Genomic DNA, 65,111 nt, shown 5'->3' with positions numbered 1-65,111 from the left:
GTCTTACGCAAATCTATGCTCTTGCCAGGGAGGGAAATCCGGACACGTGCACACGAAAGTGGTTCCCTTTAACTGTGAACCCGTACGTACATGTGTGCGTGTACATAGGCAGCCAACAAAGTTGTTAACGGTTCCTAATTACATCAGTAGATCAAAAGCATTCAACGGCGAGAACATGAAAGGAAGATATATTTTAGAAATATTAGAAAAACTTACGTACACTCAACGAGTCATACTTATCTATAGTATTATATATTTCCCTGTGGCATCGTATAGACAGGCGGTCATTGATTTCTGTCTTCTAAGCCTTCCTTGCGTTACTTAATTGGACTTGATACTTTGAAAGTATGCGGTCACTATTAGCAAAATCATGAATTGTGGGATATTTGGAGTGATTACAATGAAACGATCACTACATGATCTATGCTTGTGTAGGTACGAATATTAACACACGTGTAAATAATTGTGACATATTATTATCGAAGGGTAAATTAATGTGAAGTAATTGTGAGAGGTAGTAGTACAGCAGTTTTTTTCAAGAGCTGCTTGTTTATATGTCTGATACAACCAACTGCATGAACGGACAAGTAGGCAAGCAAAAACATACAAGAAGTTAATTGTTGTTTCCAACAATATCACAACAGTAATTGTGATGCAAATTCTATGAATTCTCATAGACAGAAAACCACAATTTCCCTGATTGGGATCAGAACCCGCAGGCTTGAAATTATGCACCTTTTGTTCTACCAGTGCAGCTTACGACAAAAACCATTTAATATAAGAATAATGCAGTCGATTGACTTGTTCCAAAAAGGCGCCACTCATCTGGCAATGCTATTCCAACTAGCTCCTACACTCTTTGTAGTATGCTCCACCACTGCGCATCAATCAATACAAAAAGTGACAGCCTACATTTATCGGAGAGAATAGCTTCATGAAAGGGTAGCGATGTCACCATGTTGGTAGAGTATGGTCAGAATTCTTAAGCCGTTTCGCTGGCAGTTAGGCTGAGGCCATTTGAATGCGAAAGCGTGGAACAGTTGACTATTCGCAAGAATGTCGCAAACATTTAAAAATTTCTACCATTGTGGTGTATGTGTACTCTGTTTTCCTGCTTTGAGTATGGGTATCAGCCTCTGGGTAGCGGAAAACAGGCAGATGAGAGAAGAGGACGTTCGGTTAGATAGTGAGATAGGCTTCCGGTTCACGACACCTTCAAGTCTACCGGTACGCCACAGCTGAATAAACACATTTATAAACGCAACAGAGTGGTGGAGGTGCCGGGTACAGCACGTCGACGAACCACGGAGCCACAGCTGTCTGAACTTCGCTGGAGCCGTCGTGTTGCCGCTCTGCCACCGACAACAGCCGTCATGGCTGAGAGCGAAGGTCACGGCTTCTCAACCACGCAAAGGTCAGTGCCGGCTGCACCTTGGTATCGCTATTTTTTATTATTATTTATTATTATTATTTATTTTATTTCAACATTCGTGATGCTGAGGGCCGTGGTCAAAAAGCCTCTAATGGGCTTGACTGGCACCACGACCCATATAAAACCTTGCCTGTTCGCGGGAAGAGCAGGAGAAGATGTGGATGCGTGGCTGACACATTATAAAAGAGTGAGCCGGTACAGCTGTTGAGATCCTACCGACCAACTGTGAAATGTCGCGCTGTTTCTCATGTAAACCGCCCTGATGTGGTACGAAAAGCACGAAGATTTCTTAATAACGTGGGATAGTTTCGCTGAAGAACTCAAGAAATGCTTCGGCGACTCTGATTCGAAAAAGAAAAGCACTGAGCGCACGTTGGTTCAGAAAGCTCAGACTCCTGCGGAGAAGCATGTACCACCTACATAGAGGAGGTTCTGACATTCTGCAAGATGATAGACCCGTATATGTCTGAAGAGGACATGATCGGACACCTTCTGAAGGGTACAGCAGAGGACGTCTACAATTTTTTGATAGGCAGAGAAGACCTCACTTCCGTCTCCGCCATCCAACGTCACGGCCGTACTTTCGAGAAGCTGAAGACCCGTCGTATTTCCCTGAAATTTGGTAGGCTGGCAAATGTAACAATGGTCGCCAGCATCGACGTGAGCCCGCCTGCCGACCTTGCCGTTACTATCAGGGCAATAGTGCGCGAAGAGCTACAGCGACAAGACGTATTGGTCGACGACACCATTCATCATCCGCCTACCTGTTCATCCTACTACCCAGCACCTCCACCACTCTGTTACGTTTAGGAATGTGTTTATTCCACTGTGGCGTACCGGTAGACTTGAAGGTGTCGTGCAGCGGAGGCCTATCTCACTAGCCGAACGTCCTCTTCTCTCATCTGCCTGTTTCCCGCTACCCAGAGGTTCATACCCAAATCATATATGCAGTAATACATATATACGCAGTCTATACTTATTTAGATTTAGGTGCACATTAAGCACAACGGATGTTCAATATTTTTGAAGCCCTCCACTTCAGCGTACTTGATAACCATATCGTTGTTCTGGCACGAGAATCCTCACCATATTGTGGGCGTTCATAAGACAGCTCTACGTTAGCGATACGTGTTTATCATCATGAGCGTTTGTTGTCTTCACAGGTTTTGGGAAGCATGCTTGACTGTGATGTGTGTTCCGCGTGTGGTCGCTTCGTCATTCCTTCGGAGTCTAATGAAGGTAGCGCTAACCATTTCGCCATAATATACTATATTAGAAAATGTCGTGTAATATCGTGAGAGAATCGCACAAAATTACCTTTAACCGCTGGCTCAGGAGTCTCTGTTTGTGTTGCACAGTGCACCGTGTTCACGTGGAATCGGTCCTGCGAATGATGCGCCAAGGTTTGCAAACAATTCGCCGATTCCTGCAATGGTGGCAAGGCGTTGGACAGTCGCATCACTCGACAAGAGTGGCGATGTGGGCTTGTTGGTGAAACATTTGAAAGAAATTTATGTAGCGCGAGGCGAAAAAACGAACACAGGAAAGAATAGACTGAGAAGACAAAGCGCTCTGTCTTCTCAGTATATTGACACACCTCGATGGGCGCATGAAGAGGAAGAGGTAGAAGCTGTCTGGCTCACGAGCAGCTCGGTCGCCGGTTTCTGGCTCTGAGCTGTACCGATCTCAACCATTTTCCTGTAAATAAACGCGTTCCTTCGTCACAGTTGTGGTGGAGGTGCTGGGTAAGCCAGCTACTGTCAAGCGAGACCGGAGAGCAGCCGTCTACTAACGACGGAACCGCAAGAGCACGAGCTTCGCCGCAGCCGTCGACTAGCGGGCTTGCCACCACTACCTCAAGATATGAACTTGGACGGAGACATCCAGCAGCCGGTCGCGAGGGCGCCGTCTTTCCACTACCGAGAGCCACGCACATTTACAGGAAAACCTGGCGATGACGTTGAAGAATGGCTCAGCCACTATCAACGGGTGAGCCGAGCCAATGGCTGGAATGCGGCCAGCCAGTTGTCCCACGTGGGTCTATTTCTCGATGGCAGTGCTTTAGTGTGGTTCGAGAATCACGAAGACACCTTGACAACATGGGACCAGTTTATGGAGGAGATCAAGAAGTGCTTTGGCGACCCTGCGACGAAGAAGAAACGTGCAGAGCAAATGTTGTCGCAGAGAGCTCAAGCTTGTGGTGAGACATGCAGAACCTACATTGAGGAGGTACTGAAACTGTGCAAATGTGTGGACACCAACATGACGGAAGAGGACAAGGTGGGCCACATTCTCAAAGGAATTGCGGAAGACGTCTACCACTTCCTTATCGGCAAGGAGAGTCTTGAGTCTGTGGCCGATGTGATTGGGCACTGCCGAACGTTTGAGGCCCTGAAGACTCGCCGCATCACTACGAAGTTCGGACGCCTTGCCAATGTTACGACCGTCGCCACTGTCGATGTGTGCCAAGACTCCGTGCCTACCGACCTTTCGTCAACGATTCGCCTCATTGTACGTGAGGAACTTCGTCGTCACCTTTACGCGCCCTTGAACGCCCGAGAACCACCGTGCGATACACCGTCCACAAGTATCAATGCTACGAGTTTCGAGGAGCGCAGCTATTCCAACCGCGGCCCTCAGCTAAGGGCTCCACCACCGGCGTCTTCTTATGTAGAGCCGCCTCATGCTCCCCACAGTCGTTACGGCTACAACAGCCATCCACCTCCTTTTGCGTCTCAGTGGGAACAGAGCGCCGCGTACCCTCAACATCCAGCGACGTTCCCTATGCCCCGTGAACGGCCCGTCTGCTACCAGTGCGGTGTTCGTGGACATATCGCCCGATTTTGCCCAATGCGACGTAATCCACGTTCGACATTCCCTCAGAGATCCGCGACGTTTGCACAACGAAGCCAACGGCCTGACTACACCTACTGGCCCCCCAACCCAACTGACGAGCGGCACGCCTACCAGCCGATCAACCGGAGTGATTCGCCCGGATCTGTGCGCAGCTTAACGCCGCCCACCACCCGTCCACCTCGGTCACCATCTCCACGGCGCCGGTCACGAATGTCGTCTCCGCCACCGGGAAACTAGCCAGCGCGGCCGACGGAGGTGAGGTCGCTGGACGTACCGATTTTCATCAAAGAATGCCTCCACCAGTTTCTATGCTTCAGAATAAGGTTCAGGTACTTGTTGACGACGTTCCCACGATGGCATTGATAGACACTGGCGCAAGTGTTTCCGTGATGAGTTTAGTTTTTAAGCAACGACTGGGCCGTAAGGTTATGTTTCACTGGGACAAACCTGCCACATTTCGGGCAGTGAGCGGCGCATTCTTGCGTCCTGTCGGCGTCTGCACTGCGTCTGTTAGTGTTGCCGGTAAAACGTTCAAGGCGGAATTCACAGTACTGGCTCAATCAACGCATGACGTTATACTTGGCATAGACTTTTTGCGAGAGTGTCGTGCGACCGTGGATTGTGGAGCAGGTGAGGTTCTGTTGTCTACTCTCGCCCAGCAGCCTGATTGTGAGAAAGGTAACCTCACTGTAGCTAAAGATGTACTTCTGCCAGCGTGGTCCACGGCCAGCGTACAAGTGACCACTTCGGAAACCAACTCGAGTTTGAATTCACGTGACATAGTGATTGAGCCATTGCCTGTAGCTTGTCTCAAGAAAAACATCTTTGTACCACGGTGCATTGTATCTCTCGCAGACGAGACGGCTCAATTATGGGTGATAAACAGCTCACCCGAGTCGGTTGTACTACCGGCTGGTATGCGCCTTGCCCTGTTCGAAAAGCAGAGCAGCACCTGCATTGGAGCTTTAAGCGATCTTGAAAGGGCGGGTCCGGAAACTTCTGGTATGGAAGCTGAATTTTCAAAAATGGTTAGCAAGTCCATTTCCTCACAGAAGCGCAAAGACCTGGTTGCACTGCTGGCGAGACATGCTAAAGTATTTGATTTTGCACGGACGGTGCCTAGGGCTCAGATACCGACCACGCGCGCTCGTCACAAGATCGATACTGGCTCTGCTCATCCTCTCCGACAAAAGCCCTATCGCGTGTCCGTGTCCGAACGCAAAGTTATTGCTGAACAAGTTGGCGAGATGCTAGCCACTGGTGTAATTCAAGAATCGTCAAGTCCGTGGGCTGCACCTGTTATTTTGGTAAAGAAAAAAGACGGGTCCTGGAGGTTCTGTGTTGATTATCGGCGTCTCAATTCTATAACCAAGAAGGACGTGTACCCCCTCCCCCGCATTGATGACGTAATTGACTGCCTTCATTCAGCTTCCTACTTTTCTTCGGTAGACTTGCGATCCGGGTATTGGCAGATTCCCATGGATCCAGTTGATAAAGAGAAGACGGCTTTTGTAACGCCAGACGGTCTATTTGAATTTAATGTTATGCCGTTCGGCTTGTGTAATGCTCCGGCAACATTTGAACGCTATATGGATACCGTCTTGAGAGGCCTTAAATGGGAAATTTGTTTATGTTACCTGGACGATGTGGTTATTTTTGGACGAACTTTTGAAGAACATAATCATCGCCTTGACGTTGTTCTAACATGTTTGGAGAAAGCCGCCTTGACACTGAACTCAAAAAAATGTCGTTTCGGTGAACGGCAAACACTGGTTTTAGGACACCTTGTGGACAAAGCTGGTGTTAGGCCGGACCCGCAGAAAGTGGACGCCGTCAGCAAGTTTAAGCAGCCACAGTCTATCCGCGAGCTACGAAGCTTTCTGGGCCTATGCTCTTATTTTCGCCGCTTTGTACCTAATTTTGCTGAAAAGGCCCAGCCACTGACTGACTTGCTGCGCAAGGACGTCCCTTTCCACTGGACACCAAATTGTGAGTCAGCGTTTAAGCAACTAAAGTTCGCTCTCACTTCCGGGCCAATACTATGCCACTTCGATCCCTCTGCTTCCACGGAAATCCACACCGATGCCAGTGGAGTTGGTCTCGGCGCGGTGCTTATTCAACGACACAACAATGCTGAACACGTCGTCGCCTATGCAAGCCGGTCCCTGAGCAAGGCAGAGCGTAATTATACGGTTACCGAATTGGAGTGCCTCGCCGTCGTTTTCGCCGTACACAAGTTTCGCCCCTACATCTACGGTCGTCGTTTCTCAGTCATCACCGATCATCACTCTCTTTGCTGGTTGGTGAGCCTACGTGATCCATCTGGTCGACTTGCGCGATGGGCCATACGGTTACAAGAATTTGACTTCACGGTCCGCTACAAGAGCGGTAATCGCCACGCAGACGCTGACTGCCTGTCACGGCTTCCTCTACCAACGACCGAGTGTGAAGCTGATAATTTTGACGATTTTATCACAGCTATTGACTCTCATTTTCCTGACATCGCGGCTTTCCGGACAGCACAGCACGAGGATCATTGCTTAGATCACCTGTTTGCCTCCGCGAATGACCCGGCCAGTTCAAGCTCTTTTGTAGTCCATGACGCCGTCCTTTACAAGAAGAATTATTCTGGCCAAGGCGCCCGTCTGCTTCTGGTAGTTCCACGCGCTCTACGTCCCCAAATTTTTCGGTTCTGCCATGACAACGCAACCAGTGGGCACATGGGCTTCGCCAGAACGTTTCATCGCATCCAGCAAAGGTTTTACTGGCCCAAGATGCGACGCGACACAGAAAAATACGTAGCGGGTTGCGAACAATGTCAACGTCACAAGCGTCCCACGACTACATCACCCGGACCTCTCCATCCCGTACCACCTCCTAGCTCTCCCTTCGAGATTGTTGGTGTCGACCTTCTAGGTCCGTTTCCGCGGTCAGCCAGTGCCAATCGATGGGTCATCGTGTGCGTCGACCACCTGACGCGCTACGCAGAAACTGCGGCTATACCTACTGCAACAGCCTTTCACGTGTCGCAGTTTATGCTTCGGCATATCATTCTCCGTCATGGCCCTCCACGAGTCGTCATTAGCGACCGGGGACGTCAGTTCGTCGCTGACGTCGTTGAAGAGATCCTACGCCTGTCTGCCAGCCAATTCCGCCACGCAACCCCGTATCACCCCCAGACGAATGGCCTCGTAGAGCGGACCAACAGGACGCTAACGAACATGTTGTCAATTTATGTTGATGCCAAGCACAAAAACTGGGACGAAGTACTGCCCTATATCACATACGCCTACAACACCGCGAAACACGAGACAACAGGGTACGCGCCCTTTTTCCTGCTCTACGCCCGCTCCCCTCGCAGTTGCCTCGACACCATTCTGCCTTTTACGTTAGATGTGGAAACATCGGTTGCCGAGTCACTATGCCGCGCTGAAGAAGCCCGTCGCGTCGCACGCCTTCGAACCATTGCATCTCAACAGCGCTCCAAGACCCGGTACGACGCCCACCATCACTCCGTTGCCTACACAAAGGGTGACCTGGTGTGGTTGTGGACACCTGTCCGCAAACGTGGTTTATGCCAAAAGTTTCTGGCCCACTACTCCGGACCATTTGTAGTCATTGACCGTCTCAGTGACGTCACATACGTCATCTCCGGCGTCACAAGCAATGGTCGGCGCTCTAGCAAGACACAGCTGACACACGTCGCGCGCCTCAAGCCATATCACCACCAACCTTCCTATTGACTCGCCCAGTGGGCATCGTCTGCGAACGGGGGAAATGACACACCTCGATGGGCGCATGAAGAGGAAGAGGTAGAAGCTGTCTGGCTCACGAGCAGCTCGGTCGCCGGTTTCTGGCTCTGAGCTGTACCGATCTCAACCATTTTCCTGTAAATAAACGCGTTCCTTCGTCACAATATTATTTCCTGTGTTCGTTTTTTCGCCTCGCGCTACTTAAATTTCTTTCAAATGCATCACTCGAGTTGCCACCACGAACCATGTTCTTATAACGAAACACCTTTAAAACATTTCGTTACGGTACTCTTATCTCGAAAAGATACAGAAAAAAGGCGTTCGCGGTAGCAGCTGCTTAGTGAATGCCGAGCTCAAGCTGTAATATAATTTAGTAGAGATTTCAAGCAGCCTGCCTTAGAGCATTTTGCATGTAGTAAGTTCACTTATATAATACTGAATTGAAATTCATGTCGCAGTTATCTCTTCATTCCTGAACAGGTTTAAGTGACTCAATTTAGTGTCCACTGAAATATCGTGTCGGTAAGTACCAAACGATGCCTCGAAGGGCCAGTAAACCGGCTCAGAATTCTTTTTACTCGACTCGACTTCTGATCAGAAGCCCATAGTATGAAAACCCGGCTGGCCTGCCAAATTTTGATCGAGATTAGGGACAGTGGCCAGTGCGCTCATATTTGGGCACACGTTGAAGAAACTTGGTGAACACCATTTTACGAGCCCTCCATAACAGCATACTTAATAATCATATTCTGACCTTGGAACGTTAAACCCGAACAATTATTGTCATTATTAGGGGCTTTCTCTTCCCACAGAAACAACAGTTAATATCACATGTCTTTCGTTGTTCCAGCGTCCATCACAGGGTGCTGTGATCGACGTTAGAACCACTCTACCGACGTAAGCAACAGTAGAACAGTATCGTACGGTACAGTGGTGCAATTAGGAGCTCAGTATTGTTTCTTCCTCACTAATAGTACAGAAATAACAGTGCAAGAAATGTCTCCTAACCATATCTAGGCGTTGTTACCTCATCTCTTCTACCCGGAGATGTTCGCTTTCTGTATATTTTTTATAACTGTACGTGACGTTGGTAGGAAAAGCTCCTACGACGCTGAAGTTTGTGATGTATATGGTATAGCCTTCGTCAAGTGTGTTGAATGAAGTTATGCTAACATGCCAATCATTGGTCACTACTGTGTAAACCCTAATTAACTTACCTGTTGGATTTGTCCTCTGTTAAAACTGCCCATTGTGTTGTCTTTCTTGATTTCATTTTGTAGTGCTTGTGTCAACAAGTGGATTTGTTTACCCCACCCTGTAAGGGCCTTTGGCTAACAGTATCAATACACAAGTAAATAAATATATAGTCTCCAAATAAGATAGCTGTGTCGCAAAGGAGATACAGCGTCTACACTCACATCGGTCTGTGTTCCAATGGCTTGCCGGGACGCAACTGCGGTGGCCGCCAGAAGGGGTTGCGTCTCATCCTCAACCAGCATCGGCTTTTGACGAGGTTCTGTCGTAGCCGCTGCAAAAGAAGATTGGAGCCCAGTTGTCCTTCAAGTCGAGATGCCGTTCTTAATATCCGATACACGAATTTTATACACATAAGAATAACGTTCGTTTATTAAAATTAAAAAGAAAAGTATGTCGAGCCGAATTCGAACCAGTGCTTATATTTCCTCATGGAGGGAAACTTCCGCAGTTCATCACTCTGCCAATGGAACAGGGTTGGAATCGATGTCAACATGATAGGCTGGTAGAGCCCTACAAAGTGTAGGTATGGGCTACAAAGTCGTACTTTTTCACTGCATTTATACGAAAAGGCGGGCAACTTGGTTTCGCTGCAGAGTTAAACTTTCGCACACACACCAAGAACACACAAATGAAAGGTTCGCGGGCACCAGAGCAGAACCTTTCGTTTGTGCCATGTTGTGTGTGCAAAAGTTTCATAGTTTTTAACCTTTCGGACGTTTGTCTAAGCTGGTTGAATATGATTCTACAACATCGAAGCAAGGAAACTCCTATACTGTCCCTCCTGCATTCACCTAGAACTACCAGAAGGTGACATCCACCTTCTGGCTTGGTGCGTCTAATCTCATCCTGTCTCCCACAAAAAATTTTTCGGTATTTTTTGCGCTGCCTCCGCGATCAAAGAGACCTTGGACCAAGTGATGATGTAAAGTGATGAAGTACTAGTGACGTTATGATGACGTCGCAAATTTCAATGAGTAATACCGCTCCCCCCATCCACTTAGGCCGGAGTGCCAAATCCACCCGTTATTTTATTCACTGGAACCTACGCCTTCTATATTTTATCTATGCCAGCCAGATGTACCAGATCAGCTGTTCGTCATATTTTTACATGTGTATTAATAGACATGTAAAGCTAAAAAATATCGGTCAGTGGAGGAGGAGCCTCTTAAATATACATTGTTGCCTAAGGACTAGTGTACTACGCTAAAGGGCATTAGTAATACCGCAATTGCATTAAAATTTCGATTATAACACAATATCTTCACAAACTTTCACAGGGATAAGTCCACGCGAACAACATTAGGGCCACTGAAATCGTTCCAAAACAAAGACAAAGTGGCAAAATTATACGTGTCTAAGTGCGGCTCTTCGAAAAAAAAAAGCAATCCGTCGAGCCGGATTCGAACCAGCGACCTATGGATGTCCGCATCGGTCATTCCTCTACAGTCCACCGCTCTACCAACTGAGCTATCGACGGAGTCGGCCAAGCTGCGCCTACCCGATCTTGTTGAATGGGTCCTACGAACGCGCCGTGACCCAGTTTGATGGATCATAGCGGGGCGAGGCGTGTTCCCGGTGCAAAAAAAAAAAAAAATAACGTGTATTGCGTGCATTACGTGGAATGGCCGTTTACTCTTTATGACACTGTTTTTTCTGCGTTCTTCCCGAAGAGTGATCACACTTTGTCTGTTGCAATGCTTCCGCCCCTCCCCCCAATTTTTTTTTTACCAGTCTTATAATGTCACACTTTATACTGTCACACCATTTCATGAAAACAGAATGCTCGCTGCGCATCTGAACACGTTGCTGCCCTCATATTATTTATTACTCGTATTCTTATTATTCATATTATTAATAATTAACAATACTGCAGGCAATAGTTCGCGTAGAAGACGATGCGCGAAAAGAAAAAAAAATGAACTTGGAAAAGAAAAAAAAAAGATCGCAAATGAGGGTGTAGCGAGGGTTTGGTTGGTAGTAATGACTGGTGGGATAAAAGGAAGACATAAGCCCTCAAATGCGCCCAGAAACGTACGCATATCTGTAGAGATATTTTTTTAACGTTAAGAAAGGTTATTTCAGGAGTAGGGCGGTGGCAGAGAGGGTCGGCATTCTCTCCTTTTTTATACACTAGGGTATATGCTTTGGGTATTTAAAATGCCGATAGTTATTTGCCAGTACGTAATGCGTGATTGGGCGAATCACATACTATGTCTCTTCATGTCAATATTGTAATTTATTTAGCGGCGATTCCCCCAATATCAGGAGCCATATAGCAACAACCAGATTACTTTCGTACAACCCTATACTGTTTTTGATGGAGCTGCGGCTAGTGGTAAAATTTTTGTACGATGACATATTGCAGCAAGACAAGGACCAACATTTGCAAGGTATGTGCAGAGGCCATTGACAGTATCTTCAAAACATTATCGGCTATGTATTTTTTATTGCTAGTGTGTCCAGTTGACTCATGGGCGGTTTGCTATATTTTCACTAAGTGACGTGCAACTTGTTCAGTGAGGCTGGAGTAATATTCGCTCTAACATTTACCGGACATATATGGTCGCTATACAGATATGTTATGGACAGAATTGTACTGTGATAGAACACGGGAAATATGCAAAACGTACAAGCGTGCAACGTTAAGTTTGAGTTGAAGCGCATACATCAGCACTTATCGATGAAGTCTCGTACCCCCGACATCAATGAACTTACGTTCGTTTGAGGTTCTGCAACGGGATGAAGGATCACTTTTGCCCACATCAGGCTGTGATAAAGAAAAGAAGTGTGGGCTTGTAGGTTTATTGATCATTACGTCTATGTGATGATGTGGCATAAAAGTAAAAACATTGGTAGGAATGAACGGGTTATGACGTAGCAAACTTAATTAACGTGTCGCCAAAAAAAAATTCCGCCATATCCACGAAGTGAATGATGATGAGTGGGCGAAGCTCCGGAGGTAAACCTGGTAAACCATGAATCCTTTGTACATTTTGCCCACTCGATTTTATTACATCGCTCCCCCCAGCGTACGGCGCCGCACTAAATCGAACGATTGCCTTCAACCAATGACACGCGCCATATGTGACATCATTCATATTTTATAAGATCTCGCGTCTTTCATCAACTACAAGTACCGCTTTCTAGTTTATAACATCTTGCATCTTTTCATCATCAGCTACAAGTACCACCATCTAGTAAACACTACAAGAACTAAACGAGAGGTGGCTACATACAGGAGACGGTACCGCCATCTAGTGAACACTGCAAGAACTAAACTAGAGGTGGCTACATACAGTAGGGTGCCTGAATGGTTTCCCTCGCCCGTCGCCCGGGCGAGGGAAACCATTCAGGCACCCTAACATACAGGGGACGGTACCGCCATCTAGTGAACACTGCAAGAACTAAACTAGAGGTGGCTACATACAGGCTACAGGGGACGCACAGCCTACGCCCTAAGGAGCTTCGCCCCTAAAAAACACAAACGGGATCATGACAACAGGCCTCTGTTTTAGTCATAGTGGGATGATGGGAAGACGCCAAAGAGGCTTGATGCCTCAACTCGTGATGCCTGTAAACAAATCTCGAACGTGGTGCTGATAGTAAATTCAACACAAAATCTCCGCTAACCAGAAAACAGTCGCATAACACTATCATTCACAGAGTAATGTGATCAAGAGGTACACTGGTACGTCCAACGAGATAATTAGTAAGTTGATCTGTACTACCGCGGCCAATTTTTGTACTGCACAGCATCCCGAACGTGCTGGATTCCAAATAAATGGTGTATCTTATTGTGAAAATGATATACTTATTTAAGCTATACAGTTCATCATCAATGAGGTAATTGCTATCAGAAGTCTATATCGGTAGCTTATTTTATAGGTATGAAATATTCTGTGTAACTATGATAGTTGAACTACTTATAGGAAGTAAGAAGTGCAAATTTAGGGCTCGTTTTTTTGTTGGAAACAATATTGCGGGCGTTAATGTCCGGCTACATACGTAAGCAATATAGCTAAGCTATACCTATGAGAATATTAATGATACCCAAGTTAGTATTTTGCTGTAGGCAGAGCATATATAATATTGCAGACATTTCAAAATATTGATTCATATGGCGCAACTAAAAGGTACATTCTCAAGATGGTTTCCGGAGCTTTAAGTTTGCTTTCAGCTACGATTCACTCATTTGGAATGTTCAACTGTCGCCTAAGAACATTTGGTTGTGTGTTGCAATCTTGATGCTTACCTGAAAGTAGCGGCAAAGCTTATCTTCCACGATGACGGTCTTGGCTCTCCACTCGGAAGACAAAGTCTGTGTCACTCTTGTTTGGAGAACAACAAAAAATTCCATTGAGAAACAAGGTCAAGTGCAAACAATCTCTGCGATTGACACTGTTTTGTTGTCTCTTTGGTTAATCCACCTTGATTATCTCAGTTGTGACGTATAGTTACCGAATGCACATGCTATGCGACACATGGCTACACCGTACATGATTTCATCTGCGTAGTGTTATACATCCTTACATTACGCTTTACCGCCTCCCGTTCTGACATTCACCCGACTTTCCCGCTTAGTCGCTATGCTATATTTCGTATCGCTATGCAATACGCATGGTTCTGCCTTCGTGACGCCAAGCGACATCAAGAGACATGACAGCACTCGAGAGCCTTGACTCCTATAGTTCTCCATACTTTAGAGTATAATACCTTTTTAAGCTTTAGAGTATAATACCTTTTTAAGGTGGTTTTGCGCACTTATGTTTTGCATCTCCGCTTCGGTGTGCACGAATTGAAGCCGCATGGGTATCATGAGGTCCTCAGGAGTTCGCTTCTGTTTTCTTGGTAGGGGAAGATCTGATTTTTTTTCTGATCTACGCAACTTCTTAGATCGAAGTTCGTGAAGCTGGTTCACCACTTTTTTTCGCAAGGCAAATAAGCTGAGACTCCTACCGTAATAGAGTTTCCCGCATTAAGAAAATGACGTTTACCGTAAAAACAGGACGAGTGACGTCACGGTCATTATTCCGAACAGGAAACTGTAGATGACCCAGGACACTGCAATGTAGGACCAGGGCACTTGAAGAGGAGAGCGAGAAAACGGTATTACTAAATCTAAGTAACCCAACCCTACCCCACCCAAAACTATCTTACGTTGTTCAGTAAAACTTAATGCGCGGCGAGATGCTTCGTGATATTTTAAGAACGAAAAGAAGAAAACGAGCAACAATACTGCAGATGAAGACGAGAGACGGCACCGTCTGCGCATGTCCATGTAGTCCCATCATTCTTGTCTATAAGATAGGTGCTTATGTTCCTGCTTGAAATGGCCTGTAGACCTGGATCTTGACCTGAATCACACCTGAATCCCAACCTTAATCCCAACCTGAATCACGTAATTCTATGGTAACATGTCTAGCACTCGAAACAAAACTCTACAATTTGACAAATCATGCATTGAACGTATACAGGGCTGACCATATCTAAGGAGAACACCTCATAGTATTCCACCCGCTAAACCAGGAGCACCCATCGTACTTTACGATGAATATGTCTGTTTTGCGACGTCTATTTATGTTGTCGATAAATGCAATAATATTTTTGCAAATTATGTCATTTCCATTGGCTTCGATCAGGTATTTATTAGTGAGTTGCTCGCCTTAGAAGTACACACGACCCTGTACATTGTTTATGACGCAGCTCTATGTTTGGTAACGTTTAAAAAAACAGCCATCATTGACAATGAAGGTGACATCTTTAACTCTTGCTCCTCACTGTAGGGGCGAAATTTCGGTGCAGTGTTTTCTATCACCGTTTCGCCAGAACCAGCAATTCATGTGGCACGGTACGCAAGAAAACTGTTTCGAAGCCATCATAACCGCTGCTCCGCTGGTGCCGCTAAGAACGACAGAGAGACCGCCTATCTATCGCATGTCTATCGGTACCAGATGAAGCAAGCATCACCTTGCCATTGCTACGCACCACACTACCATTACCTAACCTAGTGACATATACCTGTCCCTCTACTGGCTTTAGCTCACGCGTTGGGATAGCTAGTAACGAGAAGGCCGACGCCGCCTGTAAGGCAGCAAACCGCGGCAACATTCCAGTTACCAAGGCGGTAGCTTAGTCGGACTGCTCCCGGCAACGACTGCGGCTGATCCTACAAACAAAACACCCAGACACGCGATTCGCAAGCGGTAATCCACCGCCACGCCTTCTGGAGACTGGCCTGAACTGATGCGAGTGGCGGTTGCTGGTTCGCCGGCGTGCCAGCAGCGCCTGGCGTGCAGCACGCATGTGTTCCACGGGTCGCTGCTCGTCACTTGAGTGCAGCAGGTTAAAAGATGATGCAACATATTTTTTTTGCTCCTGCCCTGCCATGGCAAACGTTGGCCGTGGCCACAGTACGATGCGTGAGGTGCCATCACCTGCCTGGTCTGCCTGCGGCAACGGCGGGGGACGTCCTTTTTTTCACGCACTGTAAGATAGTAGCCCTCCGATATTTTCATCGAGTTATGTGCTTCCGCGTACCTACCCGCCTTATAGGCGAACGCTTCGGCTTTGTGCTGCCGACCACGCTGACAAGACACCCTCTTGCCATGTCTTTGGCTCTTTTCTTCTTCCTATCATCTTTACCTCCTTCTCCAAAACCTAACGACACTAAGCTGCGCCCAGCGTCAGGCAGTATACAGCGTTTTCTCCCTCTTTCACAAACCTCTCTCTGTCTCTTCATATATTATACTACACGTGTCTATGCTATAACGGCACTTTTTCTTGCACTACTGCCTCGAATTTCGAGTAGTTTGCCGGTCATGACTGGAACTGATCTTTAAAGAGCTGCGCTTTTAAAAACGGAGAGGCCTCACCTTCGCATTCATTAGGTGATGTGCTTCCCTGCCGAAAGGTGGACTTGCCCGGCGGACACCACAGGCAGAATGCGGAGCCGTGCAGCTCAGTGTAGGAGCCGAAGCCACAGGGTAAGCAGTTGCGGAAGTGGCCACCAGGACTGAAGGATCCGGGTCGACAGACGTCTAAAAGAAATGACCCGTGACATATTTTATTAACAGCTCATCTTGCTTAATATAGACTCATGACCTGTACTGGCCGTTTCAGATACATCTTGTATCAAGGAACGTTTGAGTTTTGCCTTGTTGTGTTTAGACATTTCTGAAGAAAACTGCAAGCTGAGTTATTCGAACACGTGTAAATACCAAGAGGTCAAGGACAAAGATCATTCTCCTAAACTTTCCCCTTAGCTGTTAGATTAAAGGGCGTTATGCCCTTTTACATACATCCACTAAAACGTGACAGAAGGAGTTGTTGGGAATATCGGTTTGCAATGGTTTTTTCCCCGGAAACAAAGCAGCCTACCGGAACAGTCTTATAGCGAAGCACTATAGTTAAATAATACGCGACCGTCTTCCCGTATCGTGAAGTGTCCCTCATATCTGAGTGGTGACAAGCCAGGGAAGCCTAGGAGGTTGAATGTCACATTAACTAAGCTCGAGGGCGCAGGTTCGACTCCCGGCTACGGGGCCTCATTTTTAAAGATGTTATGTGCAAAAAATAGACAGCTGAGTGTTTATATAGCAACTACGGAACAGTGTTCCTTTCACAATGTTCACATTAACTAACTTCTTAAGGCCGAAAATAACCCGGAGTCTAACGCTATGGCGTGCCTCATGATTATGCCTCGCAGTATGCCGGCCAAAAAGCCCGTACTACCCTTCCGCGATTTGCGATGACCCCATATATCCCCCCTGAGAAGACTTGATGATCAGAGCAACCGGCAGCCTTGGACTCACTTCAAGTTACATCAATGATTTCAATTTGCCAATGTTCATACACAAACTGAACCAAATTTTAAGACAGATTACTCAAGGCCAGTGAGGATATGGAGTTCTACTCACAGCAGTGCTCGCCGCTGACGACGTAGCCCACCCGACATCCAGTTTCGTTCCTCTCGCGGTCAAACACTGCGAGAATGGTGCATGTTTCATTCCTTTATTATTAGCTCTATCTCACTTCACAGTGCGCGAGTTGAAAAGCACTGAACGTAGTTGCACATAGACGAAAGTAAACATTGTAAAAATCATGTTACGTTCGATTTCAACATCACGATAAAATATATCTTCCTATGAAGCACGATCTTATAAAATATATCTTTGTACTTGCCGATGGCAGAAGGAGAGCTGGTTGTCACTCTAGAGCAAGCGACTGAATCTATATATGAATGCGAGCTGGATTACATCAACTCAAAAGACATAACACGCCATATTCCCCACGTGCTACGAGGTTCCTTCTCCTAATGGATTGGAAGCCCTAGACTGCAAATTGGTTCTGCTGAATCTCGCAAGACGGCGGAAGGTTGAGTAAACTGATAAGTGATAACCACCTGATCATACCCTCCACCACAAAGAATTCCACACGAAGTTTTCTGAAAGAGAAGCTTCCAATTGAAAAAATATTCGCCCTGACACGGCGATCGAACACAATACCAATGTCTTTCTGAAAAATCTGTGTGAAGTTCCCTGGGTCGTCCTTCATAAACGAGGTGGTCGGTTACTCGTTCACTAGCACTACATTCTATCGCATTTCCTAAGGCTCCATAAAAGAAGCCCCCACTTCTGAAAGACGTTGTTCTGGCACCAACGCCCACCATCCCACGAATGAGCAATGGGAGGATCGGTTGTCCAGCTCCGATATTACTGACCAGCAAGCGCTGAGAGAAAAGGTCAAACGGATGGCTAAAGACAATGGGGCCTTCACCTAAGGCTCGCGCAAAAAAAATAACATGCTTCGTTGAAGTTATGGTGTTCTGGTCAACCTTTTTATTCCTACTGGAGCTTACAACAATGTAATTGAAAACCATGACTGACTTAACGCATAATTAGCACCGATATGTGTGTGCATGTGTTCACGTGTGCGTGCGTCCATGCCAGAACCACACTTTTAAAAAAAGGGTGCAAAAAGCTTGTGACCACGAGCAAAATGTTAGTAACAGCAGCTGTTACTAACCATCTTGGGCCATTACTGACTTTTTTACGAACATTTTACTACCCACGTTAGCAAACACTTGTAGGTGGCAACGGTTACTACGTTTTGCGTACTGTTAGTAACATTTCGTCATGCACGTATTCATTGAATTTTTTAAACCTCAGAGATTATTGCTACGAGCGTCTAACAACCTATTTTGTAGCACGGGGATGCATTCAAGTTCTTTGAGGCAATATACGTAGACTTACTACCCAATCTTATGTCTTGTATATTAGGCCGTGTGTAGGCGGTAATATGCAGAATAGACATAAGTGTTTTTCTGAATATGCTCGATTAAAAGTCCGACACTACGTTACCTCGCTTAACTTGAAAAACTAAGTTTTACAAATAAAGGCACCTAACTTAAATTATACGTACTACAGCATAACCGCCCACCGGCACCAGCAGCATTCCCAAAAAATAGGGCTATAAATAATCCTAGAACCGCTTAGAAACTGTACTTCTGGCGTGGACTTGTGTATATGTGCTGCTCTTTATGACATTGTGTGCATAATTACCCAGTGATATATCGAAAAGTTGATGTTCAGGAACACGCCCGTTATAAAACAGGCGATTCGTGAGGCCAAATGGTCGCGTCTAGTAAACTTTTTTGTTAGCAATCGTTACTACCTACGTTAGTACTCATTACTGACTGGGTTACTAACGGTGGAGTTAGTATGGTTACTAACTTCCCCGTTACTAACTTTCCTTACAACCCGGTTAGCAACATATGTGACAAGTACTTAGTAAACCGAACTTAGTAAGTACTACAACCTTTTTTTTTAAAGAGTGCAGTGTGAATTATGTAGTATATTCGCATGCTACATATGCACGCATGTCTTTGAGCATGCGAAATTGCGCAGTCACGTATTAACTAGCATTATTAGGTGTGCCTTACAAAACGTGGACTTCACATATGCAAACACTGCTATACCTTTGATCTCGTGGCGAACTCTTATGAGCACCTCGCGCCGTGGCATCCGGGCGTAGCCCGTGCATTCGTAGTATCCGCTGACCACAGCCGTGACCTTGGGAAACCGGAGGTTGCCCCTGCTGCAGACAGAACAAAAGAACAAAAGCGGCACTGCTTTCACTGCGGAAGTACGAACCCTTTAAAATATTCCGAGTTGCGAAAACTGTATGCTTTGCGCAGTGACTGCTTCTGTCTGTCACCTTACAAAACGCTTACACGGGGAAGCAAATTTAGGCCATTTCAGTGGAGAATGGGGGCATTTTAATTGGTCAGTGAACCATTGAGAATCTCTGGATCAGCTACTCAAAAAAGCACGAAGACGAGAAAATTTATTGAAACAATGCCGTAATAGCAGAGTTACACGCATTTGATTATACTAGAGAGACACCCGAGGGCATCGCCCTACCTTTGGCTATACGCCACGCTTATCGGCTTATCTCTTCATCCAGCCGTGTGCACCTCCTCACAATGAGAGGACGAAAAGTGCTGAGCGTGCGTACCTGCAAGCGCTCTTCTTCAGCGGATGACCGTGACTGGGCGGGAACGCTGACGTCATGACCAAACGCTGGAGGGAAGGCAAGGGATTGTTTCTTGGGAACTTGTGGCACGCCCGTGGCTCATATCACTGTCGCGCGTTAGGCATTATTGGCGATGACGGCAGTTTTGGTTACATATATTTATATACTAGGGGGGATATAAGAGGGACCCTTCAAAGAAATGAACGGTGGCATTGTCACCATATATTTACAATAAAGGGTGAATCGTGCAAGATATACAAAGAAGTAAGGTGAGCGAGATGACAGAAACGCCGGCTATAAACTGAAAGGGGGAAAAGGCAGAAGACATAAAAACTCATTCGCGCATTCGCAGGTATGGAAAGGCACCCGTCAATGAGGCAAACGTGGTTGCCTCCACAGGAGATTCGTCAACTCTCTTTTCCGCTGCGGTGTGCCTTTTCAGATGACAGTTGATGTTTGTAGCTTTCTCCAGAGTTTTCCTGGTGTGCCAACGGTCACGTACCTTACCATATTTTACGTTAAACCCTTTAAAATTTTCTTCGATTTCTCTCGTTAAGAATGTCCATTCCAGCACGTGCTCTCCATACATAGAGGCTTCGAAAGTCCTAACAATTATACTGACATGACGTCATAGACGACATTCAGTATGTGTTGCTGAAGTTGTTTACTCCAACTCCATTTATACTTTCGGAACAGCGGATCACGAAGAAAAGACAGCGAGGTCAATCAGACATGTTTGCTTAGTTACCTTACACATTGCGGAGAAAAAAAACAGCACACAAGTAAATAACTTTTAAAAAATAGCAGTGGCTTAGCTCAGCTATGCCAGGATAAGCGTAGTGTTAGCAAAGGTTCAACTGATTATTCTTCCTTCTCCATGGCTATACCACAGTGGCAAACGCCAGCCAGAGGTGCTATCAAGCGGCTCCAGCGCCGTGTCAGAAGGCGACTGCACAGGGAAGGCGCGCGCGTCGGCGTCTATATGTCTACGAAGGCTATGACGGCACTCCTCTGGAAAGCGCACACCGGCGGCGGCGAGTCGCGCGCGGCCGCGGCCGAGTGCGAGGGAGGTGCCGGCTCCGGTGCGTGACATCACCGATCGTCTGCACAGCGCATCGAATTGCGCGCACACCGGCGGCGAGCCGCGCGCGGTGGCGGCGGAATATCATTGCGCATGCGCAGACCAGTGCCACACCGAATTGGCTCAGCGAGGCCAGTGTAGCTAACGCTACAAAATAACAAAAACATGGTTAATTTGAGCACATAGAGGACCCACTTGCAGTTGCTGATAAGCCATTGTGATATCTACCTCAGTTGATTAACTGCGGGCGGAGTACTTCTTTTGGGGACTAAGGTATGCAAAGATCCGCAAGGAAGGTCTTTAAATTCTTCCTCCTGTAGGTGTAGCCTTTAGGTAAAACCAAGATTTCCGAAAAGGAATTCGAATAACGAACTTGTCAGTCGCACAACTGTTAAATATTTAAAAAATGTGACAAGCAAGAAGAATTTTCTCTATTCCTGAATTACTGTTTCCTTGTTACAGTTCAGCTAATTAGGTATAATCAAACAACAAGCAACCTACGCTTCTTACCTGACTGACCACAGTGCCTGCCTCTTCCACGCAGTGCCGCCACCCTGCTGAGTCCAGCGAACCTGAGTGACGGGCACCCCTCTCTTGGCAGCGCAGGGCATGGCCAACGAGTCGTGCAGCCTCACGCGATGTACCTGAAGCCTCTTGGCCACCAGCTTGGTGCTTCTGCAAGTGCGCAAAGCCAATGATGCCAGGAGGATCAAGAGGCTGGAAGACCGGAGCATCCCCTCATCTTCTTCTTCTTCTGCACCCCGTTTTTGCGACGACAGGATGTACGGTTGAGGACCATATTGACCTGAAATTCATAAAATAAGCGTTAGCTTTTTTGTCAGGAAAAGCTCCTTAATAATAATACCTGAGGTTTAACGTTCCAAAACCACGATATGATTATGAAAGCCGACGTAGAGGAGCTGGGCCGCGGAAATTTAGACCACCAGGTTTTTTTTTAACATGCACACTAAATTATAGTGTGCGGGCTTCAAACATTTCCACATCCATCAAAAATGCAGTCGCCACAGCCGGGATTCAATCCCACGACCTTTAAGTTAGCAGTGGAGTGCTGTAACCACTGTATCAATGCGACGGGTCCCTCGGATCTCATTACCTCCGGTACTGAAGTTGATTGATTGATTGCCCATTTCATCCTGGTGCAACCCACCATGGGAGATCAGCCATAAAGTGAGCGGTGGCTTGGTATAAAAATAATTTGTTTATAATTTAAAAACTCTATGGAAGAGATATTTATCAAATTACTTGCTAGATCGATTCACAAGAAAAAACGTCAAAAAACTTGAAAAAAATGCTTGATTTGTAAATCCTTACAATGAAATTCGTTTCAGTAAATAAATATAACGATTAGTCTTTTTGAAAAATATGTTTGATTCCTACACACTGAACATTGAAATAGTCTAGTCTCCCATAAAAGATTGCATACGGTCTCGCAAACGCTTCTGTGGCTAAAACCCACCATGGTAGCCCCCAAATAAAGCATTACTCGGCCCTCCTGATATCTTGGCCCTCCCGGAGGACCACCGAATCACTACGCAAGGCACCCTGTAAGGGCCATTCCACGCGCTTCCCGCACAGCCGCAATGCACGTTACGGGAGCTAATGATGATGATGATGATGATGATTCCACAGCCATGGCTCGTACCCACTCAGGGGGATCGGCCAAGAATCGATGACTTAATTAAGTAAGATTTTTTTTTCAATATCGAAACCACCCACCAGAAATTAACGATGCTCTTTCATCTTTTCTTGGGTGCGGCAGGTGTGCCGGCACGTGCGTTGCAGCTGGGCGGGAAGCGCGTGGAATGGCCGTAACCTCTTTCTCTTCAAACGCATTCTTTAGTAGCACGATGGACTGGAAGAGTACATTCTGGCTGAAGGGGGGACACACGCGGATGTCGCGTCGCATAGCCACATTTATGATCGATATTAGTCTACTGTTAAACCTTTTATTGTGTCTCACAAATGTTTCGACTACATACGTGAAAGCAGACAACGTGGACGGACCAGCCTCGCTTTTAAGAATCTTTCTCCCTAAAGCTGGAAGATCATACGCAAGACTGTGCGTAATCTCTTCCATAAAACTGTGCTGCAAGAATTACTAGAACCCGTTGTGCTCACTGTGCCTGCAGAATATTACTTCGAGCCACAAGGAAGTGTTTACGAAACAACCACGAAGACAAAAAAGAAAAAAAGAGAAGCCAGAGCTAGTGTCCACAAGCCTACCTCCTCTTCAGCCGCAACCTACTCATGTTCGTGTCGTAACTCCGATCCAGCCCCTGCTTTGTTTCGTTTGTGTACGCGGTCTATTGAACATTATAAATCAACAAGTTAAGTGACGGGCCGATTGAGAGCTTCCTGCAAAAGGCCATAGTTAAAATCGTAGATGTACCTGAAACCCCAAAAAACCTAAATGTAAAGCCGAAAACTCGGAAGCAGTGGTCCTCACGCCCCACGGAAAAGGGCGGCTTCGCTAAAAGCCTGAGGTGGACATCCACTTGTAGGCTACTCTTAACGGTGCAGAGATCCACGTGGTCGAATGTATCCGTGAGCTCTCGGGTTGAGGATTCAGGATTGCCGGGGGAATTTTAAAATGCTTGCCAGAAGGTGTGACGTTTATAAAGGCTGCAAGAACAAACGGAACAACGAAACAGAGAAAGCGCGATGCTTTTTCGTCAACAAGGATAAAAAATAGAAATAGTGGGCGGCAGGAACGGCCGCTCCGCATATTTTGTGCGACGCACGCCTTGCCTCCACGCGTTATGAATCATAACTGGGTCACACAGCCTGCGTGGGTCGCATTCAAGACAAACGGGTTGGTGTGGAATAAACAGTTCCGTCGATAGCTCAGTTGGTAGAGCGGTGGACTGTAGAGGTTCTCACCTGAAGCGGACATCCATAGGTCGCTGGTTCGAATCCGGCTCGACGGATAATTTTTTTTTCTAGCATAGAAGAAGCATCGGTAGCTCTTCACTTTTTGTTCACGTTGACTTGTCACAAAGAAGGTGTAGGACATTAGCAGTTTTGATGGGTAGGGGAACAAAAATTTAATTGGGGGAACAATCAATGAACTGAAGCGCAATGCAGTGGACCATTGGGAAGGGCGTATGTTCAACCCCACCCCTACCGAAATTTTGGTTTTGCACATGTCCGCATACATGTGCACGTATAAAAAAAAGTGCACACATACATATGGAGTGGCGTGACGACCCCACATCACTTTATCCTCAAACAAACAAACAAACAAACAAACAAACAAACAAACAAACAAACAAACAAACAAACAAAGAAAGAAAGAAAGAAAGAAAGAAAGAAAGAAAGAAAGAAAGAAATCAAACAAACAAACATCTGACTACACCCCAGTAGGGATTAACCTTTGGTACTATGAAATCCTTCATTATTCTTACACTCAAGTTCTCTGGTAGATGTCTAGCTGCGGCAAAAGTTTCACTGCCCTGTATCGTAGTCACACCCACGACATCGAGCTGATGAGCACAGAAAGACAGTTGACGATAATGCTGTTTGGAATCGGCGTGGTGAGCACACTGAAGCACACCTTGTGAAGTTGTATTAAACCCTATATTGTCTACGAGCCAATAATGAAATGGGCAGCTTTTGCAAAGACGCACGCCTTCGTAATTGGGTCGCGTATTACGCGAATGCACCACCCAGACAAGTCGTTAGTGACGCCATCCACGTTCCGTCGATAGCTCAGTTGGTAGAGCGGTGGACTGTAGAGGTTCTCCCCTGAAGCGGACATCCATAGGTCGCTGGTTCGAATCCGGCTCGACGGAGTGAATTTTTTAATTGTTGTTTCTGCAGATAAAAAGATTATTTCGGAAATCAAACTTTTCTGTTCGCAGTTTTCTGCGTTTCGTTTACCTGATTAACATAAACAAATATTTAATGCCAATTAAGTTTTGTCACTGCTGGTATTTTCCCGGTGAAAGGAACTGTAAAATATGATTAATGGAATTCTGAAGTGTTTTTCAAACAAAACTGTAAATTTTCAGTGCCTAGAAGCATGACACAACAGGCTTTGAGGGAGAATGCATTGAAGACACTGAATAATTTTTGGTTCCATTCGGTTATTTGAAAGTCATATATCCTAATTGTTTTTATTGTGTGGTGCTGCTGTAGAATGCTTCTCAATGGTTGGGTGTCGAACCTGCGACTTCGTGCTGAACAGCACAGTGCAACAGCTGACGGGAATGCTTTCTATCATCGGCGTTGTGTGTGTCCTGAAACACGTCTCATCACGTGAAGTGGTAATGTAATGCCGTAGAAACAATACTCGTATGCACAGCTGTTACAAAGACTGTATTCTGCCTTCGCAATTGGGTCTCCAATTACGTCACTGCACTGCCCTGGTGAGTCGTTAGTGACAATGCTCTCCATCCGTCGAAAGCTCAGTTGGTAGAGCAGTGGACTGTAGGAGAACGGCCTATGCTGGCATCCGTAGGTCGCTGGTTCGAATCCGACTCAACTGAGTGCATCTATTTTTCTTGGAGCACTGGTTGAAAGTTGTCCTGTTTAGCCTGCGTAGATTTCTCTACGGGCTTATTCAATACTGTATGTAAATTGGGAGAGCATAAAATAGTTGGCCACATTTCAATCGCCCCCTTCTTAACGAAATTTCTGTCTTTTACGAATATCTGGGCAAAATAACGCCCCACCCCGCAAACACACAAAGAAAAAAACACGAAATATCTCAGTGAACGCAAGAAATGGAGCGCGACACGTTTTCTGCAAGTGCGTATACATAGTTCCGTGTTTTTTTTATTACTCGAGCCAATACGTCTAGTGTCTAATGTTATTTGGGGGTCTTCCCAGAAGTTCTGCTCCACTAAGGCAGCAAACTTTTGCATTCTGCGTAATCATATATGCGGCTTTTGTGGATTGTTAATAACTGACATAAAACAAAACGTAAAAAAACTAAGTCTTTATCAACTTCGGTAAGATACTGACTTAAGGCCGCATTTTTTGCTGGGTTATCATGTATCTATATAAGTTTCTGAGCAAATACATATTTTTATTTTTAAGTTATGGCTGATTTGCATGTTGAATACGGCAGTTTTTTTGCCTTTTAGGAAGTAAAAGTAGGTTTTATAAACTAATTAACTAACTAACTAACTTACTTACTTACTAACCAACTAACTACTAACTAGTCAACTAGCTAACCAACTAACTTACTAACCTACATACCAACTCCCTCATTGCAACTAACAACTTACTAACCAAATAACGAACCAACAAACTAACCAAGTAGCTAACCTACAAACAGCTAATGAATTAACAGCTACTAACAACTAACCAAAAATCTACAAACGAACAAACCAACAAAATAACAAACTAAGTAACCAAGTAACTAAACAATGAACTTGCTAATTAACTAATTGACTAATACTTTGTTGACTACTGCATGCGGATTTTCTCGCAGTTGCAAAGTGAACCACTTTCTATATACTGTGAATTTGTTCGCGCATAAGCAGCGTAAGGATGAAAAAAAAAAAAGGATCACTGCACGCGTTCTACATTGTGTTCACTTGTAGTGTTACTTCTTTTTTGTACTCGTCTTGCTTATGCTCTAAACATTTTTACCTTGTTGAACCAATAATGTCCAATTCCTACCCTTGTAAAAATGTTCACGGGGTTCTGCATTGGTTGTCACTCCTGATGTTATTTGCAGCGTTCAATACTATTTGTAATGACGGAGAAGAGCTAGTTTTGAACAGTATTGCCAGTTGAATGGCCTCAGTTGGATGAACAAACGAGGGGACCAGGTTAATGTTAACCAGAATGCCTTGCGTGGTAGCATCGTACACGTGACCATGAAATGTTGTAGGTTTAGATCCCGCAGAATTAAAGCGCAGTTTTTCGTCCACTTCAATTCATTCCAATATACGTTAGCCCGCTACAGTTAAAAACAACAATTCACGTCTCCTCTGCGTTTCTTGAGTTGATTGCCCGTTCGTTTCATTTGGCCCTGCCCAACACATAAACGAGCTTCTCGAAAAAGAATAACCCTTCTTCAATTTGTCCAAGCTAGACTAAATCACTCCATATCATCCTTAGTTAAAAACAGCGTGAAGTAGAGACGGAGAAGTGTTCATACAGGACTCGTGTTGCCTGCGTGCATTGTTGCCTGTGTGCATTGTCTTCTGTGGACATTGTTGCGTGCACGTTGCCTCTGTGCATTGTCGACTTCACGCTGTTTTCAACTATGAATTCGTACAAACTGGCTCGCATTCATTTGCTGATGAAATCGGGCTGAGTTTATGCTTGCATAATAATTTGTAGTCATCATTTTCACGTCTGTGCAGAGTCGCACCAATATAACTTTACATTACATCAGGATTTCTTTTTTTGTTTTAATTACATAAAACAATCACGCCAATTATGTTTTTAATAATAGTGACCAATCGCTAATCCCCTAAGGTGTTGGAACGATTAGAAAATAAAAATTTATAACAACCTGTACGTAATATGATGTCACAAAGAAATGCATGTCATTAAGTAAAAATGTTTATATTTGCTAATGTTTCAATATTTCTAAGTATCTTTTTCCATGTTGTCATTTAGAGTTTTAATGTACTGTCATAAGAGGCCCTTTTACAAATTAGTTGTAAAACTAATTTGTAAAATTTCTTATTTGTAATCTATAAAGGTGTAGAATACTTGTAGGTTGAGAAAGATACCAATACAATATGAATCGAAACGAGAGCTACGCTTACGTAAACCCGTGGAGCAAAAAGCCAGGCGAAGGCGCATTGGAACGCCAGGCGAGGCTGGTCGCAGAAGCCGGTTGCGCCGCCGACGTTGTCTTCCGTCGCCATCGTACACGTGGCCCAGATTCGTGCGGCGCGCTTACGGATGTAATGGTGCTTTGTCGCCATGACTTCTCGTCGGGGGTGTAGCTCAGATGGTAGAGCGCTCGCTTAGCATGCGAGAGGTACTGGGATCGATACCCAGCACCTCCACTGACATTTTTTTTCAGTGTCTGTGAGATTTTTTTTTTTTTGCATAAGGTCAACGAGATTGCACACAAATAGTGGTTTATGGTATATTTTTCAGCAATGGGGGAAAAACGATAAAAACAGATGAACAAAACACAACGAAGAATCTTGACAGGGTGACTGGTTGACTGTTGCACCTACTTTAGTCGTTTAGATGGATGAAATACTTTCATGTTTACATGTGTAACACTCCGTGTGACCGCATAATTTTGCCGGAAGATCAAAAAGATGTCACGGGGTGGTTATGGTGAAAAAAGAAGTAGCCGGACTGTTTAAGAAAAAAAAATTATTGGGGTACTTGTGCTTAGGAATTGAGAAGTAAAAGTACAAGTACTGCACTCTGCATACCGGTGACTGGTGGGTGAATGAAAGATGAAACCCATTTATTCATTATCACCAAATGGGCCATCTTCCAAAATTTGTAGATACATACATATATGTTACATACGTCTACGCGCATGCACTCCGAATGCACATTATCAGATAAGTCTGCTTGCCGTCTGCTCGGCGTCTGCATAAAATCGGCAGACCAGGTCTACAGAAAGGTCGAGTCTACAGAAAGGTGACTGATAGGTCACGCGTGGGTGACAGAAAGGTGAAACCCATTCTTGTAAGGGTACACTGATAACCGTGATCTTAGACTTCAACCGTCGGTAATATAATGCAGCAAGGAGCGTCGGCTTCTCTACGCACGTGGCATCTGATACACAGCCGTGGCTACGTCTGTGTAGAGCGCGCGAGGAGCCGGTTCTCGCTCTGCGGGGCGAAACCTCGTGGCAGTTTCGGGCCCTGAAGTGCTGTATAAGAAGAACGTGCGGCCTAGCTGTTAGGCTGACCACATCAGAGCCCGAAACTGCCTCGAGGTTTCGCTCCGCGGAGGGATAGCAGGCTCCTCACGCGCTCAACACAGACGTAGCCGTGGCTGTACAAGCCTCCGTTTTGGTGGTTTTGGTGGCCGCGTCAGTTCCAGAACAACTTCTGCTGTTCTCGTTGTGCGCTCAAGCTTATCAGAACAGTAGTGCTTTAACTTGGGCCAGTAGGCGGGAAGTTGTAGCTTGGTTCGTGGCTGCGCTAAATAACGCGAAGAGGAGAGGCGCCCGTAGTGTGTGTAAGTGTCAACTGTTGTCCGTGTTTTTTTTTATTAACGCCATGCATCAAGTCATCAGGACCTGACCTATTTGTGGATGCTTCTAGACAATCTGGTGCGTGCAATAGGTTCTCCCACGAAAATAGAAAAACATACCCTGCGATAATAATACTGCTCAATACGATTCCTGAAGACAGCTTTGCGTTGAAGCAAAACCAACTCTGACAGGTATAATAATAATAATATTTTGAGTTTCACGTCTCAAAACTACGACATGATGATGAGAGACACCGTAATAAAGAGTTTCAAAAATTTTGACCTTCTGGTGTTTTTTGATGTGCACAGAAATCGCACAGTGCACATTAAACTGCGTGTTTAGCACAAGTGGCTAACGATTTACAGCACTTGATACTGTATACCATGGGAGAGCATAAAGTCATCCAGTGGGCCACTCGTGAAGGGCTAACACTCGTGGAATGTCCGTTCGAACCAAGGAGATTTTCGAAAAAATTGCTGGAGTGGAAGCTCCCGAAATGCTTTGCCAGCATTAGGGAAGCCAGCTTTTGCCCCCCAAAGATCTCAGAAACATGCCATTTTCTGGTGGTGCCCGCTCACACATCAAGTGGCTTTGATTTGATAGTCTGAAGGCCACGCTAATGATAAATTAAAAGACAGTTGTTTCCGAAGAAATAATACACAGAGACTAGTATTGGTGACTTAATTCGAGGCTTTCTAAATAAAACTAGTAACGCAAGGATGCACTTAGAGCACTATCTGACTCGAAAATGTTGTCACGTTGAACTCATGGGGCATGCGAGGAAAATGCTTCTTCTCAATCTCTGAACGTCAACAGCTCATCATCGTCATGCCCTATTACCTTTTGGTACGAACGCAACAGAGTTGTCCTCATCAGGACACATTCAATGAAGCCCAGCCGCATCAACTACTCTGGCAGGCATTCCGAATTTCGGAATAATACTTTTTTGAATGACTGCTGAGCTAAACCGTAAAAATGATTGATTCATCCTGCCCGCAAAATAAATGAGTTCTTTAGTTCAATTCTCCTCGAGAGGGTTTCAAAGAAAGCGCGGTACATTATTAGTGGACTTCTAACGCCTCAAATATTTGTCTCGATTACATTGATCTTTGACAGGGCTCCTGACCCTCTCAGACAGGGGTCGGAGGTATTTTGAGACTGCTGGCCGAGTTCCATGAAACTGACTTAGGGGGAACCCCATGAGCAGACAGGAAAGCGATGGGGTGCTTTGCACCAAAGACAAAATTCCACGTAATGGCAATAATTTGCAAAACTGGAAAAACCATAAATATTTTCTGGAAGAATATCTCATGGTTGCACTTTACAAACGTAGGTTAGAAGCAAAAAACACACACAAAAAGAAAAATAGCTCTTTCAGTGCCTCTTTTGGTGCATAACAGTCTCAGCCAACTTGGAAATACCTATCAGAGGGCTTAACTTAGAACTTCCTCTTTGAACGAAGTAATATTTGGCAAAGTTTTTTTTCGATGGAAGCACTGTGCTTGCACTTCCCCGGAAATCTTTATAGCAAGGGGCGTGACGAAAATTGGACATGAAGTAGAAGACGGTTGAGTTTCAGCTCAAAAGCCTCCACGCCTGCAAGCATGTCAGACACGACACTCGCTTTTTCTTTGGCGCAGGTTCTTCTCTGACCTAGCGATTGCACGAAGAACTTTTCGTTCCCCTTTTTTATACTCGTGCAAACAAAGAATGTGAAGACGTTATATGGCGTAACGTGAGGAAAGGGTTACCATGCAAATCTGCCGTTGTGTCACGTAGTTGAAAAAAAAAAGGATAATACAACAGATTTACAAGAGAAAAATGATATTACAACAAAGACAGTTCCACGAATGGTCCCCAAAGCAACTGAACATACTCGCAAATAAAGTTAGCCATTGAAGCCTTGGTATAGGCACTACTTCACGATATTTTCCTTGTTTCTTAGTTATTTTTTTTGTCGTGCATCCAGTCCTGCTCCAGCTATTATCTGAATTACAATTGCACGATATAAAAAAAAAAGACATACAGGATGCGTAAATGTGTCAAGACACGAAGCGAGTATTGTGTTTGACACCGTGGCGCTCATTGTTCATGAAATGTGGGGACGTTTAAAGTTGTGACATTACAAGAGTGATGTTAAAATCAAACAATGAAGCACACACAGCGTGATCACCCTTTGGAAGCGAAGATAAATAAATAAATCTTGCGGAGAACAAACAGCTGCTGCGCGCAGTGTAGACCGTATAGACGCCCCGCCTCAGCGTTATGCATCTTAACTAGGTCACACAGCACACGTGAGCCGCATTACCGACAAATACGCCGGTGCAACGAGCGTCCAGTTCCGTCGATAGCTCAGTTGGTAGAGCGGTGGACTGTAGAGGTTCTCACCGAAAGCGGGCATCCATAGGTCGCTGGTTCGAATCCGGCTCGACGGACAGTATTTTTTTTACATTTCAAGAATCGCATTCTTTTTTTTTACTTGTGGCTTTCAGATTTTTCGTTTTTCTTTCTGTTTCTTTGTCACTCACCGTTCCTGCCTTTTTTTTCTACCACCTTGCTGTACGATACGATAATTTAAAATGTAATAGAATGCAATACAGTACAGTACAGTACAGTACAGTACAACACAGTACAATAAAATACATTGCAATTCAGTATGATACAATGTAATACAATACAATACAATACAATACAAAACAATACAATACAATACAATACAATACAAGGCTACGGTACGTTGGTTACGTGCCTGAATAGCCGAGGGATTATGACGCTGACCACGTACCATATCGTGGAAACAAGATTCGAATCACGTTGCCCCAAACATAATTTTTTCGCCAAAGGTTTCTCACTTCCTCATTAGGAGAAAAAAAAAAAAGGACGGAGAAGATGCACACTTCTTTGTTATGATTACAATTTCGGTTCGTAACATTTTACGCCAAGCTAGAACAGTTCTGCTTGTTAGAAGGAATGATGCAGTATGTTTTGTGTTTCTACGTGTCTCGTGCTGACGCGCTTCCCTCATGAGCTACGAAAATTCTAACCGCGTTCTACTAGTAAGGCTCCATTCCTATCCTTGTGAAGTTGTTCAATGCGTTGTGTGTAAGTTCAAGAGGGCGCATTGACACGCTAGCTGGTAGTGCTACGTAATTCCGAAAATTAGGCAACGCGTTCGTTCGCATCACTATATATACTTCATCATTAGCGCGACTCTTCGCACCACTTCCTGAACTACGCATAAGTATTCACTCATTAATGAAATCTATCGTAGCGTTGAAGGCCACTAAAAACCATCCAGAGCCAGTTCAGATTGTTGAACGGCTTCAGTCACTGTCCTAGACAGCAGGACCATAGGGAGTGAGTGAAATAACATTATCTATTGAGTCCACGATAGACGTGAGTTAACTCAGCGTCACCTGGCTAGGCCCACTATAGGGGACGCCATGGCGAAAGAAAATTTCAGGTGGAACGGGGGGGGGGGGGGGAGGGATCGGGTCCGATGTGCCAACCTCTAGATACGCCACTGGTGGACAGGGGGTGGTGAGTTAGAGAAGTTCCACCCCACCCCTTCCCCTCACGTAAAGTTTCGCAAGTTTGGATGTGCACGTATACAAATGTACGAAGGAAGATAATCTAATATCAAATTTGTACTCCCCTACCCCCCCCCCCCCCGCCCCCGCTCTCTGAATACATTTTTTTTTTTGCTACGTTGCTACGTCGCAGGTCGGAGTTATGAAAATAAATGAGGAGACAATGGGAAAATTAATCAAAACAACACCTCTACTGTTCGAATACCTTTGCGTGCTTTGCGAGGCGAAAGGCTTATTAGAATGCAGGGCGAGGCTGGTCGCGCAAGCCGGTAGCGCCGCCGGAGCTGTGTTGAGTTGGCACCGTTCGTGGTCTAGATTTATAAGGTGTGCTCGCAGGTAAAAGGGCGTTTTGTCTCCTCAGTTCCTCGTCGGGGGTGTAGCTCAGATGGTAGAGCGCTCGCTTAGCATGCGAGAGGTACTGGGATCGATACCCAGCACCTCCAAGACGCTTTTTTTTTTTCATTTGCGTAACATCCTTTTTTTTTATTTGAATAGCTTGATTGCACGTTCATTGTGGTTTATAGTACATCTGGCGCTAACGTGACAGACATGGTGCCAAGGGTTGAAAGCAAGACAACAAAGACCAGATGGTGCTATCATTTTTTTTTTTAAACCGCCTTTGGTGTTTCTACTGAATTCATTTTTAGTTTTTCTTTAGTTATACGAAGTAGATGAAACTTCGCGCGAGAAGTGTTCAGCACAGCGGCAAGATAATTTCAGACATTAAAAAAAAAAGATGTGACGGCAAGGAGACCGAAGTCAGGCTGCTAAATACGAACATCTATCGGGTAAACTCGGGACCGGGAAATGAAAAAAATAATGAAAACACAGTACTCACGGATTGAAACAATTTAGAGATTTATGGCTAAGGAACACCCATACTTTCGGTTGCGTTGTTTTCAGTTGAAGTCGTATCGGTGTAATCGCAACTTGAACGCGCAGATCACAGCCAAACAATATTTTCAGAGACGAGATTCGTATCCACACGATGTTCTTATCTCGAGTAATGTGGTAAAGCAATCGTTAGACCGAAAAAAATATTATGTCCTATTTAAATCCTTGAGTACTTTAAGAGCAATACACGCTGCACACTGATAGTGACATGCACTGTCATTGGCTGTCCCTAATCTGATCAGCGGTAAGGCGCATCATGTATGAAAACCAATATCATGTAAAAAAAATAAAGCGCTGCGTCAACACAAGTTTGTCTGCGGCGGCTGTTGTGGAACACACCCACGCGCTGCCTCCACATGGTCTCCATGTTATGGAGTCAGTCATGCGTGAACTTATCGCCAGGTCAAAACACTTGAACAGCTGCGCTCACAATTCGATTTAGGCAGTAGTGTAATCTTGGTGAATTTCTGTTGTCGTTTAGTAAAAGAAAGTTTTTTGGACGAGTGGACGGAAGCACGTGGAGACATTTGTACACCCAAAATTTCGAAATTGAGCCAGTGTAATTCATGCAAATGCTAGACACAATTTTACACAGACTTTATTCAATGACAATGCGCTGTATACGACAGTATGGAAAAAAAGCCTCTAAAAGAGCTAAAGAGAGGTAAAGATACGAGTGCAAGGTCTATCCAAACAGGTCGCGAAAACTCGGGCGAAAAGCTTTTCAAAAGCTATTGCCAGCGACATCAGCATGCGGAGAGATGGTGCTACGATTGAAGCACGACTATGTGTGGGGAAACAAAGAATAATACAGAAAAGCTATTGAAGCGATCACCGTGTTTCACCAATGACATTTCTTTCCCCAACAAAATTATTTGGATTTGATGAGCAAACAATTTATGACAATTTTTTTTGTTATTACGAAAAATCTTTTTTAGCACAGTCTGCTTATGCCAATATTATTCAGTGCAGCCTTTGCCTTGCATGAAAAGGAACGCTCGTTAAATTCATCTGTGATGGCACCCACCTCTCATGTGTTTGAGTGTTCCTCATTTGCTGCGTTTTCTGCTGTGCGCGAAGTTATAAGACGCGTTTTATCGTTAGTGAACGTCTTGAGTGCATGTGCCGAACCGGCCTCGGAAGGATGTGGATTATATTTAACGGCGAGTGCTTGCGTCGGTACCTGCAGACCCGATCCGTTCCGCACGGTTGCAGTAGCAACAATTTTTATTTTTTTTATTTTCTTATCCAGAAGACGTCACCAGGCATACAATCGTATGCCTGGTGACGTCTTCTGGATAAGAAAGAAGGGCAACAGTTCGGAATACTGGGATTTTTGGACTTTGATGCACCGGCGTTCCTTCGGTCCGGTTCCCCTCTTGGACACGCAGTGCCTGCTACTATTCGTGTTAATAGCGAGCCAAGTGCACGTCAAGTTATCCACCGTGCTTTGATTCGGATGACTGCATTGGCATACTTAATGGTAATTTATTGGAGCATAATGCGAAACATGGCGCCTGGAGTGTCTACAAACATTTTGTTATCTTTACCACTGCGTGCAGTGTAATAATTTTGAGTTATTGTGACCGGTGAATAAAACAGTAATGTCATAGTTTTGGCGTGGCTAGGCATATTTTTCTACGGTTAGAACTGAAGAACACAAGCACTGTACGCGCTATAGAACCTGCGTATGCGCAAAGCGAATACGCAGCGCGTCAGATATTACAGGAGGGCTGTTGGTTACGCTAATCCAACTGCGAAAGATCCCAAGAACATCGAACGAAAGTTCCAAGAATAACTTTTCTTGTAAAACTGCGGCAAACTGCATGATAGTACACTTGAACATCGCCATCTAGTTATGAGCCAGTGTTAGGTTAGCTGGCGATGACTTGAAGCGCACTCGTGAAAAACTCACCGGCGATCGCCTTATAGCGGGAGTCCTTAGGCATCAAGGTCCTATTAGAAGTAACTTGAAATCAAATTTCGCGCTAGTGCCTACAGGGGGACGTCACTTGTTTACCAGCTATGATGTCACATCTGCTCCATTTTTTTTCTTCCACCGGAAGTACTACCTCCTCGTAGAGAGGGCGATAAGCCCTATAAGCAGCCAATCAGGCCTCATTTTTAAAGAATGGGCCTTTATAGAACCTTCGCTGTGTGTGTTTAGAAAAATTGTAACGGTATAGAATATTTGGTATTTTACTATGGAAGAGCAGTGAGCCATTGCGGTTACACATAAAAGAAAAATTCAACTTTTGGTTCGAAATGTTGGCAAACACTATTATAGTTATGTGTATAGAAGAACTTATTCTCAGAAACAGTGGACATCAATATAACATCCCAAAATAACACAAACATCTCCACAAGAACAGAACACGCAAATACACAGAAAACTTTCTTATGAAATGATATATATATATATATATATATATATATATATATATATATATATATATATATATATATATATATATATATATATATATATATATATATTTACATGAGACGTAAAAAACCACAGCATGTCCACGGAGTGAATGATGAGTAGGGTGAAGCGTCCTTCCGTGCATGCGTCCATGTGTCCGATCAGGTTCGAGAATACAGGCGGCGCGCGGGTAACGCCGATGAGACGTGAGCTAAGGATGCCGAGTGCAAGCGTCTTCAACGCGTCCGCCGCTCTGCTTCATCCATGCCCCACCAACGATCCGCCACTTAGGCCGCGTTCACAATGAGCATTCCGGCCGCCGAAAGTGCTCCGAATACGGTTCGGCGGCGGCGTGATCCGCCGAAAAGGCCCTCTCCGCGCCGATCGCTCTCGGACCGATTTTGCGGCGTCTGCCGCCGAATCGGTCACCGCGGACCAATAAGAGCGCTAGTCAAGGAGTTTTGAAAAATGGTGGCCAAGCCCTACTCACTTGTTATGCCGCAGTGCACGTAACTGAATGTTGAAACCAACGGGAGTTTAACCTACTCTGTGCCGACTTCGCCTCCGTATTTCGTGAAAGAGGTGACCGAGCTTGCTGTTGTCGTGACCGAGCTTGTTGCAGTCTTGCAGAGCAAAACGAACCCACCAACGCCACTGGCGTCGGTGGTTTTTCTGCTCTTCGTGTATTACAAGACAGCCACTTGCCAGCAAAGTAAGCAATGCTGTCTTTTCTTGCTTCTTGCGTACGAGAATCGTCGAAGTATACACCACCGGATAGCGTAGTAGCGTTTGCGAGCCGCGACAACAACCGGGTGACAGCGCATCCATCCCGCGTTCGCCCCGTAGTAGATGGCATATTCAGCGGCGCGGGGCGCGTCCAGTGCGAACGACGCTGTGTTTCGGCGGCAGGGGAATTTCAGTCGCTGTAGAAAGCGGATGTTTCAGTGTGAACTAGGCATTACGGCGACTATCCAGCAGACTGAAAGAGGCACTCGTTCTCCGCTTACTTAGGCACAGCCCATGCAGCAGCCAATCGGAAAGTAAGGAAACAGCGCCATCCAGAGTATCCTCACTCAACGGCAGTGTCTATGCACTTCTATGAGACAGCGTAATCTATTTTACATTTCGAAAGATACTGCCTTGTTTTCTTTCTCGTCTTTTCTATCGGTTACGCGCGACACGTGACAAGGGTAGACTAAGAGAAGATTCGCCCTAATATGTATATGTAGCATATTTACATGAAATTTCTGTCGGTATTGAACAAATATCAGCCTAACAAAACCAGGTAGGCCTAGCTATGTGTTTCGAAAAAGTGGTGAACGACTTAGAGTACTTGGTATTCTATTATGGGAGAGCATAAAGCCGTCCCGTGGCCTCACAATGGATGATGCTGTTTAGAAAAAGTTAATAATACTATGTCGAGAAAACAAAGGTTTCATAACATTCCAGTAATAAGGGCACATACACTTTGACACATCTATGTACCACGAAAAACACCACTACGTTACAATGAAGACATCATTCCCCTAATATACATGACATTGTTGGCATACATTCACACAAGAACTCAATGCAATATTATGATACAGTTATTGGTATAACAATACCATAGATGCAATGAAGCACAATCGGTTACAGACTAAATCATGAATAACTACTCAACGGAAGCTGCTCAGCCCCACGTCGGTCGAAAAATGAGTTGTACTTTTTGATCTTTTATGTTTAAAGGGCACGACCAATGCCGCAGGAACTCGTGCTCCCCGAAGAAGAAAAGCACCTCAGAGAAGAGCGCGACGATCTCTCGTCTCATTCAGCCCAGTATCGACCTCAAAGCACGCCGGTGGCAATTCGCAGCTACGGCTGAAAAGCCCCGCAAAGGCTGAAAAGCCCCGCAACTCTTAGAAGAGCTGAAAAGCGTACACGCGCAAATCGGCCGTTGGACACGAACGTTCGCACACCCTGTCCCGGAAAACCCGCATGGGCCACACGCCAAAAAAGGTGGGTGACCCCACATTCAATCGTCGCATGTCGATTGGTCCCAACCATGACGCAGTTGGGGCAAGTGGAAGTGAGAACCGCCTGCCATCGCTGCAACCGATCTGGAGTGGGGAGTAAACCACAGCCCAATCGCCACACAATATCCCGGAGATGCCCTGGCAATACCGCTGCAGTTATTGGTTTTCAAGGATGGTTCATTATACATTGACGATGCTGGGGCCCCAAGGGCCGTAGAAGGGCGGCTATTGTGTCTAGCACTTTAGATTCGACAACCTCTATTTTTGGGCACATAGCCTTCAAACGTCGGTGAAATACCAGAAGGGCTCCATACAAAGATGGTAATTCAGTTGATTGGGGACCTTGGTTAACTTGGCTAGCCGGTAGGAAGCCTCGTAGTGACGGACCCAGATGGTAGCGAGCCAGTGTCTGAGCGGGCGTGCCATCATTGATTAGTATTCGTAATAGATTTCGGAGGCACAATGTAGACGTTTTGACAGAAACGTCGGGGAATACAAAACCGTCTTGATCTCGTGGCTGAGCTAACGTCGGAAGAGACAACAATCCTGTGCCACCAGACCAAAAAAAAAAAAAGAACTGATGCAGCTTTGCACATTCCTGGGGACGTGAAGCGGCGGTTTAAAAGAATGGCAAATGTTCCAAAATTTGTTAAGGTACACCGTTTGATAATAGTAAGTATCGGCGTTCTAAGGGGGAAGTTGAAGTGCCTGACTCCTTTTACATCCATTGAAAGATTTTGTACAATGAATGACCAGATGCGCTCCTGTACACCAAATGCAGTGAAAGTAACGCCCAGTATTGTAATGTTAGGACGCCCCTGTAAAGGCGACGTGATGCTGATACGTCCGTTCGGGTTGCCAATAAAAAAATACTGATGTTCAAAAAAAGTGTATCCTTACGCTGGAGATAATGCCGAAATGATGGAAAGTATCAAGAGCATGCTGCAGTGACTGTCATTTAGATATATAAAGAATAAGTAAGCCTAATCTTAAAAGCCTCAGCGTGGACATGACTTTTCCTTTTTCTTAGGCGGAAGTTGTTTCCTAACCTGGAATTTTCCCAAAGATTTTTTCGTTCCCCTTTTTAGCCTTGTGCAAATTAAGGAAACGGAGACGTAACCTGGTTTAATGTGATGATGGGGGGGGGGGGGCATGAAAAGCTGCAATTACTTCATGTAAATATACAAAAAAGATACTTCTCTCAATTAAACTAAAAAGTTTCTGTTACTACATAGAAACTTTCGTGAATGGCCACCGAAGCAGCTGAACATACTTGCAAGAAAGTTTTACCATTCAACTTTTGCTAGGCCCTACTTCATCGTGTTTTCTCCCTTCCTTCGTTCTTTTCCTTTTTTGTTTTTGTACATCCTTTGTACTTTTTGTACATCCTATGTTGCTCGAAGTATTGTCTGAAATACAACTGTTGAAGGAAATAAAAGAGGCAGTAACAATGCAGTTACGTGTTGGGTGGCGAGGCGAGTATTGTGTTTTCATAAAATGATGTGACATTAGAAATTGTGACGTCAGAAGCGTTATACAAAATTGGAACAATGAAACAGAGAAATCACGATCGCCCTTTGGCAACCAGAATAAAAAAGGAAATGTTGCGATGAAGAAACGGCCATACAAGTAGGCCATACACGCCTAGCATCGCCGTTACGAGTCTTAACTAGGTCGCGCAGCGCGCGTAAAACGCATTCAAGAAAAATGCGTAGGCACGCCGTACTCAGTTCCGTCGATAGCTCAGTTGGTAGAGCGGTGGACTGTAGAGGTTCTCGCCTGAAGCGGACATCCATAGGTCGCTGGTTCGAATCCGGCTCGACGGAGTGTATTTTTTTGTGATATTTCAAAGTTGCATGTTTCTGTTTGGGGCTGTCAGCTTTGCGTCTTTCTTTCTGCTTGGCTGTCCCTCACCGTCACTTATTTTTCTTTTTTCTACCACCTTGCGATACAGGAAATACGGTATGTTTAGTTAACGTGCCTGGATAGCCAATAATAAAGAAAAAAATTGCAGCATATCCACTTAATGACTGATGATGAGTGGGCGAAGTGTCCATCAATCCATCCGTGCTTCCGTCTGTTCGTCCGTTCGTCCGTAGGTGCGCCCGTCGTTTGTTCGTTTGTCCATCCATCCGTCGTTTCGTCAATCCGTCCGTCTGTCCATTCGTCTGTCCATCCATCCATCCATCCATCCATCCGTCCGTCCGTCCGTCCGTCCGTCCGTCCGTCCGTCCGTCCGTCCGTCCGTCCGTCCGTCCGTCCGTCAGCGTGTGCTTCAGTCCATCCGTACGTGCGTCCGCTCGTACGTCCGTCTTTGCGTGCGTCCATCTGTCTGTCTGTCTGTCTGTCTGTCTGTCTGTCTGTCTGTCTGTCTGTCTGTCTGTCTGTCTGTCTGTCTGTCTGTCTGTCTGTCTGTCTGTCTGTCTGTCTGTCTGTCTGTCTGTCTGCGCGCCCGTCCGTCCATCTAATGAACACTTCAAGTACCACCATCTCGCTTATTTTTATCATATATTCATCAAATACAAGTACCACCATCCGACGGATAACTCAAGGACTAAAGCAGAGTATGTAAGATATTTCTGCTGTCAGCGATTTGTCAACACGGAGAGCGTGATAACGACACCGTACTATATTTTTCGTAACATGTGGAGCGACATGCAGATATGTGCCCGAGGGTGAGTATATGTGCCACTGGTATGCGGGTATGTGCCACAGGTTACGCACTACGACAAGCCACGCCATAAAGAGCTTCGCCCCTAAAAAGCCTGGATAACTGAGTGATTTGACACTCTTCACCGGATAGCAGGAACGCGGCTTCAAATCACTCCGAGTCTTATAAATTTCATTTTTTCGTGAAGATAATCTCTCTTTATCTTTGTTTAGAGAAAAAAGAGAACGAAGAGCGTGCGCACACCGGTTGATGATGATTATAATTTTGGGTTGCAGCATTGCACACTAATCGAGAACAGACTGGCTGTGAAAAAAGGGTCGGGGGCACAAAATGTTTTATGCTGTGTGCACGTGTTTTGTGCCTTCGTCCCTTGGTAATGACCCAGAAATATTTTACCGTGTTCTACAAGCAAGGCCGAATGGCTACCCTTGTGAAGTTGTACAGCGCGATATGTGTAAGATCAAGATGACACATTCGTGGGATAGTTGGTAGTACGTAATTCAGGACATCTGGCCCCGTTTTCCGTTGTGCTCTTTTGCCATTTCTGTGATTCTTCCGGCCACTGTCTGAATTATGTAGAGGTTGCCACTCATTGAAGCAATTTAGTGTAGTGTTGAAGACTACTTCAAAGACCATCTAGAAAATTTTCGATAGTATTATTGATGAACCGCTGCAGTCGCTGGCGTAGACAGTAGGGCGTAGGCAGAAATAACTTTTCCATGAGCCGGCAGGGGGGGGGGGGGGGTCACCTTCTTGATTTCATGAGCACCACCTTTGAAATGGTCATTCTCGCTCTGTAAGTCATGGCAAAAGAAAATTTAAATTTAAGGCGGGAAGCAGGGGGGGGGGGGGGGCACGGGCCCTACTCTCTGGATAGACATCGAGTGGGTGAGTTAAATAAGTTTCACTCTACCCCTGTTCCCAACCGTCTCCCCTTCACATAAAGTTCCTCAAGTTTGCATGTGTAGGTTCGAATCCCGGCTGCGGCGGCTGCATTTCCGATGGAGGCGGAAATGTTGTAGGCCCGTGTGCTCAGATTTGGGTGCACGTTAAAGAACCCCAGGTGGTCAAAATTTCCGGAGCCTTCCACTACGGCGTCTCTCATAATCATATGGTGGTTTTGGGACGTTAAACCCCACATATCAATCAAGTTTGCACGTGTATATAAACCCTCCCCCTCTCCCCCTGAAAAAAATTTTTTTTTGCTACGTCGCAGGCCCGAGTTATAAGAACAAACATAGCGATAACGGGAATGATGGTCGACACAACACACACATTCCTGTAATACCACTGCGTACTTTGAAAGGCGAAGGCTCATCAGAATGCGGGGCGAGGCTGGTCGCGAAATCCGGTAGCGCCGCCGGCGCTGTGTTGCGTCGGCACCGTTCGTGGTCCAGATTTGTCTGGTGCACTCGCAGATAAAGGGCATTTTGTCTCCTCGATTCCTCGTCGGGGGTGTAGCTCAGATGGTAGAGCGCTCGCTTAGCATGCGAGAGGTACTGGGATCGATACCCAGCACCTCCAATAATTTTTTAATGTGCATTTTCGTGACAGTTTTTTCTTTGATTGTCTTCATTGCGTGTCATTGTGGTTTACAGTACATCTGGAACTAACTTGACAGACACGGCGAAAGAAGTTTAAAACACGAAAGCAAAGACCACATGAAGCTACGATGAAGTACATGGAACTTTGCGCGAGCAGTGTGCAGCACAGCAGCAAAATATTGTCAGAAAATAAATGAAAAAGAAGTCACAAGGTCATGACAGTAAAAAATTAAAAAAAAACGAAAGCCAGGCTGCTAAATACGAACATCTATTATGCCAACATTGGACTGGGAAATGAAAAAAAAAAATAATGGAAGCACAGTACTCGTCTAATGAAATGTTTTAGGAATTTATAGCCAAGAAAAACCCATACTTTGGTTTGCACCATTTTTAATTGAAATCGTATCTGTATAGTTGCAACTTGAACGTGCAGATCACAGCCAAATAATATTTTTAGAGATAAGATTTGTGTCCACACGACGTGGTTATCTCGAGAAATGGGCTTAAACCAATCGTTAGACTTAAGCACATGGTGTTTCATTTGAATCCGTGAGTACTTTAAGAGCAATACACGCTGCACACCGATGGTGACATTCACTGTCATTGGCTGTAACTAATCTGATCAGTGGTAAGGTGCACCATGTAACAGAATGAAACGCTACGTGAACAGAGGTTTGTCTGCGGCGGCTGTTGTGGAACGCACCGACGCTCTGCCTTCATACGGTCTCGATGTTATGGAGTCAGTCACGCGTGAACTTATCTCAAAGTCAAACACTTGCACAGCTGCTCTCAGAATTGGAATCAGGCAGTAGTGTAATCTTGGTGAATTTCGATTGTCGTTTAGCAAAGTAGAGTTTACTGAAGCGGTATACGCAGACACGTAGAGATACTTATACGCTAAGCACTTCGAAATCACGTCAGTGTAGTTCATACAAACGCTATAGATACACATTTATGTCGAATATACTCAAACACTATGCGCTGCTACGAAACTGTAAAGAAGAAAAAAAAAACCCACCTCCCTCGACCTGGCTCGAGAACTGACCGGCCGAACAGGCGCAGCGCGAAGTCCGGGGGCGGAGAGGGACCGCATGATTAGTTAGGAAGAGATCACAAAACACTACAGGCTACGAAGGGTCCGATTTTCCCCGGCACATACCTCGCTCAACAAGCAGCAGGCGATGGCATGGCGCCTCTTACAAACCAACACGTTCCCGAACCCGGTAACTTTTCACTACATCTACCCAGAGATATACTCAGATTTGTGTAAGTTCTGCAATCAAAGGGCGTATCTCAATCATATAGTGTGGGCTTGCCTCTCAGTGATAGGGCAATATAAAAGATACAGCAATGGAGAGCAGTGGGAGACCGCACTGCTAAGCGCAGACCCAGAAGTGCAACTCAACGTCCTTCGGCAAGCCGAGGATGCCACCAGAGCTCGAGTACTCATGGCTGCCACCTAGGGGAAGGAGGCAATTCTTCCACATCTTGTCGCTTTTTTTTCTTTAATAAAGATATTTCCTCCCCGAAGGGAATCGTAAGGAAATGCGAATGCATCACAAACGCTACACAGACGCTGGCAGCACAAACGCTACCAATGTGGTTCAAGCGCGCTGCATTTAGGTTGTGGTAAATCACGTTCAAGTCAAGAAGGTGGGTGTTCCGGTCGATAGGTGCGAGCATAAGCGCGCGCGCCCGCAGCTGTTGCTGACAGCTGCCGACGCCGAAGCGTGACATGAGAGAGGGGGGAGCTTTGGTTGCTAGGGACGTGCACGCCCGCAGCTGTTTCTATGAGAGAGGGTGGTGGACGGATCCCGACGGACGCCTGACATGGCCCGACTAAGAAATGCATTTGCATTCAAAACATGTTCTCTCTCAAAGAGCTGAAGAAAATTGATTGATATGTAAACCCTCCCAAGACCACCATATAATTACGCGAGACGCCGTAGTGTAGGGCTCCGGAAATTTCGACAACCTGGTCGTCTTTAACGTGCACCCAAGTCCGCGCACACAGGCCTACAACATTTTCGCCTCCATCGAATATGCAGCCGTGGCAACTGGGATTCGATCCCGGCACCTGCGAGCTGAAGAAAGGGAATAGATGAGTGCCTTTGGAAGGTTAGTTTGCACTTTGAGCGCCACAGTTTTTTACATACGAGAAACATACATGAAACATACGAGAGTGACAGCCTGGGTCTGCGGAGTTCTCCACACTTGAAACGACCCAAGGGAACTACTCGGTCCGGCGTCAGCTGTTAGGTTTGCTTGTACTCATCGGTGTGCCGTCACTGGCGAAATCAGGAAGACAGATGAAAGTCGGTGCATTTGGTGACAAACAAATTGTGCTCGCTGATGCCTGCAACAGGAAGTTGTCGAAACTTCCCTTGATTGTGATGTCATGATTAAAAGGGGACACGCAATGGCACCAAGGAAAAAGCCTCAGAAAAAGGACATGTTTTTTGGTAAAATTATGGCGCCACCATGCGGGTGCAAAGACGACTTGCGTAAGTTAATCTGTACATGACAGAAATTCACACCTAAAGAGGAGACGAAATATTTTGTTGATGCTTTAAAGCGGTTTATTTATTCAATTAATAAATGCAGACAACAAAACTAAAATAAGTTCTTCCCGTGGTCAATCGGTCACGTAGCATGTTCTTTCACTCGTTTGAATTTGCCGCTAGTGAACTGACTAGAGCTATCTCTCGACAGGCGGCGAAAACATTTTAACACCCCAGTACGGCATGGCCTCCGAGATTAAAGACGCGCCGACCCACCGCGCGCTTGCAATCTCGGAGGCCATAAGCAAAGCCATTTGACTTTCTTTCACAAAACTAGATGACGCATAAGTTCTATAAGGGCCAGTAAATAAAGAAAAGTAAGACAATGAAGGGCACCTGGAAGGCTCGATCATTTGTGAATCAAAATAGTTTCGCTGTTGAGTCGATCGATCATAGCATTTAGCACATTGTGTGTTTTATTTACTTTTGTTGTTAGCGTCTTTCTTCCTCCAGTCAATTTTTTCCATACATGGTTATGAAGTTCAATGTAACATCAGGTAACTGCAAAATAATGAGCTTTATGAACAAAATAAAATGATTGATTTACTGCAAAGTGAAACCGAACAATGTAATGAAATAAACAAGTTAATTCAACCTGAAACGAAAATCAATTGTGGCAATGTTTATTTTCACATTCAGCTAAAACTTGTGCGCCACATGCTGATGGTTGGAGAGCTCTGAAATTATGCGACATTATGACGTCAGAGATCTTTACGAAAGCAAAATAGAGCTTGTGAAAAAGCGGCTGCTTCGCCTAGTTACTGCGGAACTTACTTTACTTCGTTTCATGAGTATTCAAGCAAGTTGCCCAGCAATACAGCAGCCCGCTTTACCGTTGTTCTTGTAGCTATTGTTATTGCACTATTTTTACGAAATATAAATAAAAACTCTTCTGCAATTGCTCCAAGCAAGGTAGATGTGCTTGCATTGATTTCTCCAGCATACAAATAAAAATTCAAAACAGCACTTTCAAATCCCAATCATGAGGCATTGTAAAGTTCCGATTTTCTTGAAAACTTTGACTGCGTCAAATATGCCATGAAAATAAACAAACGTTTTGAAGCGCAAATGACGTTCTATATTTTGACATTAAAGGGGCCCTGCAACACTTTTTTAGCATGGTCAGAAAACGCCGCCGATTGGTAGTAGAGTCTCTCGACAACATGCGAGCCAAATAATATAGCGCAGCACACGGCCTGGAATTCACAATAAATTATCAAACTCAGCTAAAAACGGCTTTCTGTTCTTTCAAAAATCACAGAATAAGCCCAAAAATCACTTGTAGTAAGCCCATTTATCACTATTGACTGATTTGAACATGGCGCGCTCTGTCTTTACAGGGATTGCCGCGGGAGGCCGCCACTTGTCCACGCGTAAGCGCGATTATACTGAAAAACCCGCGCATTCGAAGAAAAAAAGGAAGAAAAAGTGCTCAAGGTCAGGAGGCATGCATGACGTTTTTTTTTTTGTTTGCCCCTACCGTCCCTCCCTGCTTGGCTTTCAGCGCTTCAGTCAGGACGAGAGAAGAGAGAATGCGATTGCAGCGCGTGACAAATAACTCCGCTTGTACTGGACAGATTCTTAGAAATTTTCGCTGCGTTGATTTTTCGAGGCAATACGCTTTTCCGGTGAATTCATTTCCTGGTTATCCAAAAAAGTGTTTTAGGGCCCCTTTAGGGCTCAGTGCTCATGTTCACTGAATACATGTCAGGGTTTGTTTCTGGCGTATCACCGACTGACAAATCATGTTCACTGTTAGGGCGGCATAACATTAACTTACGAAATCATCTGCTGCAAACGTGTTTTAGTGCCTAGTAGGCAATGACAAGTACAGAGGTGGCTTCTCTGGGTTCTGCCGTGGAAGCGTTGCGCGGTGTCCGTATGTTCTAACGCATGCGCTCTAAATCTAACTCCCCTTTTTTGATTAGAACAATTTTATGATTCCTTTAAAGTTTGAAATAACGAAACTTTGCTGCGTAAGCCAAGTACGAGCTACCTGGCGCACGACACGCAGATTACGACACATGGACGCGACTTGTCAAGAACAGTTAACGTTGCACAACATGTTAGAGCCAGTTCCCGCACCTTCAAAACGGCGTGGAGTGGTACAGGGGATTAGTCGATTACCTGTCCGTATTCGGCCTTGTCGGAAGGCTCTAGTGATATAACAATCCGCATAAAAAGTCTTAGCTTACCTGTGATCCTAACTTTAAATACTTTTATCAGGTTCACATGCACATTTCGCATTAGTTTACATTCTTTTTATCACTCTTTTCTTCCCTCTCTTCTGAAATCGTTTTGTCCCCTTTCCCATGCCGGTACCGAGCAGCATGCCAGTGATATATACGTGCTGGGCAAAATCAGTTTTTCTAATAAGGTGTCCCTCTCTCACCGTATAGGCCAGGTCATGGTGAACCCTGTATACGTTACGAAAAGTGTTGTCGTGCGGTAACGTTCACGCATGCGAACCACTCAGTCGGTAGGGTATTACGATACTTTTTAAGTGCGGTAAAGCAATGCTATTAGCTAAAAACCTCGAATTTCGAGATCAAGCGTAGGTATATTCGCAAGTATCAAGAGAAGGAAGTATATGGAGAAGTGTCAACAGCCCACAACACATTGCACTTTGCCTCCGATTGTGCGCGCGCAAAGAAGAAACTGAAATTATCATGCCCATTGAGAGAAGCCTTTGGACGCATGATCGTTGCCTTGTGGAGTGCAGGTGCTCCAGTGGCACCTTGTTTCCATTACTGCCGTGTCTTTTGCCGAAATTACATCACAGACATTCAATGTTGCCAATAATTGTCGGAAGCCAGGTGGGACAGTCGAGGTAATTAATAAATTTTATGCGTAAAGGATATGCGCATCTATCCAGCCTGAAATTCGGTTCAGATAACGAAAACGTGCAAATGAACTTACAAATCGAATTTCATTGAGATGTATGACCTCGCCAAATTGCCGTTGTGGGCATACGAACCCCGGCCTTGTCAATTTTTTTGCTTTTTATGACATTTTCTCGGATGGTGTGATCTTCGTAGTCACTGCATGAAATATCTTTTTCTCATTATAGTAAACAAATCAAGAGGCTTGGGGTCAAATGCTGGTATTCGTTAGACACAATTTAACCTGCTATAGACACAGCAGATATTGAAGTAAACGAATGTATAAAGAGCATTATTTGAAGTTTATTATTACTACATGTGTAGTGACAACTTGAACCTGAGTTTGGATTTCACCTGTTCTTTAAAAGATAATAAATGTTCTCCATGCTTTACTTTCATAGTTGGGCTACTTTACGCCTATTGATAAACGTTTAAAACTCTTTTTCGAAAAAAAAAATATGACTTGAAAACAAAGCGCTGTTACTTTTATCTCGTCGAGATGTTTTTCATTCTAGTTCGAATTAATATATGAACAAAACTGATTAACGAATAAAAGACCTTCTGTGAAAGCAATACTTCGGTGGGTTTCGCAACTTATAGGATACGTAGGTTGTGCTTATAGGGCAAGATGTCAAACGTAATCTTCTTTTAACGAGAGTGGTATTTTTCTATTGATTTTTCCACGTATAATGTTTCACGCTGATTTTCTTGAGCAGCAAAATATTCTTTACCGAGAACCGTCAGACTGGCAGAAAAAACCCACAAAAAATACTAAAGGGATGTAGCGTGAATGTAGTTGCTTCATCAGCGTGGAAGTCAATGCACCTCCTGTTCGCTTCGAAGTGGACTGGAGTGCCGAGGTGCGGTAGCACCTTTAACGTTGCAGGGCCGAGTGCTTTTAACGTTCAAGGGGAAACTTCTCGGGCCGAGCAGCTGCAGACTCAACCTCATTGGTACGTTCTCGGGAAGTTTGACTTGGCATACTCTCTCGATACAACAAAAAAATATACGTCGTGCATTGTATCAATACCGCTCTCCGTGTTTGCGAGTGACAGTTAATTTCGGCGTGATCCACCATTGGTGTCTTTGACGCTAGCCTCAACGAAACTCTCCGAGTCAGTGCCAAGTGGTAAACTACCTGAGCTGTTCAAGAGACCCTCTCTTCAGACAGAAACAGTGCTCAGGTCGGACTGTCCGTCGGCCAATGGCTTCAAATACAGGGACAGAAGACAGGAATAGAACACAGCTCCAAGCTCAGGCAAGGAAGCCCAACGCGTGTGTCATTTCGAAAGATCTCCGTGCTCTGAAACAAGGAAGAGAAATGTGGAAGCAAGATGACAAGGTTTAGGGTACAGCTCGTAGTCCTGCTCAAAGGCCATGCTGGTATGTGGTCCAGACTCCTGACAGGGTCCTAACCAGTAATCGTCGATATACTGTCCAAAGCCCCGGTTCCTCGTCTATTGTGGGCAGTCGAGCGTCACCCATGCAATGGTGAAGGGTACAGTATGTAAATGTTAATTAATTTACAACTGAATTCTCATGTCTGTTGTCTTATTATTTCAGTCCACGACTATAGCTAGGATGCTCTAAGTGGTCGGTCTGCGAGAGACAATGAGTGGACCAATAGACGCAAGTTCTCGGGACTCCTGACACTGGAGATTCACATTACGAAAGACAAGTGAAAGTTCCGCGTTGCCTGAGGTTATCACTCTTTGTCTAAGATGGATACGGTGGCGCTCGGATTGCGAAGTGCTTATCGACCTAATTTATTCATGCTAATAAGCAAAGGTAGAGGACGCGCTGAGGTTGCATAAAAGACTAATCAAACCCTCATTGTAACCCATAGAGAGGTCGAAAATAAAGAGAGGCTTTTGGAACGCGACTCGGGTGTACACGGTATCTCTTGCGGAGTGCTTCACTGACGGCTCGCCCTTACCAGCTAAGTGTTTGAACAGCTATCAGTGCGATACAGTAGCGATAGAACAGTTTTTTTTTTACAGCGAAGAAATGTTCTCCAGAAAATGGCAGTAAATATACGTCTGTTTGTCTGCTTCAACGTTTTTAGCACTGGCTTTACTCAACGGAATAAAAAAACATGGACGTTTCACCACCTCTACGGGAGGCATCGTCAATACACAAATGACATCAGCTGAGAGAATACATAATGCTTATATCTTGCCGTTATCATCCATCAGAAGGCCACGATTACTATTGCATGCGATGCATGGGATAATCTGATTGTATTGCATACGATTGATTAGGATAATTACCATGATTCCACAAATTTTCTTGCGCCCTATCGCTCTTTTTGCGTCAACGTCGTTGAATCATTGAAATCAAGCTCGTGTCTTTTCGTCAGGTGGTGGTAAACTCATTCTGTCTTAGCTCGTGTTGCACGTGTAGCTTTTTTTTACGCCCCTTGCGTGTTCCCTGAGGCAGGTACGACGTCGACGCCCTGTCTCGCCGACCATAGTCCATACAATCGACCTTGTACACAACTCCGCTTTATTCATCCGACGGGGTGTGGTCCTTTGGTTTTGGGAACACATTTGCCAGGGTGCGCATCGGCGTAAAAACAGCACGAACACCCAAAGGCCGCAAGGCCCTATAGCCACTGCTTCTGACACACCGCCATAATACGAGATGCACGCAAATGATGTGGCCTTATGTTTACAATGTCGCTACGAGCAAGGCTTACAGTCGCAGTGTATTTCAAGTTACAGAAACACCCCTCAGTCTCTACAACAATGTCACGTTTCAGAATCCCCTGCGGCGCTATAGAGAAGTTCATCGCCTTAAAAAGAACAATCACTTGGTCCAGCCAAGTGATTCTTCTTGAGTTTTCGAGACACGTTATGTACGCCTATGACCTCAGAGTGTCCTTGCAGAAGACTGGGTAGCAGAAGAGCCAATGTCTTGTCGTTGGCATGCGTGTACTTTTGCCTTTAAAGAGCTTCTGCCCTTAATCTTAATTTTGAACTTCACTTCAAGTTTCATGTCTTGCCTAGAAAATTAGGTGCTTGTTCTCTCGAATAAAGCCAGTGATCAAAAAAGTTGGAGATGAACTTCCCTGGCTTGTGGAACATATTTTCGCTGTTTGTTTGAGTTTTACAGAATACTTTTTTCTTTTTTGACATGGTCTAAGTTCATCGAATGTATTTTCTTCGCGCACATCCGCATATAAAATACCATTCTTGACACACAGTGTGGTTTCTTGCGGGCTTGATATTAGTGACTCGGACGGTATTAGTGGTTCTGAAATGTCAGTATATTACTATTCACGCTTTCGAAGCTATCGAGAGAACCAGGAAAATATATTTAACAGAGTAACATGGCGCATGCCCAGTATTTACAGTTGGAAACTAGCCTTTAGCTCCAAAGTGACGTCATAACACCACCTTTCTGGTCCCTTTGTTTATTTTTTAATAACGTACGATAATTGAATACTCTGGGATTAATATTACAATTTTAAGGTTTACGATGCGACAACGACAATAGATCTTATGCCGCCTGCCGCATAATCAGACACTGTAGATTTGATCGGATGGCTGAAGTTCCTAAACATGTACGTAGATATAGCAGCTCTAAACAAGCTATACTGTGGGAATATTTGTGAACGAAAGGGATATAACTGTTTTCACCTGTTAGTGAACTATAGTATTGTTGTGTCTATTTTGTGAAATGCGCATGTTGTTTGCAAAGTGCTTTTGACGCTTTTGAAAGGTTACCTGTCACCCACTTTCACCGCCTTTGCAACTTCATGGCACATGTGAACGTGTGCATTCTGTACATAAAGACAACTTTACGGTGCAGATTCATTTGTCTTCCTTGGCCTCTGCAACTGGTCAGGAATACCTGCTAATAAGGTGTCTGTTTTCTGGGTCCTGTTAGCTGCAGTAATTTACGTTGAGGCGCTGAAAATTAAGTATGCTTTATCATTTGATTTTGGTTCTCACAAAATATCTACGTTGCAACGTCTCTAAAGGCACGCCATAGAACGCGCCTTTGTTATGATAGAGCATTAGGCTCAACTGGTTTCCCCGCACAAAATTATTTTTATGCAGTGCTCATCACGCACGAATGAGAAGATAATTTTGTTATCATTCTAATATTTCATTAATGCACGCATGTGTTTTTGTGTATGCGTGCGTGAGTGTTGTGTGTGTGCATGCGCCTGTGTTGGCGTATGTGTGCTCGTGTGCTCATTTTACATGTACTACTGTTTCTACATATATCTGCTGTGTTTTATATGCTTGATCGGCTCAAGAGCTATATAAGGCGTAGCCCGTGTATATTTTATAAATGAAAATTATTTTGTGCCATGAAGCGCTGCTTAGGTATTTTATCAGTGTATGTACATCATTATTATGAATTTTAAACAGCAAACGGGAAATAATTCTTTCCACATGAAATTATTAAGCAACCCCAAAACACAGTTTACATGTCTCCTATTCATCAAGTAAGGAATGAAAACGTTTTGTGGGCTGTATTGGTTAAGAAGAGATTCTGATTTCTAAAAGAACACTTAAAAATTTTGCCCTAAACCGCACGCCCACTTTCTCTGTCATTCTTGAGAGCGCGTTCCAGTATACAATGCTGCTTCACTTCATTCTGTCGCATAATACGGCTTTGATGTATACCAAGGGACAATAAAAGGATGCCATTACATGCTTGTGTTGGTTGACGAACACAGTGTGTGCTCTAGGGTTTCAAATATCTCAGTATATGCTACACAATGTTGGTTTTGGCTCGAGTATAGCTTTTGAAGGGGCGCAGTGTTGTCGCCAAGAAGTGTCGCAGTTTTTACACCTAGGAATAAGCTTAGGGCACTCACCTCGAGGTCGGTGGGATGGAGGTGTGGTGTGAGTAAGGAGAAAGACAGGTTATGTGGGACAGTGATAGTGTGTGCTTGCGCCGGGCATTACTGTTTCTCGTGGCACTTATGCGCTCTTAGTATATATGCAGAAATTGTCACAACCAGAAATTCGGTGTCTGAAAATTGTGGTCCACTTGAATCTGAATGTCGCAATCGCTACATTTGTGTAGTCGTGTGGGGTGCTGCTGGGGATCTAGCTGACATGGAAATAGCGGTGTAGGTCGCGAAATGTGCTTCGAGTCACGTTGGTATCAACTATCCGTAGGGAGGCGGGCGCGTTGACGCCGACGTGCGTCGAAAGCGTCGTGTGACGATTACTCTTTACTGACAGGGCTCGGGGACAGTCCATTCGAGGAACTAAAACCGACTCATCGATTTAGTTTGACAGATACAAACAATATTACGAGCCAACAAGACTGTCATAAGCCACCTGAGATAAGTGTGGCGTCTATTATTGTTCGCTACAGTTCTGGGTCAGATCGCGAGACAGCTGAAGAAGCGAAGAACAAAGTAAGAATATTCTCTTCTGTTTTATAATGCGCCTAAAGCCTGAGCAAAGGCTCCTTCTCTAAAGTACTGCTTAATCCCCCTCTTCATTTCAATTATAGTTAGCATATATTTGTTGGAAATATCAGGTGCCGATTATCACTTCAAGATTACCGAAGAGCAAACGAAAAAAAAAGTGGTCTTTGTTGTTTGATCTTTGCTGTGGTAGGCCGCAAATATTACAGTCAGGAAACAGGGGAAAGCGTGGGAGAGTTGCTCTAGCCAACACCACCTAGACTATTCACAGGGCCCGTTTATACCCCTCTCTCCAGACGGCATACGTCACGCTAGTTGTCCGACTGTCCAGTGGCCGAGGACGCGTCGCTCAGGTGGTGGTGTTGGTCACCCCGCGCACTTTTTTTACCCCGAACGGCGGACAAGCCACGACAGGTTTGCCTTTCATCGCTACCTGCTTCGCTGGTTAGACTGCGTTAGTCTTGGTGCTGCATCGCACTGCTCTGAGTCTTCGTCCGTTCCCACGTGTCCTATTTTATTGGTGTTGTATTTGTGAGTATGTGATTACACATCGATCAGTGGGACATGGGACGTTGCTGTGTTCCTGGGTGCCGCGGCAATTATGACAGTGGTCCCAAAGTGCGTGTTTTCGCATTCCCCAAGGATGAAGCTCGGAAGAAGTCTTGGATAAAAGCCATCCCGTGATAGGATTTCACACCAAGCATACACTCCAAGGTGAGAAACTGCTGAAGTTTGTTGTCTTACCGGCTCTATCGCATTACTGGCGTTCTGGCTCTGTTACTGTTGAACGGAGCGAGTATCGTGAGTGGTGATGGTAGTTTTGTCGCGCTTCAGGTAGGGCAGTGCGGTAAAATAGAACAGAAATACTCAGGTTCGTGTCAAAGTTCCCATTAGCCCGTTTCGTATGAAAGTAAGGAAGTCACTGTTATGCTTGGCTTAGGTCTGTGAACTCCACTTCTTCGAGGCTGACTTCATCACAAAGCTGTCACATTTTGACGCAGCGTCGGGACGGACATTGACAGTCGACAGTGAGAGGGTGCGCCTAGTGTCAGATGCTATACCATTGGTGTTTCCGAACTGCCCGTCCTACCTGAGCACGAATCGCAATCGTCGAGAATCTCCTGTCTCGAAACGAGCTCGAATGGAAGACGAGACCTTGAGCAAAGCGATTAAGAACTCTATAAGCGCAAAAAGAAGCGAAGAGGAGAGAAATGCTGTGTCCTCTTTCGAACGCTTAAGAGGCAAGCTTTCTGCTGTATGCAGTAATTATTTCTGGACCATCAAGGCCAACGATCGTTGTGTGATGTTTCTCCGCATCGAGGATAATCCTTCACCGCACGTGAGGTTTTCCGTCACTGTGCTTGCTGATCTCTCACTTGCAGTCTCAGCAGGTATGATCAAGCTGGTTTCATTACCTTGTGGAGGCGCAGTTCCAGACGCAGTGCTCGACATCCGGACGTTGTCCTCACTGCTCCAGCAGCTGGAAAACAACATGACTGAGACGGCTGAAGTTGCAAGTCCGTCGAAAACAGCGTCAGTGTTGCAGCACACAGTAAAAATTTTTACACCCAGAAGGGTGTAAATGAGCTTGTCCCGTGGACGACACCCTAAGGGTGTTAATTCAGCACCTTCCAAAAAGGGTGCTTTACCATGCACCCTTAGAATAGGGTGTACATGTAAAAAAACTGTAGGGTGTTAAATAAACACCCTTAAGGAAGGGTGCCTTCGATGTCCATCACTTTTTTAGCACCCTCTGAGGAGGGTGCGAGAAGGGTGCACAAGGGTGTTGAGTGCCCATGGCAGGGGTGGCGAATACTGCCACCAATAGATATCAGCATGCACTGATTAAACACTACTTGAAGAAAGTGGTCCTGATTATCGATGGTGCACCACCTGTCGAGCTCCATTCATTGCGTGTGGGCAAAAATATAAACGCGTACAATCGTGTATGAACTTGTGCTGGATCTATATATACTTCAGTGTGTATGCATAATGCGTGTTACAGAAAATGAAGCCTTGCTGCCCTTGCATATTGCGTTTATTTAATAGGCAAATAAAACATAAACTTTTCTTCTGCCACACAACTTTTTCACCAGATATACGTTCATGTATACATACACTACACATGCAAAACCTCAAATGTATATTATATTTTTTTCAGTTTCACTTTATTGACAATTCTTTGCAACATACAATTACACTGGTTTCAGTTTAGTATACTGCTTCAAGTACATAGAGACTACAAATGAAATACACGCTAATATATCCCTATAATTCTTTCAAGTATCTACAATCCCAGTGGTTTCCAGTTTAATACTCCTTCGTGTACACAATCGGTTAATAGGAATGAAATACAGGCAAAGATATACTTATGATTCTTTCAAATATATACAATCACCATGATTTCACTATATACGCCTTCATGTACACAATCATTCCCAAGAAGTGATGCACACAAAAATATATATGGATAGTGTTTTCAAATGTATACAATCACAGTGGTTTAAGCTTTGTATTCCTGGATGTATAACAATTGGTTATGAGAAATGATGTACATGCAAACATATACGGGTTTTCGCACATATAACTTTAGTGAATACTTAAGAAACCAATACAATGATCAGTAACACAATATGCTAAAAACGAACACAAAACTGAGTCAGGACACACAAAATCAAAAGAGGTAATGCATAATTATGGCTAATGACACAGCTGGGTTACTTTATGCCAAATGTCCCAGCCATATTGGCAACCATCTCAAATGTATTCGAGAAACTCGTGTTTATTGAAAATGGTGAACTTCTGGAATATTTAGGAGAGGAAAAATATTTGGTCACGTGGCTCCCTTCTGAACTTTCTGGAATGCCGTCTAGGTGTTGTATGTGAAAAATTTTATTTTAAAAGCAACGCTCCTTCTTTCCATACGAAACTCGGTCTACGTGTTACGTAACAAGAGCTTAATTTGGGAGAGTTGGTTCATCGTGGTTGTGTGCTAGTCACAGCGCGACAACTTTAGGAAGAGACAGATAGGACAGGAAAGAGCACAGACTGTCAACTGAATTTAATGAATGTGCTACGAGCGCTTTTATACGGAGTACAAGAACCGTGTTCATGCGCGACGACACGTGTGAGCACTAAAAAATAATTTTAACTGTGAAAAGAATACTCCCTCTCGGAAAGGATAAGTGAACGTGTAGTGATGCACTGATCATTGGTTTACCTGATAAAAAATATTTCTACAAACGTTAAATTGGCATTAAGTAAACCTATTCTCGTGACGAATGGGGCAAGATTGACTATTCCTGTTGCTGTTTAGTACACACACTTTGAAAGCTTGCAAGGGGTGGAAAACAACACGCTAATATCATATCTGCTGGCTATTTTTCTAGTTGTGAGACACGTGATGTGGTATAACATGCAAAGATTTTGGTCATTGTTTTTGTTCGTCCTGTCTTCTTTAACTTTACTTTCTGCAGGAGGGTTTTGCAAACGGGTGTGAAGATTCTGTTGGGATACCCAGCATCTTTTAGTCTTTTAATCTGGTTTTTAAGCCTGACCTCACCCTTGTGCTAACATGACTTCTGAAGGGTGGCCTGAATACATGTGGTATCAATTCCTCTTTCTATTAATTTTGAATGCCCACTATCAAAAGGCAGAACATTCTTAGCACTCCTGGGCTGATAGCACCAGCCAGTACCCCAACAGCATCATCACACTTGTTTGCGAAACCCTCCTGCAGAAAGTAAAGTTAAAGGAAACAGGACCAAAAGAAAAAGAGAATGACCAATCACCTTTGCATGTCACATGGTACTACGTACATAAGGTGTCTCACAATTTTAGGAAAAGAGCCACCAGATATGACAATTGTTGTTTTCCACCCCTTGCAAGCATTCAAAAGTGCATGTACTTACAGCAACAGGAATAGTCAATCTTGCACCATTCGTCACTAGAATAGGTTTACTGAATGCCAATCTAATGTGTATGAGATACCGCTAACACGTGGAAAAGTAAACATAGGACAAACTGGGCAATGCTTCAATGATCAAGCAAGACAGCATGCTTCAAATGTTAAGAAGGGCTATAGTAGTCTCATGGCCGGACACCGTAAAGAATGTAAGTGTAGTCCTAGGTTTCATAAAACACGGTTTTTGAAAAAAAAAGCAAGCAGAAAAATGAGAGATTTTAGAACTCTTTATCAGGAAGGCCAAGGATCAATGCATCAGTACACCTTCACTTATCTTTTCCGAAAAAGAGTATTCTTTTCTCCGTTAAAATTATTTTGTCATGGTCACACATGTGTTGTTGCAGATGAGCCCTGGTCTTGTGCTCAGTATAAAAACGCTCGTAGCACCTTCAATAAAATTCAGTTGACAGCGCTCTTTCGTGTCCTTTTTGCGATAAGATTTTTATTACAGAAAAGAATTTCATTTTCTTACAGTTTAGGTATAATGATGAGTTTTCATTGTATCACAACATGGAGCAAATTGCATCTCAATACGGACAAAAATCACGATTTTGTGAAATTCGTGATATTTTCTCGTATATTTCAGCAGCTTGAGACGTATAAAGATATTTTTTCCTCAGAATATACCTTCTGTGGAGTAAGTATTCACTGCTCAGATATTCATACAAAGTGCAATATTGCAATAAAAAATGCAAACATAACACATTTTGGCTTTATTCTTGGAAGCGAATGTGGCAAAAAAATTGCACTATTATTATTGAGCTTCAAATACCTTACAGAAGCACATTTATTTAACAGGTAGACCGAATTTGCTTTAGAAAAAATAAGCGGTAGTTTTAAAACAAAATTTTCCACAAACAGCACACAGACGGCATTATGCCAGGAAGTTATAAGCCAGCCACATGAACAAAACTTTTTTTCTCGCTGAAGTATTCTAGCAGTTCACTGTTTTCAACGCAGTAAGTCAGCACATTTTTTTTTTCAAATACAATTCAGATGGTCGCCAAAGTGGCTGGGACGTTTGGCATGGAATGGTCCAGCTATATTTAAGCAAAATAACTTACACAAATAACAATATTTGTTCATCTACCACGACCACACTAGAAAAAGTTGTTCAGGCATTGTGACACTAAAATTTTCAGTGTCGTACTGCCTGAACAACTTCTTTGATAAACTCCAAACTCACGCCGAGAAAAAGCCGCTCAATCACGGTGGTTGTTAAAGGCCTTGCGGCCGTAGACAATGTTAAAAATAAAAAAAAATCAACTCATCAGTGCTGTCACTCCTTCCTTCTTCGTCATTACTGACACGGAAGATTTTTCGGTTATCCATGTGGAGGTTCAGGAAGTAGGCTTGCTCTAGGCTGGGTCCAGGGTAGACTACGCAGGACGTCAGCGGCACCCTCTCATCCTGTAATAAGAGCAAATATGACTTCTCATAAAAAAATTTTCGTGCTGTTCTGGCAGCACCATATATAAAGAATGTGTAGTGTGTACCCTTCGAAATGGCGTGTAATTGACATTACACTGAACTCGAAGCATACAACCCATACATTCCAATAATTTCGTATGATAAAGATAAGAGTTTTCCAGCATACAGCGAATTCCCGAAATGAGGTGAAGTGTGAGACTACAGCTCAAAAATGGCATTTACGAAAGCCTGAACTCACTTAAGAATCAAATTCCTTCTAGGGTAGTGAGCCAGTGTGAAAAACAATTCTTAAAGTACAACGTTTAGAACATGTAGCATTAATCAAAACGCACAAGAAACTTACCTCTTCATGTACAAACAGTGAAGACATCTCTGCTTTCTCTTTTACATGAGAACAAATGATCTTGGGCGTGGCACTAGCGAAGAGGTCTGCAAAAAAAAAAGTAAAAGATTTACTTACTTAAATCACGCATCTAACAATCTGAGGAATTGTTACAAGTCACCAATCAGTGCAATTCTGACTGCCTCTATAAGGGCATCAAAAATGAACAATTTTCTCGTTCTTTCTACTCTCACAAGACGCTCCGTCAATGGAATCTAATCCAAATTTGACGCTGTGCTTCCTATTTGCCTGCTTTCTAGACGTAGGGCTGCGAACATGTGTTTTGTGCACCTAATCTAGCACAGAAAGTCGTCATCTATAATTCAATCATCTTAATTCATTGTAATTTGATAAAAGATGTGATAGCTCGTCCAGTTTTTAAAGAGTTGCGGGTCTGCAATAGGCACTGCCTTGCACGTATGAAAGTACTTCTTTAAAAAAAAAATTCAAAGCTTGCTTTCAGAAAAAGCGTCTGGCATATTTCGACAACCAAACCCATCCTCTGATGGCAATCAGGGGCACGCTATTAGCGATTATTGACTACGAGATTTACAAACGTAACCCGTGCCTAAATACTCAGTTAAACACAATCACGCAAGTAAGAGCGCTCGAACGACACCAACGCGCGCGGACGCCGACTACGTTGCAGCAGCCATGACTTATGCTAGAGCAACCACACATAGCTCCAACAGTCACGTATACTCTCTCGATTCTGTTATAACGCCGAACATTATCGCAGATGAAAGCGAAGCACGAAAACAGCAAACAGAAACGAGGGAAAACAACGCACGGCGATGGCCACAACAACGCGCCTTTGGAAGTCTGCTAGATCTTTCCCTGTTGCTGGTGGCACTTGTCCTAAATAGCTTAAAAGACCGAGGCGCACGTGCTGGGAGCATCGCGGCATATCAGCACCTCCAACTATACCGTCTTTAAGCAAAAAAAAAAAAAGAAGCCATTTCGTACAGTGCGCCTCTGTACATAATTTTTGCTTTTTCTTTCTTTTTTTGCGCTTACACCTACAGAAGCACGTTGCCCATTTGAGTATTAATAGAAATGTTATTACGATGTAGCCCAAAGCACATCTTAAAACAATATCAATCACTTTGTGCAGTGTAGAGACAATGTGCGATCAGCAACTAATCCCGCCCTTGTTAAGTGATCACATCACTCACTGTATGAGTGATGCAGGCACTTACACAACATCGCGCATAGCAGTGTGAACTCGTTAAGTCCCACGTTTAATCGGGCATCTGCAACAGGCCCGCGAACGCATGCTGTTGTAAATGGCTGGCAGCCTACTTCGGCAGAGCTGCTGCAGGCGCCCAGCTAGCGCTGTATGATTACTACCTACGAAAACAGTACACTCACCGTTAACAGGCCCACGTTGTCCGTATCCGCCACTCCATGAATATTCCTTAATCCGAGCGTCACTTCGAACACGGTGTCATGCGTGACCACCATTGAATATGCGCCTGTTCGCTAGAACACACACAGCGACCAAGACCCCCGACCAACGCAACGCATTTGAAAGACTGATGAGACAGAGAGGGCAACACTGAGAGAGAGAAGGAGGAGGCACTGGCGGCGGCGTGGCGGCGCCGGAGCTGTCGACGCAGGTGTTCGGTGACGCAACTCTTCGCTTATCTACGCCGCCGTTGTGGGAGGAACGCTGGCCGGGTTGAGAGGGGGGGGGGGGGGGGGGGAGCGGCAAACCCGCCAAGACAGCGCCGAAAGGCAAACGCTATGGCGCATACGGCGGACGGCCGTTCAACGCGGAATGACTCCTTGTAAACGGCCACTCTCCTTCCAGCCAGTCGCACAGCGACGCAGGTTATTTACCAGCCTCGGGTTCTTTGAATATTTTGACGGAATGCGATTGCAGTGGGCGAAAAATAGGGAAGCAAAACTTGCGGAAAACAAAGTGCACCATGGAATGGCCAGAAACAATAATTATTTCGTCCTCGGTGGCATTAGCGGGAGAGCATCGCTACACCTTTCTCCAGAGGAATTTCTTTTTGCATTGTCTGTGTCTGGCACTTCCGCGTATGGTGCCGCAAACACTGAATGCGTAGTCGAAGCTGGAACAAATTAATCCACAGTCGCGGATGTTTAGAAGGCTTGTCACGCACCACGAAACGTGCCGAGGTTGTTATAACAAACTTTTTGCTGACCACATGATCAGCACATAATTCCATATGATTACCCAATGAGCTAGCTAAGCACCTGTAGCAAAGGCAGGGCACGTTCTTGTTAAACGTTGTTAATATAAACTATGGTTGTGCATAAGTTCAGTGACAGCTTTCCGTGTGAATTGGTCATAACCCACGTTTTCGAGCGTAGAAGCGCCTCAACGGAGCTAATCAGTTACCACAGCAAGTTCGTAAGCAATGATGAGGTACGAAAATGTGCAGCTGTTTTCCATGTACTGAATAGTTAGTGTACAGTGCCTTGACCACCGGCATTTCTTAAGCCACCTTCCATATAGACTCCCAGTCTGAACAGGTGTGGGACCTTAAACACTAAGAAGCAGTGCCCCCCCCCCCCCCCCGCACACACACACGAAATTTGAGGGCGCACGGGCTGGTGCACACGCATACTTATTCACAGGCGCACACACATACACGTATACACACATACGGCAACACACACACGCGACCGTAAACGCACGCATGCATGGGCGTACACATGTGCACAGGCACGCTTAACACAAGCACGGACTCGCACATACACGCGCACGCACACATGCACGGGTGTACACACAATCGCGCTTACACGCGAACACATGCGCAGGCTCACGCACACACACCCATACTCGGGCGAACATTATGTTCCTGTATATAATCCACAGCAAACATGTAGCTTATAACCAACGCTAAGGTGAGCTTTCGTAACGTGGATTACAGTTAATTGCCATTATAGATGAAACGCGATATGCTTCTGCTGGCATTCTGCTGTATTCGAAGAGCACCTTCACACATTCTAAGTCTAGGCCGTCATTTAACGCAAGGTCGACATATTCGTGCAGTAGCTACGCTGCTCGGCCACCAATCCGAAGGTCGCGGGTTCGATGCCGGCCGTGGCAGTCGAATTCAGATGGAGGCGAAAAGGTAGAAGCCTGTGCACTGCGCGATATCAGCGCCCATTAAAGAACACCAAATGGTCAAAATCTCTAGAGCTTTCCACTACGACGACCCTCATAATCATATCGAGGTTTTTGAGACGTAAAATACCAAATATTATAATTATGTGTTCTTCTTATGCTGCATATTCCATCTGATGAATCGTCACCTACACCCTTCTCAGGCACAAAAGCACCCTTAGGGCCTATTTTAGGGTGCTATCGAGGCAAGCACCCAAACAAATGGGTGCTTTTTTTTCAATCGACCATTTATGGGTGTTAAAGGGTGTTGCAAAGGGTGCTTTCTTGTAAAAGCACCCTTTTTACACCCTTTTGGGTGTAAAAATTTTTACTGTGCATATCGGCTCCTTATTGAATGAACTGTCCCAAGACAGTGACACGACCGAAGAACACAGTGCTTTGTTTCGTTTGCTAAATGAGCGACTAGCTCTCGCACTCCCTGCCCCCATTCGTCGCTACAGTGCTGAAACATTAGTGTTTTCTAGAATCCTGCACTCCATATCTCCGCACGCCTATAACTTTGCCAGATCAGCGTCGACGTTGACTTTACCCCATCCTTCAACCCTGCGCCGCGTTTGTTCCAAGTATGGAGGCGATCCACTGAAGGAGCAAAACGAAGCGAACTTCCTCTCCTACATTCCAGAAAGAGTGAAGTGCATGCAGCCGCACGAAAAGACAGTGACGCTAATGGTTGATGAAATTCATATCAAGCCATACTTCGATTATAAAGGGGGCAGCATAGTTGGATCTGCAGCCAATTCTCAAGAGGCAGCCGCAACCGCTCATGTTTTCATGCTTCAGTCGCTCTTGTCATCAAACAAAGATGTGCTTCACATTCTTCCTGTTGCTAAAATGACCGCCGAAATTCTACATGAGTTCTGCAAGAAAGTAATTTTAGAAGTGGAATCTATGGGCCTCAGGGTCATTGCTGTAATTACCGACAACAATTCCCTCAACCGGAAAATGATGTCGTTTTTCTCAGAGAAACAGGAAGTAAGCATTGTATATCCTCATCCAGCCGACAACAATCGGCCTCTGTTTTATGTCGTAGACCCTGTGAACATACTGAAATGCATCAGGAACAACTGGATGAATAAAAAAAAAACGAAGGAATATGCTTTTACTTTCCTGAAGTGAGCTTGTCAGGAATATTGCCCAACGGGCCGCCCAGAATGAAAGCAGCATCATTTGAAGCCGTACGGCAGCTGTATGCACTGGAGCAGACATCGCTTCTCAAGCTTGGCTACAAGCTCAATTCCAAGGCAATGAATCCAACATCTATGGAGAGACAAAATGTAAAGTTGGTGTTAAATGTCATTAACCCGTTTGTATCAAACGCACTTGAGACGCGTGGCGATGCCCTTGAAACCACATGTGCCAGTTCAACAGCTCTCTTCATAAACATCATATCGACGTGGTGGGAAATCGTCAACGTGAAGACCCCTTCGAAAGGTCGCCGACTGAACGACACCCTTCAAAATCCAGTAAATTCTACGGTGGATCAACAGCTGGTTTTCCTTAGTGGCATAGTAGACTGGCTGGATGCTTGGAGCAGCGTCGCCATGAGCCGTGGCTGCTTGACAAGGGAAACACATTCTGCGTTGAGACTCACTTGCTACTCCCTTGTTGAGCTGTCACGGTACTGTTTAGAAGAACTGAAGTTCAAGTATGTCTTGCTGGGAAAATTTCAAACTGACACTCTTGAAGATCGCTTCGGTCGCTACTGTCAGCTTTCTGGTGCACAATATCATGTTTACGTGAGGCAGCTTCTGGAGTCTGAAAAGAAAATTCGTCTGCAAAAGCTGATGATGCTTCCGCAGCCCGACATCAGCAGCGAAAGTGACACAGAAGTATCGCAACATAACTTCTCTGTTCACATCTCAAATGATGAAATTTCCAACCCAAAGCATGACACGGAGGTCGTTGCTTATATCGCTGGATATTGTGCTCATTCAGCTCTGAAGAAGCTGTCATGCGCAATTTGCAGCAGCGTGCTCGTCCTGGAGAGCAGGAACATAGATGTGGAAGGTAACACAAAGATTGACAACTTGTCAAGAGGAAGCTTAAAGTTTCCGCAGCCATGTACTGTGCACGTGGTGCTGGTGACAACGCTTGTTGTCGAAAAGCTCACCAAGGGAGAAAATGCAAAGGCGTTCCTCGCGTCGAACAACCAACGTGGCATTGTAAGCTCCACTACCACATCACTGCTAGGAGATGTTGAGCTAGAGACTTGTGAAAATGGCCATACCTCTGAGACTATCGTGCGGCATGTAGTGCGTGTTGCAACAAATGTCGCTCTGAAAAACTTTTGTAGACTTCGAAATGACACCATCCAAAGCACCGCACAAAAAAGGCAGCTGACAGAAAAATCAAAACCTTGAACAAGAAATGAGGTAGGATGGTTTTAGCCTTTCGTCCTAATAAAACCACTTCTACAAATGCATTTCTGACTATTACAGTTTGATCACTAAAGTGTAAAGGCAGGCGTAAACAAATGCAGACCGCGCAGGAACAAAAAAAGAACAAAAAAAGAAACACCGGCTTTCAATAAGTGCCCACAGCAGATATAACGAGAACGAGTGGCGACTACGGCCGGGGTGCATGTGGGCAACTAACGTGACGTCACGCTCTCCCTGGAGGGGCCTTGTCAATAGTCTAGGTGGTGTTGCTCTAGCATGCCTGGAATCCCGGTGTTTGTTTATGTTATCAAAAAGTGTGAATTGTGCAATAAAACAATAGCACGAAGTGTTTTGAAGTACGTTCAGCATTACAAAGGTTAAGCAAACGGCTTGTCATGACAACCTGCGCCCTTCCACTGACACAGTGAGGTAAAATAGAATGATTAAGTATAATGAGTGAAAACAGAGAAGTATTAAAATATGAAAATTTGTCAACGTCGTGACCACGTGCAAATATATAGTGGACATCTATTCCTGTAAACGCGGATACAGCGTTCTCAAAATGCAGAAATTTAGTTGGAAATGATTGGAAATCCTTGAGAAGGAATGAGAAGTATTAGTGACGATAACAGAAATTGACATTCTTATAGGTATTGGTCATTTGTGAAATGCAATCAAACTGTGGTGTTTACGTTTGATGGCAGTGAATATCCAGATTCGTATGCACATAGAGAGAGAGATGGA

At 44.8% G+C, this 65,111-nt stretch overlaps 1 protein-coding gene, 1 long non-coding RNA gene and 8 other non-coding genes across 10 annotated transcripts; 7 read left to right on the top strand and 3 right to left on the bottom strand.

The window, feature by feature from the left end:
- Positions 1-10,682: 10,682 nt before the first annotated feature.
- Positions 10,683-10,774, bottom strand: TRNAY-GUA (transfer RNA tyrosine (anticodon GUA)). Its single transcript is given in 2 exon segments — positions 10,683-10,718; positions 10,738-10,774. It is a non-coding gene; the product is annotated as a tRNA-Tyr (tRNA).
- A 1,238-nt stretch (positions 10,775-12,012) lies between these two features.
- Positions 12,013-23,825, bottom strand: LOC142769378 (uncharacterized). The gene is made up of 7 exons (XM_075872577.1): positions 23,813-23,825; positions 21,422-21,716; positions 19,274-19,392; positions 17,214-17,279; positions 16,170-16,334; positions 13,550-13,625; positions 12,013-12,064 (listed from the first exon to the last, which is right to left on the bottom strand). The coding sequence occupies exons 1-6, from the start codon at positions 23,823-23,825 to the stop codon at positions 13,621-13,623; spliced, it is 663 nt and encodes a 220-aa protein (XP_075728692.1). The 3' UTR covers positions 12,013-12,064; positions 13,550-13,620.
- Positions 23,766-23,859, top strand: TRNAY-GUA (transfer RNA tyrosine (anticodon GUA)). The gene is made up of 2 exons: positions 23,766-23,802; positions 23,824-23,859. It is a non-coding gene; the product is annotated as a tRNA-Tyr (tRNA).
- A 770-nt stretch (positions 23,860-24,629) lies between these two features.
- TRNAY-GUA (transfer RNA tyrosine (anticodon GUA)) lies at positions 24,630-24,723 on the top strand. Its single transcript has 2 exons — positions 24,630-24,666; positions 24,688-24,723. It is a non-coding gene; the product is annotated as a tRNA-Tyr (tRNA).
- Positions 24,724-27,836: 3,113 nt separating this feature from the next.
- Positions 27,837-27,909, top strand: TRNAA-AGC (transfer RNA alanine (anticodon AGC)). Its single transcript has one exon. It is a non-coding gene; the product is annotated as a tRNA-Ala (tRNA).
- A 3,501-nt stretch (positions 27,910-31,410) lies between these two features.
- On the top strand, positions 31,411-31,504 carry TRNAY-GUA (transfer RNA tyrosine (anticodon GUA)). The gene is made up of 2 exons: positions 31,411-31,447; positions 31,469-31,504. It is a non-coding gene; the product is annotated as a tRNA-Tyr (tRNA).
- A 1,525-nt stretch (positions 31,505-33,029) lies between these two features.
- On the top strand, positions 33,030-33,102 carry TRNAA-AGC (transfer RNA alanine (anticodon AGC)). Its single transcript has one exon. It is a non-coding gene; the product is annotated as a tRNA-Ala (tRNA).
- Positions 33,103-39,725: 6,623 nt separating this feature from the next.
- Positions 39,726-39,819, top strand: TRNAY-GUA (transfer RNA tyrosine (anticodon GUA)). Its single transcript has 2 exons — positions 39,726-39,762; positions 39,784-39,819. It is a non-coding gene; the product is annotated as a tRNA-Tyr (tRNA).
- A 2,296-nt stretch (positions 39,820-42,115) lies between these two features.
- On the top strand, positions 42,116-42,188 carry TRNAA-AGC (transfer RNA alanine (anticodon AGC)). Its single transcript has one exon. It is a non-coding gene; the product is annotated as a tRNA-Ala (tRNA).
- A 15,106-nt stretch (positions 42,189-57,294) lies between these two features.
- On the bottom strand, positions 57,295-60,369 carry LOC142768839 (uncharacterized). The gene is made up of 3 exons (XR_012885494.1): positions 60,198-60,369; positions 58,788-58,873; positions 57,295-58,423 (listed from the first exon to the last, which is right to left on the bottom strand). It is a non-coding gene; the product is annotated as an uncharacterized LOC142768839 (long non-coding RNA).
- Between the last annotated feature and the right edge of the window lie 4,742 nt (positions 60,370-65,111).

This window comes from Rhipicephalus microplus, chromosome 8 (assembly GCF_043290135.1).
Source record: "Rhipicephalus microplus isolate Deutch F79 chromosome 8, USDA_Rmic, whole genome shotgun sequence".
In the NCBI taxonomy this organism is placed as follows: domain Eukaryota; kingdom Metazoa; phylum Arthropoda; class Arachnida; order Ixodida; family Ixodidae; genus Rhipicephalus; species Rhipicephalus microplus.
Note: the sequence above shows the minus strand (reverse complement) of the source record. Positions and strands in the feature narration are given on the sequence as shown.

What these genes read in the sequence shown, in the direction of transcription:
- LOC142769378 (XM_075872577.1), bottom strand. An exon ending in CAGGCACTGTGGTCAGTCAG is followed by an intron (nt 19,393 to 21,421) that starts GTAAGAAGCGTA and finishes TTCTGTCTGCAG; the next exon opens with CAGGGGCAACCTCCGGTTTC. An exon ending in CGTCAGCGGCGAGCACTGCT is followed by an intron (nt 16,335 to 17,213) that starts GTGAGTAGAACT and finishes CATTTCTTTTAG; the next exon opens with ACGTCTGTCGACCCGGATCC.